General features: G+C 38.8%; 2 protein-coding genes across 2 annotated transcripts; both read right to left on the bottom strand.

Moving 5' to 3' along the window:
* Nucleotides 1-30,847: 30,847 nt before the first annotated feature.
* LOC118485823 (probable mediator of RNA polymerase II transcription subunit 26c) lies at nucleotides 30,848-31,621 on the bottom strand. The gene has a single exon (XM_035982299.1). It carries the CDS (start codon nucleotides 31,619-31,621, stop codon nucleotides 30,848-30,850), a length of 774 nt encoding a protein of 257 aa, XP_035838192.1.
* Nucleotides 31,622-50,941: 19,320 nt separating this feature from the next.
* Nucleotides 50,942-51,715, bottom strand: LOC110898619 (probable mediator of RNA polymerase II transcription subunit 26c). Its single transcript, XM_022145429.1, has one exon. The coding sequence runs from the start codon at nucleotides 51,713-51,715 to the stop codon at nucleotides 50,942-50,944; it is 774 nt and encodes a 257-aa protein (XP_022001121.1).
* Nucleotides 51,716-72,089: the final 20,374 nt, after the last annotated feature.

The following is a 72,089-nucleotide window of genomic DNA, read 5'->3' on the forward strand; positions in this document are numbered from 1 at the left end:
TTTACAATCCTATTTGTCATGATTTATTTAGAACAACTTGTTAAGAAAAATTATTTATTTGGGCATAACGTGCCTCTTTAAAATTATATTTATATATAAGTTCGCGTACCTCACGGGAGATTACTCAACTCGGCCGAAGATGTATTTTTGTGAAACACTCGATTCCGGCATGGGACTTACTTCTACCATATGCTTGCCAAGCGATCAAACCTCCTCCTTTTTAACTATAAACCTTTGTAAATATCAAGAGGACTTTGGAAAGGGTTGGGCTTGGGTAAGGGTAGGTGGTTTTTGGGTTAGTAGTTAGCAAAATGGCGAAAAGCGCAAAAAGCGTCGGTTGTCGTAAAACTTTTTTTGTTTTTGTGACATTTATTCAAACTAAGCATATTCAAACAAGATTTTTTAGGAACTTGTTTGGTTATTGCAAAATTCTCTACCCTTTTTTTCATGTTACAAGATAACCGAGCTTTTTACTAAAACAAATGGGTTTGAAAGGAAAAAAGTTTTGGTGGGTAATGGGTGTTTGTTTTATGGGATTTTGAAACGAAAAGATTTAGGCTCAATGAGGTTAACTAGGGGGATTTTAGGTGGTGAAATAAAAAGAAGAAAAACAACGGTTTTGAAAGAAAAGTTAGTCCTAATGCCTCTATCATTTACTTACTTGAGTTCAAGTTGGTAAGGATCGGGAATGTATCGTCTTGGCAAGTTCTAGAGTCGTAAGAAACAAGCGGCTATTCACACAAGAAACGAAAATGAGCATTTAGTTTAAAGATGTATGCATGTATGCTCAATAAAGGCTCAAAACTCACTTATTGTGGGAATGGGTTTATAATGTGAACAAGTATATATAATCAAATTTTAAAAAGATTGTCATGCCTTTTTATAATTTTCTTATTTGGTTCTTTTTATCACGACGCTATCGGTTGTAAATTTGTAAAAAACATAACTTTTTTAGAACTTGTTATTCCCAAATTAAACTTAGACAAGTAAAAAAATGAATTTTTTTAAAAGATTTGGGGTGATTAGCGGTTCCAATACGAGTTTTGTGTAAGGCTTGTTATTAGGACTTGCAAGATTCAAGGTTTTAGCTTCCCCCACACTTAAAACACATTGTCCTCAATGTGTCCAAAAATAAGTTTTTAGGTTGATTCGAATGTGTAAGAGCGTGTTTAAAAACAAGTTTTTGGGTTACTAGGCACCTGGCCATGGGCCTGTGTGGTCCAGGCGTGACCCGATGGTCAGAGTGCCAGTAACAAAAATGAACAGAAGGTTGACCACGGGGCGTGTCCACTGGGCACGGCCCGTGGTCAATTACCTGACCAGAAGTTTTTCTGCAGAGCTCCAGGCATGGGGCGTGATGGGTTGGGCACGGCCCCGTGCTGCATATGCCGGGAAGCTGAAAAAGTTGTCGGGAGGCACTGTTTACATGCATGAGGTGCATTTTAACGCCCCTTTGGCAGTTTTCATCTTTTCTCGTTTGTTAAGCCATTATATAAGATCCAAACACCACACAATAACTTAAACCATCATATATTAGAGTGCGAGGTACAAACGGTCCTAAAAATTAAAAATTACAAAAGTCCTAGAATTAGATAGATAGGTCCTAATATGCAGGAAATTTTAAACCATAATGAAGTTCTACCCTAAATGTTTACATGTTAAAAACAGCTAAAATACACGAAAATGATTTTTCAGTGACTAAGGGCTCTAGAACTTCAACCCGGAGGGTGTACCCCTTAAAAGTCATTGAGCATTTCCTTGATCTCCCTAGGGAGGAAGAGGAAGGGCTCATCTTCCGTATTTTCATACGGGGGAGGTGTGACGACCATTGGAACCTCGAGTAATGTGTTTAGAGGAGGTTCCGGAGAAAGGTCATCCCATCCGGTTGGGATAATGATTTCTTGCGTGAGGTTCCAATCTTCTTGAGGGAAGATCGGTTCCATGGGAGGCATCACAAGAATGTTCAACCTTTGATACGGTCGATGCGGGCCTCCTCCACTGATGTTATTTCATCGATGGCTTCTCTTAAATCATACACATTGTGGACTAGGGTGGCTTCAATCGATGGTCTTCTTCCTCTCCGGTTGTTTCTTGAGCCTGTCGACGACGTTCCACTGTTTTGGCTCAACACACTAAGAAAATAAGAGCGAAATTTCAAGAGAAAGAAACTTAAAATTTCACCACGGCCCGTGTCCACTGAACACGGGCCGTGCCTATTCCTCTGCAACATTTTTGAACTCAAGAACTCATAGGTTTAACTTATTTTTTCTTTGGTTTTGAACATTTTTTAACAGAAATAACATAAAGCAACGTAATAGAACATTTGTTTATTGAGGGTTTTTGGTTAAAAATGTTTATTTTGCATGAATAAAGCTTGGAGTTATGGAGCTTCAAGCTTTAATGGAGGTTTTGAGTTCTTTGGATAAGAAGGGAAAGTGACAAAAGTGGAAAAGACAAGATGGTTTGAGGGAACCTTTTCAAGAACATACCTTTTTAAGGTATATGTGAAAATCCCAGGAGATCTCTATCTTTGGAATGGGCCCAAACATGCAGCACCAAGGCTGACTTTATAGAAAACGACAACACACTGTCCACGACCCCGTGCTAGTTGAGTACGGCCCTGTGGCCAGACAAGGTTCTGACACATTTGTCCGTATTAGATACACGAGGCGTGGTGGCCTGAACACGAACCCGTGGTGAGTTTTCCGGTGGGCATGGGACGTGTTGACCTGAGCACGATCCCGTGGTTGGAGTTTTTATGAAGTGTTGTCTATATTATTTTTAAGGTTTTTATTCGGATCGGGTGGTTCCTTACTAGAGGGAGCAATACCAAAGTGCCTAAGGTACCTCAATTGCTCTTGATTTATGCAAGAACGCAAGAGGTTATCGGAAAGGGTAAAACCTAAGCTACTTACAGGTGGACGGAACCAACCTTTATTCCCCTTATCCGGGCTCTTGTTAAAGAAGGTATATATCGAATCGCTCAGGTCTATGAGTGCATCGGTGGGGGCCGATGAAGAGTTCTTCGCGGCACAATCAACACAGGGACGACTATCGCTAATGCTTTCACAAGAGGTTGAGGTACTTTTGGTGTCGTCGATGTTGATAGATTCCGAATGTGGCCCCAACATTTCTCCTTGATTTTTGTCTTGTGATGAATCCTTTCTTCCATTTGACATAATTCAGTGGAGGTTATGTCGGTTGGAAGAGATGGTTGAGGGTATTCGGGCGGGTAATAGTGATCGTTTTTACTTTCACCCATATTAAGGTGATTACAGGAAAACGATGGGTCTACTAGGTAATGGAGATCAAATTTTAGAATGTAACATTCTAAATCTTGATGAAATCCACCACATAATTGACACCACTCATCGTAAGACTGGCGAAAGTAAAAATAATCAATATAATCCATGCTTTTGGCAGATTTTACCAACCGTCAGGATCTGACGGTTCTGTTTTCAGTAACTGAATAATGGGTATGACCCCGTGTTCAAGAGACACAGCCCCGTGGTCAGCTATTGTAACTCGGAAAACAAAAACTACCAGTAAGGATGATGGGCATGGCCCCATGTCTGACCTGGCACGACCCATGCTGACTTCTGCAGATTTTGATAAAATGAAAAAAAAATCCTAAAAAGAAGAAAAAAAATGCTAAAAATAATTAGGCTGTTGATTTTAAACTTTCTTAAAATCCTTATGTCCCCGGCAACGGTGCCAAAAACTTGGTGTGCGTTAAGCGTGATATGATTTTATTAATATTTTAAGTTCGTTTTACGCATTAGTCAAGTTTTGAATTTATAAAACATGATATTGTACTAACACTAAACACACACTAGGGCAAGTGCACCCATCGCGAGCGTAGTACAGTGTTGGTCAGATACCGAGGTCTTCCAAGAAAATAACAGATAATAATACCTGCTTATCGTCAACGTCTAATCAATCTAATTTTTTTGAGAAAAGTTTTTAAGCATGAAAATTAATTTAAAAATTAAAAGATAAATAAAATGAATAACAGATAGACAAGATAGAATCACTTGGATCCGACTCATCTTTAATGTACCCTTTGACGATTTTTGCACTTTCGGACTTTTTAAGAGATTATCTTAGTTATAGTAGTAGGCCCCTCTTTTGAAGGTGACGTTACCCTCAACCCAGTGGTTTGAGTCAACAAGGATACAATCCCAAGAAGCCGGTTTAAAGTTTTAGTAGTAGTTTACATTTGAGGAGTTCAAGCTATTCACACCCCCGCCATCCAATACCTTTGGGGCATTGAAGGAGGTCCTAGTAAGCTTGAACCAAGTCCCCGCAGGATATATACACGAAACGAGACAAGAACTTTACCAAACCACCCTTCTAACCCCCTTCCAGGTAGTTAACGCGCTTTATATAGATTGTAAAGACACGAATGAGCAAATCAATGACATCATGAAGAAATGGTAAAGAAAATTCACTTTCAACCTAAGAAACTAGTTATTAAAGTCATTAATACATACACAATTAAAAAGTGCCGAAAGATTTTTATCAAAAGTAATACATTAAAGACTTGTCTTCACCAAGTGATGTAAGAGATTAGCCAAGCATGATCTTTGATTGACAAGAACTCTTACTATCAATCTTGGATCCCGAGACTACTACATACTCTAAATATGAAAGATGGATGATGGTGGTGGGTGTTGGTGTTGTAGTGGTGGTGGTGTGGTGGCAAAGTAAGAGAGAAGTGGTTTGCCAAGGGATGCCTTTGAAGTGAACCAAGCACCCCTATTTATAGTCAGAACAATACCCCGGCCACGGCCCTGTGTCCACTGAGCACGGCCCGTGGCCAGCTTCTTCTCTTCCTTCATTTATTGCAGCTATCAGCAGAGGGCCGCACACGACCATGTGGCTCCTGGACACGGCCCCGTGGTCAACTCTTTGTTGTACTATCAAGATTCTACAAATCTGAGAGTTGACCACACCCCATGGTGAGCTGGGCACGGCCCCGTGGTGGGCATCGAAGCTTCTCCAGTCTTTGTCATTTTGTATGTGGTCTGACCACGTCCCATGCTTGGCTGGGCACGTCCCTGTGGTCAGCTTCTGTTTTCTTGTTTTTGTCTTGGGAGATGCTGCTGAGAGGTCGGACATGTCATGTTATTCTTTCTTCTTGTATTTATGTTGGTTTTTGGCTGCCTATTTGTTCCTTTTGTTCTTTTATGCTCATTTGGTCCTGTAAATTCAAAAGAAAGAAAGAAACATGCTTTTTCCAACATTAGTACTAAAATAGGGTTGGTTTTATGCCTCTATTGATGTATTTTATATGTTGCATTTTGTACACATCAATGATTGTTAGGATCTGAGTTTGGATTGATTGTGCTTTTGTTAAACAAAATGAAAATGTAATGAAAGTAGATTGCAGCGGAAATAAGATAGATTAACTTTCACACACAATCAAACGAGAAAACAGTTATAAGCAAACATGGATGATCATGAATCGAATGATTAAATTTATTTCAATCAACGATTACACTTGCATGTAAGCAAAAGTCTCCCCCTCAGCTTGAGCTTAATAGATTTGCTTGTGCAGGAATAACAAGGATGGAATGAGCTGATAGAACAGTACATAGTACCATTCTATTTATAGGGCACAAGCAAACCACTGAAGCATCTTTGCTGACGTCACCATGAAAGCGACATCTAACAACTAACTAACTCTAAACACTGATCTATACATCCACTATCATCTAACAACTGACCCTATTACAATAAGACAAAGTAAACAACCGTTTCTTCATTCCACTGCTTTATTCCAAGCAGGGCTTTGGTCTCTCAGCAGTGCTTGATTGAAGGCAGTAGTTGGGAGAACAGTACTTGGTCTTTAGTATTCTTTTGGTCTTCACATCAGCTGTTGTGCTAAGCACTGGATAGAATAAATCAGGACTATAGATCAGCAGTTGTTTGAGCCACTGTCAAGGGAAAAGGCTGATGCCTAACAACTGCTTATTCTTGTTCCACTGCTCTGAACCGGTTTTGGCTTTAATCATGTTCCTCTGGTAGGGTTCAATCCCAACAATCTCCCCCTGGAACAGATGATGCCAAAACCCTCATTATTTTGGAACTTTATTATCTTATCAAAAGTTCCCTGATTTTCCCTTTGAGTTGTAACTCAAAGTTCAGGGAATCTATGTCTTCCTCATCCCTGCACAGTTGAAGATCAAGGAGATCCTGCAGATCTTCAACACTTAGGCCTAGTGCTTGTTTCCTTGATATTTTCTTCACATCACCATCAGATCTGATCAGAGTCAATACATGGGTCTTTTGATCAGACTTCCACTTTAGTATTTTTGAATTTGATGGGTTTCTTGGGAGAGTTTTTATTTCTGATGAGTTGGGAGATGGTGTCCTGGTGATAATTGGCTGAGCAGTGCCTGCAGATTGATTCAGTTCAAGAGTTTCTATCACCATTCTCTTGATACCTTCTTTTACTAGTTCATCACCAGCTATAAGTTCCTTCAAGGTTTCAGTATCCATCTGCTTTTGTCTTTTTCTTTGATAAATAGCAGCACCTGCTGGAGCAGTGGATCTCTTGATTTGTAACTTTGGTGGTCTTGTTGAACTTTCGGTTTTGGGATAGTCAGGTTTTTGTGGAACATTTGGATCTTTCTTCCTTCGTTCCTCCAACTTTTTGTAAGTGGCCCTGACCCTATCTTCTCTCCACTTTGACACTGAATTCTTTGACCCATAGTTAGCTGCTATCAGCTCCTCTTTCATTCTCTTCAACTCTAAAGCCTTGTCAGGTACATTCTTTTTGAATTTTGCCCAGTCAGGGGGAGTGTGTTTAACCTTATTTTTAAGCATCTGTTGGATCCTAGCTGCTTCACTTTCAAGCTCAGGAATGGTCCAATCTTTGTATATATGCTTCTCCCCCTTATACTTCTTGTGAGCCATGATATTCTCAACATAGTCTTTTCTCAGAGATTCATCTGCTCTTTCTGATAATTTTTGACAAACATTCTTTGCAAATTGTTCCAGGGATCTGACTTGAGTAAGCAAGAATTGGTAGTGCCTTTGATATTCTTTGTCAGTCTTCCCTACTGAATCTCTTTTAGCAATATCCTCAGCCTGTTTACTCTTTAACTTTAAATATTCATCAATATTATTAGGCCTAGGATATCCTTCAACAGATGGTAAGCTCCTTTTTGTAGGATCATCCTCATAGTAGAAGGATTTGATCTCTTCTCTGACAGCAATCAGTTCTAGAGGAAATTGTAAACCTGCAAGAGCAAGATCAGTGATTGGCTTTTGTATCTGAGCTAAAGAGAGAGGAACAGGGTTTGGTAAAGTGACAAGTGGTAGAGGTTGTGAAGATGTTGGTTGAGGTGAAGTATAATCATCTTTCAAAATTAACCTTCTCCTTTTTGGTTGAGGAGAGGCTGATGATGTTTTGGTTGGTTCAGTGGTTGTGTTTGAAGTGGGAAGTGATTGACTAACAGTTGTTGAAACAACTGGTGTTTCAACCACTGTTGTCATTACAACTACTGATGTGTCAGTAGAAGTCTTCTGCACAGTAGCAGGTGGTGATTTGATGGTTGGTGATGTGGTTGAAGTGGTGGTTGTTGATTTAGTGAGAGCAGGTGTTTGAGTGGTGTGTGTTGAAGTAGCAGTTGTTGTGATTGAGGTGGTGGTTGTTGGTTTAACAACTGCTGAAACAACTGAGATACCAACAGTTGTTGATACAACAGGAGTTACAACAGCTGTTTGGGTGGAAGATTGATGTTGGGGGCTTTTGGATGGTGATTTTGGAGTATGCTTTGTGAGTCTGGATGGTGTGGGTTGGGGTTCCCTCACTTTTCTAGTGGGATTCTTTCTGTTTGGCTCAGGATTTTTAACATCCTTTGGCTCAGAACAACCCTGTGCATTCAGCTCCATATAAGCTCTTTTCTCCTCATTCCACCTTGATTTATCCTTTGCCTCTCTATCCCTTTTTACACTTGCTTTTGCTTCAGCAAGTGCATTTGTGGTAACATCAATCTTTTTACTACCATCTGGCAAGGGAATGTCTTTAGTCATAGCATCCTTTTCTGGTTCAATGTAAATACCATCTTCAATTCCCTTTTTCTTCCACTCCTTAATCTTTTCTCCCTTTTTGGCATTATCTGGTGGGAGAGTATCAATAAAGAGAACAATGGGAGGAGCTTTGCCAGTGGTGTTCAGGAAATGGGCCTTTATAGCCTTTATGTCAGCTTGGGTGTTTTTAAACCTTGACTCCATTATGTTACTCAGCTTTTGAACATGGATTTCATGCTGCTGATCAGCCAATTGTCTTTGTTGTTGGAGTAGTAGTTGAAATAAGGTCCATAACTCATTTGCAGCAGGTGCAGGTTGTGTAGGTGCTTGAGCTGGAACAACAGTGGGTGGTACCTTTTGAACTTCCAACATCTGTTGCATCATATTTTTCAGTTCAGCAACAGATGTGTCAAGTGTGTCAATTCTGCCCGTCAATTCTTGGTATTTTAAACCATCACCCAACTTAATAGGATCATCTGATTTCCCACCATCAGTGGTTTCACAGCAGTAGACTGAGGAAATGTATCCCAAAAGTCAACTACTGATGCCCCTTTTTCTTGGTACAAGGGACTTCTTCCTTCAGCACTTGGGATAATCTTTTGATGGAGCCAGTGGTTAAAACAACCTTACTGGTTGATATCAATGGTGCTATAGAAGGAATTGCCTTCAAGGGAGTCTCATTGATAGAACAACTGACCCAGTGTAGACCAGTGGGTCCAACACTAGTAGTTGCTGCTCCACTTGAACTACCTCCAAGAGTTACTTGTAACTCATGGGGTGTAACCTCCTCAGGTGTTGCTGGGCTAGAAGAGGTATGAACATCTGACCCAGTCATTTGTGGGAGTGTACTCTCAGTGATAGGTGATTGAGAGGAACTGGTTTGTGTCTGAGCTATAGCAACTGCATGCAACAAGGGTAACATGGATTGTGGTAATGTGAGAGGTGAAGGAATGGCTGTAGAAAGAGACATGCCCTTGGGATCAGGACTGAGGAAGATAGAGCCGATTGGATCTAGAGCTTCATAATGTGGGGTCCCTGTGTTTACAACTGAATCCTTTTGTGAGGATGTCGAAGGAGTTTGAGGCAATGGTTGAGATCTTTCTTCCATCTGCTGTGAGGAAGTAGCAGCAGTGGTTATTGGTGACTTTTGTTTTGTCACTGGCAGTTGCTCTGGGATCTCATCTTCCAGAGTTGCCGTTTTACTAGGTTTGGGGGGCTTTGTGAATGATTTCTTTTTGGTCTTTTTGGTAATGACAGGTGTGGGTTTCAAAGCAGTGGTAGTGCTGCTATGATCACATGGAGCAGTGGGCTCAACAGGAGACGCCTGAGGAGCAGTGGTAGCTGCTAAATTCTGCTCAGGCACCTCTGCTTGTGTTTTGCAAGGTGTTGACATTCTTGTGAAGGTTTCAACTGTTAAGCTGTTTATTTGAAAAGATTCACCTTGTTGGTATACATGAACATCATCCTTACCAAATTTCTTTGTAAAATAATAGCTTAGAAATCTTGGAAAAAGTAAGAATGGCTTTATAGCAGCATTTTTAACTAAATCATTAAAGATTTCCTCGGAATAATTAAAATCTTCATTTTGTAAAATAGCATACCCCAGAGATTGAATCTTTAATGGTATCTCATTGAAAGCAGTTGTTTTATTTGAAACACACATTAACAGGGTATGGAATAAAAATCTTGTTGCAGGAGGGAAGTTACCTTTTTGTAAGGTATCCCTCTTTGTTTGTTCTGCATACCCCTTTCAAGGAAATAAGTTTTTAACTTGTTTTTGGGAAAAGAAGTTTTACCTTGCTGATCATTGAGTTCAAAGACTTCCGAGATGGATTGAGGGGTGATTTTGACTGGTTTACCCATGAGAGAGGAATTAATGGCTATGACATTTTCTCCTTGTTTGTCAAGGGTAACATTTTTCCAAAACTTTCTCTGAGTGTTTAAGTAAATTGGAGCATCTGCTGTTAACAAAGTTTTGTACTTTGATGCAGTCATGGTATCAATGATGGAATCAAAAACATCAGTGGTGCCTGGTTTTGTAAGAAGACCCAGATAATTGTGAGGAGATTTGTATGGGATTTTGATGGGTGTAGTAGCCTTTTGAGAGGCTTTTTGAGATGATTTTGAAGTGGATTTTGCAGATGACTTTGATTTTGTCATTTTGACGAAGAAAGTCGATGAATGAATTTTGAGAGAAGGAGATGGAAACTGCTTTGAGAAAGGAATTTTTGTGAATTCGATTCGATAGTAAAACCCTGTTCGGGGTTTTTGATCAGGGTTTTATAGAGGAAAAAGGTGAAATGCTGACGTGCCAGCGGTTACAAAGATTTGACGGACAAGTACTGACCACGTGCCAACCTCTGATGAAATGAAGGATAATGGAAGATAGTTGTTAAGGAAACCACTGATGGATGAATATCAGTGGATTACAAATGGAAATGAGGACAGTGGGTGACTTTAACTATCAATGGATAGCTGTGTCAGTGGTTTAAAGCACTGAAGTTTGGCAACAGTGGATAACAATGAAAATGATGAAGCAGAGGTTGACTTTCAATAGTGGATAGCAAATAACCAACAGATGTTTGTACCAATCAGTGGTCATGGCAGACTTTTAAGGATTAATAAAAAATTTCATTTTTAGCTATTTTTAAGGATGGATTTTTGATTTTCTGAAAACATTTTAATGCTTTTATTCATAGAAAGAGAAGATTTTGCCTGTTATTCCATGTTTAGCATGCCAATCCTAGAGATCAAGTTTTCAAAGGTAGATGTGTCTAAACCTTTGGTTAGCACATCTGCCAGGTGGTCTTTAGTGGGAACATGATGCAGAGAAATCAAACCTTTTTCATAGCAATCCCTCACAAAGTGATGTCTGATATCAATGTGCTTGGTGGTTGAATGAGAAACTGTAGTTTTGATGATATTTTCTGCTGCCTGGCTGTCCAACATGAGTGGTATTTTCAAGGCAGTGATACCAAAATCCAGCAACTGATTTTGAAGCCATTGCAGCAGCTATGTATTCTGCCTCAGCAGTGGATGTGGAAACAGCTGCTTGCTTTTTGCTTTGCCAAGACACTAAGCAATTGCCTAGGAATTGGCACCCTCCTGAAGTGGACTTCCGTGTTTTGTCACATCCAGCAAAGCCACTATCTGAGAAACCTGAAAGCTCAATTTTACCATTAGCTGGATACCAGATACCAAGCGTGGGAGCACCTTTTAGGTATCTGAATATCCTTTTTACAGCAATAAGGTTTGACTTTCTAGGGGCTGATTGGGATCTTGCACAAACACATGTTGCAAACATGATGTCTGGCCTAGATGCAGTTAGGTACAGAAAAGACCCAATCATGCTTCTATAAAGAGTTTGATCAACCAAATCATCTTTTCATCAGACATGACAACTTTATTTGTGGCAATGGGTGTACTACATGGTTTGCAATCATCCATCTCAAATTTCTTTAAAAGTTCTTTGGCATATTTTCCTTGATGGATGAATGTGCCATTTTGCAGTTGCCTTACTTAAAGACCAAGAAAGCACTGGAGTTCACCCATTGCACTCATTTCAAACTCTGCTGTCATGAGTTTTCTGAACTCTTCACACATTTTATTACATGTGCTTCCAAAAATGATTTCATCCACATAAATCTGGACAATCATCAAGTCTTTTCCTCTCCATTTTAGAAATAATGTTTCGTCAATTTTACCTCTTGTGAAACCAATGGAGAGTAAAAAGTTGGAAAAAGTTTCATACCAGACCCTTGGTGCTTGTTTCAAGCCATACAATGCTTTATTTAGCTTGTAGACATGATTTGGATTAAATGGATCCTCAAAGCCTGGATGCTGACACACATAAACCTCTTCTTGAATCTTACCATAGAGGAATGCACATTTTATATCCATTTGATACACCTTGATGTTGTGGTTGACAGCAAAGGCCAAGAATAGTTTGATTGCTTCCAATCTTGCTACAAGGGCAAATGTTTCATCATAGTCAGTGCCATCTTCCTGTCTGAACCCTTAAACCACAAGCCTGGCTTTATTCTTAACAACAATACCCCTTTCATCAGTTTTATTTTTGAAGACCCATTTTGTGCCAATTGGGCTCACACCCTTTGGCAATGGCACAAGCTCCCAAACTTGTTGTCTTCTAAACTGTTGGAGCTCCTCTTGCATGGCTTCTACCCAGCTGTTGTCTTTTAGTGCCTCTTGGTACTTGACTGGCTGATGAAGAGATAGGAAACCAGCAAAAAGACAAATGTTTTGGGATTGACTTCTTATAAGCACCCCTTCATTGATATTGCCAATAATTTGGTCAGGTGGAGGAGATTTCAAGAAGATAAGCTCTCCTTGGTATGGAACAATGGCATTGAGTGGGGAGGGCTGCAGGTGTGAATCATCTGAGCTAACCACTGCTGGTGACTTTGATGATCCAGCAGTGGCTTCAAAAGGTGGAGGAATAGAAGGTAATGGTGTGGACACATGCTGACTTTGATCCACTGTTTGAAGATTTTTGTCAATAGTGGTTGATGATGTGGAAGCAGGTGTTGATGGGCTATTTGATCAACAACTGTTGAGGTAGTAGTGGCTGAACTTTGACAACTGTTTTGAACATCTGCTGCTCTTCCACTTGATGCAGACTTTTGTTGTGGAATGATGATTTCATATCCATAGTCTGATGGTGAATTTTCTGATGAACCTGCATTGTTAGACTTGACAGCAACACTTTCAAATGTGAATTTATCAAGATCAAATAAATCTGCAAGATTTGCTGGGATTTTCATTGATGAAAGTTTATTGAACTTCACATTCAAAGTCTCTTCCACTGTCTTAGTCCTTGTGTTAAACACTTTGTAGGCCTTGGCAGTGGTTGAGTATCCCAGATGATAACCACAATCAATTTTGCCTGCAAACTTTGAGATAGAATCTTTTAAGTTTAAAATGAAGCATGGGCAGCCAAAAACTTAAAGATATGAAATCAACGGCTTTATTTTATACAGTAGTTCATAAGCAGTCTTTTGATGCCTGGGGTTTATTAAAACTCTGTTTTGGACATAGCAAGCAGTGTTTACTGCCTCTGCCCAAAAAGTTAATGGCAAACCTGAATCAGCAAGCATGGTTCTGGCAGCCTCAATCAAAGTTCTGTTCTTTCTTTCAACAACCCCATTTTGTTATGTTGTTCTTGGAATATTGTATTGCCTCACAATTCCTTTTGACACATAGAAATCATCCAACTCCTTGTTCCGGAACTCTGTGCCATTGTCACTTCTGAAGATTTTTACTGGAAGGTCAAACTGCTTTTCAACCTATTTCACAAAGTCTGTAGAATGCCTGCAGTCTCATCTTTTGAGTGTAAAAAGTAACTCCATGTAAACCTAGAAAAGTCATCAACAATAACCAAACAATATCTCTTTTTCTTAAGACTCATGACTTTAACTGGGCCAAACAAGTCCATATGAAGCATTTGCAAACATTTGGTTGTTTTGGACTCATCAATGGATTTGTAGGAGCTTTTATGTTGTTTTCCTTTTAGGCAGGAAACACAATGCTCAGGACATGTGAACAGTTTTTGAGGTAAACCACTTACTAACCCCTGTTTTGAAATAGCAGTGATTGTCTTGAGATTTTTGTGCCCCAGTCTCCTGTGCCATAATTCTGTCTCTTTGTTTGAGGCAGCTGAGAACAGACAGGAATCAGTCCTGGGGCTCTCTTTTGATAAATCTACCTCATAAACATTGCCACTTCTTTGAGCAACAAGTTGAGTTTTTCCATTTTTTATTATTGCTTCAATCTTTTCAACCATTTCTGGTCCAACAATCCTACAACAATCCTTTATGAAGAATTATCACTCATTTGAGAGACACCCAGGAGGTTGAATTTTAGATTGTGTATTAGATTGACATTTTCAAATTTTACATTACCAGACTTTACTGTCCCTGACCCCAGAACTTTTCCTTTACTATTATTACCAAAGGATATATCACCCCCTCCATGGATTTTGAAATCTTTGAGTAGGGCTTTACATCCTGTCATGTGCCTGGAGCCTCCAATATCTACATACCAAAGGCTATCTAAGCATGCAGAAGCTCCCTGCACGTGAAGTAAAAGGATTAGTTCATTAAGGTCTCCAAAGCTAATAAGGCTTTGGATGGGGTTTCAACAGTGTCTGGGATAATTTCAGATGCATTGACAGTGGTTAGATCAGGGATTTGAACATTTTTGGAAATGTTTTTCTCTAACCATTGTTGGGGTCTTGACCAATCATCTATTGATAACCAAAAGGATACCTGTTCACTCTGGGTTTAGAAGGCCTTTTGTAAGCCTCATAAACGTGTGGGATCCTTTGGTATGGTGGTTGTCCCTTACCTCTTCTGTATTGATTGGCAGGGTGTGCATCAGTTACCTGAACATCTCTTTTGACAGATGTTTGGTTCAACCGTTTTGTGACAGTTGTTTGAACTGGCACAAACAGTGGTTGATTTTTGGTGAATCTGACAGATGATACTGATGAACTTAAGAATGTTTTTACAGTGTACTCATTCCTTTTTTCATCAAAGTTTTTGAGATACACACATTCTTGAGTTTTGTGGTTTGTTTTACCACAGATGGTGCAGCTCTCAGCAGGAATAATACCACTTGTTTTGTTTAGATCATATGCTTTTAGATGAAAACAGTCTTTTGTTAGATGATTCTTCTTTTCACAGAAATCACAAAACAAGTTTTTGATCTTTTCTCTTTTCTTAGATTCCTTAGCAAAAGAGTTATGAACCACTGTTGGGATATCTTTGATAGGAATGACCATTGCTTTAGGAGCTTTTACACCATCAGTGGTTGTGAAGTCCATTGGTTTGAAGTTTTCAAGGATATCACACTCATCAGACCAAGTAGGTTTGAATTGATATTTCTTAATTTCCTCAAAAGTAGAGGATCCTACTGGTCTTTCAAGTGTGATTTTGTTGCCAAGTTTATCAGTAATTTTCACTTCTTGGCCATCCTTGTTTGTGGGAATGAACTCAGTGGTCTCATCAGTGGTTTGAACAGATTTTTCAGAAGTAATGTATTCATCATCATGTTTTCTATAACCAACACCAAATTTTACATTACTTTTAATCTGTTTTTCAAGCATGAACTCATAGCCTTTGCAGGATTCCACCCATTTTTCACATGTAATTTGGGTGGCTTCCAACTCCTTTTTACAAACTTGATATTTTTCTATCATAGTGTGAAGTTGGTCCTTGACTATGCTATGCTCTTGTTTAAGACTGCAGATTTCACCATCTTTTTCAGCCAATTTGTTTTTCAAATCTTTTAAAGTTTTATCAAACTGTACTTCAGAGGTTAATACTCTATCAACAAGGTTTTCATTCACCTCTTTGATTTTAGCAAATGCAATTATGCATTTGTCTGAACACAAGTTTTGAAGGACTTGAGGTGATACCTTGCTTGCAGCCATCATTGCACAATCACATTTAGTTTCCTTCACATCAACTATCTTCTCTTCTTCCTCACCATGCTTCTTATCTTCTCCTTCTTCAGACTAGGGACTGATCAGTGGTTCTAACAAGGATAGTGAACTCTCTCCCAACAGTATTTCCTCGGCAACTGCAGTAACCACTGCTTCAGCAACTTCATCAACTGTTTCAGCACTTGATTGTCCCTCTTCAGTACCCAGCTCTTCTGGTATTGTTTCTAATGCAACAAAACAAAATTCATCATTATTAACAAAATCTTTAGCAATTAGAGCAAAATTTTCATCTCCTAATTCATCAGGTAGGCTGCTCCAGTCAACAAAGCCTTGTGTGAAGAAGCTTTGTTGTTCTGGTTGAACCACTGTTGGTGCAGCTTGTTGAGGTGCAACTTGCTGCACCTGAACCTGAGGAGCAGGGGCTTGGACATACTGTATTTGAGGCACAGTGGTTTGAACATAATGCACAGGCACAGGGGTTGCAGGGTGTGCATAGTGAGCAGTGTTTACATAGGCAGCAGGGGCATATTGTGTATAGTGCACAGTGCTTTGATTTTGTGGTCTATGGTTTGAGCTGGGATGTGTAATAATTGGACCAGTGGTTTGACTCCTGCATTCCCTAGCAAAGTGACCTAGCCTATTGCACTTATAACACTTAATTTTTGACTTATCCAACCCCACTTTTAAATTCCCATGTAACCCTGGGAATTTTCTCCCTGTTCTTTTATAGAATTTGCTAGTTCTCACACTAAGCAAAGCCAATTGATGCAAAATGTTCATCTCTTCAAGATCAGTTGGATCAAAGTGTTGTAAATCATTGAGTTTAAAGCATAGATTGTCAGAGTTCTGGTTTTCTCCATTTGCTATGAAAGCAAAGTTGGATGAGTGAGGATCAGAGTTGAAATTACCACCAGCAGTTTTGTCAATAAAATGATCATAACTCTGATTCTCACTGCTACCAGACTCTTCTTGACCCAAAAGAGCTGTGTTGCCAAATGAGTAATCATCAGCAACCTTGCCAGACTCTTGCAACCTCTTTTTATGGTTTAACTCCCTTTCAAAGGTCAGAAGTTTACCATGAAGTTGGGTCAGGGTCAGATCTTTGAACTCAACAGAGTTTCTGGTCACAAAGGCAATTGTATCCCATTTTTCAGGTAGTGATCTAAGGAACATGCTATTTTGTGCTTATTTGGTAAATTCAACATTAACAAGTTTTAGCTCACTCATGAGACAACTAAATCGCTCAAACTGCTGAGTTAATGATTCACCCTTAATGTGACAAAAGGTTTCATACTGTTGGTTTAAAATTTCCCTGTTATTTTCAATTACTTCTTCAGTTCCCCCAAATTGTTCCTTCAATGCATCCCACAATTCTTTGGCACTGTTACAGTGTAACAGCCCAGCATAGATCTCATTAGGTAATGCAGATGCAACGATGCTAAATGCCTTGCCATCCAGTTCAATTTTCTGAAAATCCTGGTCAGTGTAGTTCTCAATTTTCTTAGGAACCAAAACCTTTAGATCCTCAGAACTCGGCACCATTGGAACATGTGGTCCAAAGATAACCGATCTCCAACATCCAGTATTCTGTCGAGCAAGGATGTGTCCCTTCCTTCTCTGCAAGATGTTGTACTCATTACGTTTCAGCATGGGTGGTTTAAAGAGTGAACCGATGCTACTATTAACATCTTGTGATTGTGACATCATCCTGGTTGTTTTACAGGTACTGATTAATCAACTTTGAATGTGATTAAGCCTTACTCTGTTTTTCAACTAAACAAGCAAACAATTCAAAGTATCAACGATTTCGAGCTGAACTTTTTATGTCAAATTGATTGTTAAATTGAATTTGACTGTCCTAAGCTCTGATACCAATTGTTAGGATCTGATTTTGGATTGATTGTGCTTTTGTTAAATAAAATGAAAATGAAATGAAAGTAGATTGCAGCGGAAATAAGATAGATTAACTTTCACACACAATCAAACGAGAGAATAGTTATAAGTAAACATGGATGATCATGAATCGAATGATTAAATTTATTTCAATCAACAATTACACTTGCATGTAAGCAAAAGTCTCCCCCTCAGCTCGAGCTCAATAGATTTGCTTGTGCAGGAATAACAAGGATGGAATGAGCTGATAGAACACTACATAGTACCATTCTATTTATAGGGCACAAGCAAACCACTGAAGCATCTTTGCTGACGTCACCATGAAAGCGACATCTAACAACTAACTAACTCTAAACACTGATCTATACATCCACTGTCATCTAACAACTGATCCTATTACAATAAGACAAAGTAAACAACCATTTCTTCATTCCACTGCTTTATTCCAAGCAGGGCTTTGGTCTCTCAGCAGTGCTTGACTGAAGGCAGTAGTTGGAAGAGCAGTACTTGGTCTTTAGTATTCTTTTGGTCTTCACATCAGCTGTTGTGCTAAGCAGTGGATAGAACAAATCAGGACTATAGATCAGCAGTTGTTTGAGCCACTGTCAAGGGGAAAGGCTGATGCCTAACAACTGCTTATTTTGGTTCCACTGCTCTGAACCGGTTTTGGCTTTAATCAACTGTTCCTCTGGTAGGGTTCAATCCCAACAATGATCTTTCCTAATCTCCCAAAATTCAACCCAAAAGGCAAGGAATTTGAAGTGAAAAGGTTATTCTCAAAATTCAAGTCTGACCATTAGAATTACATGAGAAGGATATAAATAAAGACATAAATTCAAAATGGGCCACAAAAAGGCCATGGGCCAAACACAAGCCCAAAAACAAAATACATAAAACACGGAAAAAAACATAAAAGTGTCCATAACTCCCACAAGAATGCGTTTTTTTGGGCCGAAACTTTGACAAGCTCCCTTTCGGTTCCTTGCCACGACGTGCTCCTTATTTTAAGCTTTGATTTTACTGGTCGAGCGCTCAAAAGGAGACCCGTAGCCAAAGTTATGCTCGTTTTCGTAAATCACCCTTAGAAACTCGATCATGGGTCTCTAGAAATGTCATGGCTTGATCTTCTACACTTGGGCCTGCATCATTCCCTCTTGGGTAGACAAAATTCGACCTCGAATCCATAGTGAACTCATCATCAGAAAAATCCCCATGAAAAGGCAGCAAATGTTTGACATTGAAAACATCAGAACAACGAATGTGGCTTGGTAACTTCTGACGATAAGCATTAGAATTTATCTTCTGCACAATCTCCACTGGCTCAATCTTCTTGGCTGACAACTTATTATACTCTCCAACTGAAAAATGATCCTTAGTCAAAATGGCCCAAACAAAGTCACCCTCTTCAAAATCAACTTGCCTACACTTTTGATCTGCAGCTTGCTTGTACTTTGAATTAGCATGGGCCAACTTGTCCTGCACAACTTTATGAACTTCATGTAACCCCACCACAAAATTTGCACCTTTTTGGGGACTGAACCTGGGACAGGAAGTGACATCAAATCAAGAGGCCCCCGGAGCTTAGCAGAATAGACCACCTCAAACGGGCTAAACCCAGTACTCCGATTGACAGCATGATTATGAGCAAACTAAGCCTGACATAGCTTTTGATCCCCAGACTTCACATAATCACCCACAAGACACCGCAAAAGATTACCAAGTAACCGCTTAACAACCTCCGTCTGCCCATCAGTTTGAGGGTGGTAGGCACTACTGAAAATAAGCTGAGTGTTCACCATTTTCCGTAGGCTGCGACAAAAATGACTCAAGAAACAACTGTCCCGATCAGAAACAATAGAGGATGGCAAACCATGAAAATGATATATATCTCGAAAGAACAACTAAGATATTTTAACTGCATCTGTTGTCTTCTTGCAAGGGATAAAGCGCACCATTTTAGAAAACTGGTCCACTACTGCAAATATCGAATCATTACCACGCTGTGTACGTGGTAATCCCAACACAAAATCCATGCTAATATCTACCCAAGGCTGCAGAGGAATGGGAAGAAGCATATAAAGCCCCACATTGGTAGCTGTGCCTTTTGAAACTTGACAGATCCTGCAATGTCTAACAAACCGATCAACATCCCTGCGCATAGTAGGCCAAAAATAAGAAGACTGCACCATCGTAGAGTACGGTCTCTTCCAACATGCCCTTAGCCATGCAGTCCCTTAATGATTTGAAGGCGAAGGCTGCATTTAGGGATGCATAATTGAGTTTCCATAAAAAGGAAATCGTCATGCACAAGAAAACCTGACCTCTTCCCAAATTGCATGTATTGTAAAATAACAGAAAAATATGGATCTGTTGTGAGTTGTTCCATGAGACTGTCTAGCCCGGTTACAACAACTCTCATAGAAACAAGCAGGTTACTCCTTTTGCTCAAGGCATCCGCCACCAGATTCGAAATTTCATACTTATGCTTCACAATAAAAGTAAACTTTTCCAAGAAAGCCATACACCGAGCATGCTTATCTGAAACTTTATCTTGACTGCGGATATGCCCCAACAAATCATGGTCTGTAAATAAAACAAACTCCTTGTGAAACAAATAATGACGCCAATGTTTCATAGCCTGGACCACTGCATAAAATTCAACATCATAAGTGCTATAACTCAACTTTGGCCTAGTCAACTTCTCACTGAAATAGGAAACTGGACGCCCCCTTGACTTAGGACTGCCCCAATACCACCCTGCGAGGCATCTTTGTGGAACTCAAAAACCTAATTAAAATCTAGCAATACTATAATTAGAATTCTTGTAAGCTTTTCCTTGATTAACTGAAAAGTCGATTCTGCCTCCTCAGTCCATATAAAAGTATTCCATTTCATGTAGTCAGTCATTAGCACCATAAGGGAACTGAAATTTCGAAGGAACCGTCTATAAAATGAAGCAAGACCATGGAAACTACATATTTAAGTTATCGTAATTGGAGTTGGCCATTGCTTAAGAGCCGCTACTTTTGATTCATCCACCTGTATGTCATCACCAAAAACAACATACCCCAAAAACAGGATCCTAGGGACCATGAAGACACACTTCTTCTTGGTTGCATACAACTTATCCCTAGGGAGCAAGGTCAAAACATGTCGTACATGCCTCACATACTCATTAAAATCAGGGCTATAAATAAGGACATCATCAAAATAGACAACCAAAAATTTACCAATAAAGGGCCTAAACAATTGGTTACTGGGGGCATTGGATAAACCAAAAGGCATCACTAACCATTCATACAACCCTTCACGAGTTTTGAAGGCGGTTTTCCACTCATCACCAGGCCTGAGTTGAATTTGGTATACCCACTCTTCAAGTCTAGTTTTGTGAAAATAGTGGCACCGCTAATTTGGTCAAGTAAATCATCAAGTCGGGGAATTGGAAATCTGTACCTCAGAGTGATCTTGTTGACTGCACGGCTGTCAATACACATACGCCATGTTCCATCCTTCTTTGGAGTCAACAGAGTAGGAACATCACAAGGACTCATGCTTTCCCGAACGTACCCTTTAGAAATTAAATCTTCAACATGCCGACGCAACTCCTCATGCTCTCGGCTCATTCTGTAATGGGGCTTATTGGGTAGTTGGGCCCCTGGTTCTAAATCAATGTGGTGTTGGATGTCTCGTAAGGGTGGCAATCCGGCAGGTAAATCATCAGGGAAAACATCAACAAACTCCTCAAATAGCTGAACCATAGATTCAGGAATTTCGACTTCCTCGGGCACTGGCTCCCCAATCAAAATAAAAACGTTGTCTGCTTCCTCCAGCTCATCTTGAAACTGACTAATGGTTAACAGGGTACCCGAATGTTTTGTGGTTAACTGGTTAGGCTTGCTCGGAACAAGAGTTATCTTCACACCACCAAACAGAAAGCTATAAATATTGGACCGCCCATTATGTTCTATATTACGCTCATACTCCCAAGGTATACCCAACAATAAGTGACACGTGTCCATAGGGACCACATCACACACAACATCATCTTTATATGTGGACCCAATAGAAATAGAAACAAGGGCTTTCTTAGATACCGTTACTTCGCCTCCCTTTTTAAGCCACTGAAGCTTATAAGGGTTGGGGTGACTCTCTATCTTCAAAGCCAACTTCTGGACCGCCTCTTCAGATATCAAATTATCACAACTTCCAGAATCAACAACAAACATGCAAACCTTTCCCCAAATGTTACATGTTGAGTGGAAGATATTATGCTTAAGCCAGTCATCCTCATCTGTCTTTGGTGTATAGCAAGAGCGCCTTACTACCAGGTTCACCCCAACATCACCGGTCACAACCTCTTTCTCGTATTCAGTTTCTTCATCGTACACTAGGGTATTTTCGTACTCTTCATATTGGTCATCCACAGACTCGGCAAACCAGTGTCGTCTACCATCCTTTTTACACTCAGCTTGATGATGGCTCGTTTCACCACAATTGAAACATTTTGAGCCACTACTACTAGCCCCCTTAAAAGTTGGCCCGGTATTGTTAAACCTTGGCCTTTACTGACTAGGCCTGCCATAAGGTGCCCCACTACCCGACCCAACATTTCCTCCAGTAGGGGCATGAGAAAATGAACTGCTCACCCGATGATTTTGTTTCTCAAAGGCCAATGCCCGTTGGTGCGCCTCTGGAATGGTTAACGGGTCAACAAGATTCACAGAAACCGTGATTTGAACCCTCAGACCCCGAATATATCAAGAAACAAGTTGTTCTTCCGATTCTTGAATATCGTTCTTAGCAATGAGTTGATAAAACTCAGTTGTATAATCATTAACCGATTTAGCCTCCTGTTTTAAATTCTGCAGACGTTGGTACATTAACCTTTGAAAGTTATGAGGCAAAAAGTTGGACCACAAACAATTTCTCATCTTGGTCATATGACGATTCTTGACTTCCAGAGCCTATTTTGTGTTAGCTTCAATTGTTGCCACCTTACAGAAGCCCTACCACGCAACCTGGTAGCGATCAAAGCCTCCCGCTTATTTTCATGGACTCTTTGTACTCAAATACCTCCTCCACGGTAGTCAACCAATCAATGAACCCCTCCAGATTCAATCTAGTCCCATCAAATTCTGGAATATCAACTCTTATCCTAGAATCACAACGCGCATTTCCCTCTCCACGTTCTCTCCTTGGTCGCCCTTCTTGATCGTCCTTGGAATTCGAACCATCACCAAATGCATTACTAAAATCAGAACTATACCCATCATTGGGTCCCTACCTCCTACGATTGATCAAGCCGACCATCCGGTCAGTCAACTGATAGACCACTTGATCTAAATGTTGATCCATTCATGCCATAAGTCACTGCTCCAACTCCCGTTCATAGACTTCATCGAGTCCCTTGTTTCTCCTCGGAGGCATTTTGAGCCCGGAATTCGGCTCTGACACCAACTTATGTAGAACAAATCACGTTGATTCTACGAATACCCATGACGATCTTCCCCAAACCCCCAAAATTCAACCCAATGGGAAAAGAATTTGAAGTGAAAAGGTTATTCTCAAAATTCAAGTCTGACCAATAGAATTACATGAGTAGGATATAAATAAAGACAGAAATTTGAAATGGTCCATAAAAGGCCATGGGCCAAACACAAGCCCAAAAACAAAATACATAAAACACGGAAAAAACATAAAATTGTCCATAACTCCACTAGAATGCATTTATTGGGCCAAAACTTGGACAAGGCCCCTTCTAGGTCCTTTCCACGACGTGCTCCTCATTTCAAGCTTTGATTTGACTGGTCGAACGCCTAAAACGGAAACCCGTAGCCAAAGTTAGGATCGTTTTCATAAATCACCCTTGGAAGCTTGATCATGGGCCTCTTGAAATGTCATGGCTCGATCTTCTACACTAGGGCCTGCATCATAATCTTTTTTCCAGCAATTTATCTAATTGTTACTTTAGCTTGAGTATATCTATTTGTGCTAAAAGATAGGGTACTTTAACAATCAATATTTTTCTTGATATGATATAAATTTTGAGTATTTTCTGGGAAAAAGTTAGGATCTCCCGATATTACTGGAATTTCTTGCAGAGATGAACTTTGTCGGCTTGAGTATTTTCTGGAATTTCTTGTAGTTCCTTTCGTTCGTGTAAATGATCATGGAGATCATATACACTATACCATGCTTTCGTACATAACTTACAATAAATTTTGAGTATTTTCTGGGAAAAAGTTAGGATCTCCCGATATGATATTACTGGAATTTCTTGCAGAGATGAACTTTGTCGGCTTGAGTATTTTCTGGAATTTCTTGCAGTTCCTTTCGTTCGTGTAAATGATCATGGAGGTCATATACACCATACCATGCTTTCGTACATAACTTACAACTTTCCTTGCAGAGATGAACTTTGTCGGCTTGGTTGTCTTGTCTTTTTAAATTGTGGTCACTTCTCTTGTTGGCTTACGAATCTTAACAGAATTCTGATCACTTAAGATCTGTGCATGATTGGATGCTAATCATTCCATTTCTAACACTACATTGAATCCAACAAGTTTCATATGAAGTAAAGTAGCACTAAGTTTGTATCTTAGCAATTTTAACTTTTCTTCCCAAAGTACTCCATGAATATTGGTGGGGTTTCAGAGTTATCTAAATTTGGTTAGAGATTGATTGATCGCTTAACCGAGCTTAATATTTATACAACTTTAGTTCGCACCAGTGTTAAATAATACTTTAGTGTCAACATCATTTACAAGAAATGTACCAACAATTAACTCAAGAATCATTGTTGCCTCTTATGTTGTTAGAACAATGCCTTTGCGTTCCTCTTGGGATCTTTAGTTGTTCTTGTCTTGTTTTCAGGTGTTTGTGTCAATTTCGGACAATCTTGATGTATATGACTTGCTTCTGTAATGGAAACATATACGACTCCCTTTTTTCCACGTTCTTCTTCCTTATGTCCAGGTATCAACTCATTGTTCAAAGTATTTGCTAACTAGTCCATATTGCTAATGGTTTGTGGTCCGAATGTCGTAATAAGATCACGAATCTTCACTGACTAGTCCCAAATAAAATGAGAAATTAGTACAGATTCTGGTGAACTCAGATCTAGTACCATTCTTACATATCCGAAGAATTTTGTCGTATACTTATGACAATTTATATTAATCATTTGGTGATTCAGGAATTTCTTGCCATTTTTTCCTTTTTATGAAGCAGACAAAATTTCCTATCTATCAATTCTTTTCGTTATTTCCATTCCATGGCTTATGTCATGATCTTGTGCTTGGAAGATCAGAACTCACCATCTTAGTGCCTTATTTTTGAAGCATACATTACTTCATTCTTCTCAGTGTATATACTAATGGTTAGGACAACTTTAGTTCTACGCAGCCCATGTATTGCCTTAACAACTTCTTTATTACAGGTAAGTGCATCTAGTCATAGTCATAGGTTACTCTCATCTTCTCAAAAGTTTTTTAATGAAAATAGAATTACTCTCATTAGCGTTAGTTTTAGACATTTTGTGCCTAGCACAACTTTTAGTATCATGTTTCCTGCTAGTGTTGAAAATCTAAGGTAACGCATTGGAAATTCTTATACTTTCGATGGTGTCCCGACTTAAAGGATTCATATCGTTCATCTTGTCGCATGAATTACGAGATGTATGATCAAAGGAGATAGTGTTCTATAGATGTACACGAGAAATCTAAAATTATTATTGACGCACATGCTCGTGATTATAAGAACCGCTAGAATATATATATATATAGGTGGTTTTCATTCTAGCAGCCCCCTATATATATATATATATATATATATATATATATATATATATATATATATATATATATATATATATAGGGGGCTGCTAGAATGAAAACCACCCCGAGTTGTAAGAACCGCGAGAACTACACCCCACGGAGCGCCGTTCGCCATGATTTTTACAAGTAGATGTGTGTATTATAAACACAGCCGTAAAAAATCATGGCGAACAGCGCTCCGTGGGGTGTAGTTTTTTACACCACAAGTTTGGTGTTTTTAATTTTTTTTCTTTTTTCTTTTTTTTTCACCAAACTTGTGGTGTAAAAAACTACACCCCACGGAGCGCCGTTCGCCATGATTTTTTACGGCTGTGTTTATAATATACACATCTACTTGTAAAAAAAATCATGGCGAATGGCGCTCCGTGGGGTGTAGTTCTCACGGTTCTTACAACTCGAGGTGGTTTTCATTCTAGCGGCTCCCTATATATATATATATATATATATATATATATATATATATATATATATATATATATATATACACAATCATATATTTTATATACCGTAATCTACATACCATACATAAAGTTAATGTATTTAACAAGTTCATTATTCCAAAAATAGGTCAGACATCAGATCATGATACTGTTTCGGGAATTTTGTAACATAACACATATCCTATCTTACCCGGTCTCGCCGGAGAAGCTACCCCATCTTACCCGGACAAGCTGGAGAGTATACCACACCATACCCAGTCTTCCCGGAGAGGTAATTATTATTGCATTTCCCATAAATGTAATTTTTCTCAAATCATGATTTTAAAGGTGCATCTTTTATTAAGGCTTTCATCAAGAAACAAGGAAATTAGTATTCATATGATAGATCATATTCCAGAACCAAGTAGTACCAATAAACAAGAAATAACAATGGCCAAGTGTTATCGCTTATTTATCATACTTGCAATGTTCTAGTCATCATCCTCACGACATGCCAATATTCATAATACTATATTTATGCAAGTAATTAGCTTATTTCCAAGTTTATATTAGGGCATCCTTCTTAAGTTCAAGTCTACATACTATCTTGGGTGTTACCAGTTAATATCAATATCCTAACTCTTTTTTAAGCTTAGGTATCATCACAACACCTAATTGCTTAAACCAGTTGCTCTGATACCACTTGTGTCACAACCCCCGACCACACCCTAGACGAGAGCCGTGAACAGTCAAGTGGTACCGGTGGTTATTTTGAAAATATTGCAGTGAAAATTTCATCAGGACCGTGAGTTAGTAAAAAAATATTAGAGTTTGGAAACTCCGGATTTTTATATATTACACAGATGGGTAAAAACCCATGTTTTACAAAGGTAGCTTTTAATAAGGGATAAACCCAAATACATAAAACTATGTTTCTTAATTTAATTGATAAAATAAGCCACTTCTTTAAGCCTTTTGGTGCCGTATCAGAACTCTTATTCTGACTTATTGTAATCACCTGAAATGCGTTTAAAAACATTTTGTCAGCAGGAAATACTGGTGAGTTCATTCATTTGTATAAAAAGACACATTGTTATAATTTAGAGCATTAAGAGTTTTTACATTTGTTTATATCCATTAATTACTCAGTATTTATCACTTGGTGGCAGTTCCTGTGACTGTGGTTATATCACTCATTGGCTAACTGTTTGTCCAATAGTGACGATTATCAAGTAGTGTATACAAAACCCCACATACCGGCAGTAATTTCAGAATACAAAGACTTAATCACTATAAGAATAACTGTAAAAAATTTAGGGTTTTGCGAAGCATTTGATAAAAAGAGAATGACTCACTTTGGAGAATTAGGATTTTGATTTAACAGGCCTCCTGATTCTAAGCCTCTTGATTAACAGTAAGTTTATAGCTTCAAGTCTTCTGATAATTAAGCATCTGCTGTACTAGTGAATTTAAGCCTTCTGATTCTAACCCCTAATTTCACAGAATGTGATCCGTATTAGTGTATTAACCCACTCAAACTTAAACGATAATCATGAGATCAAAACCCCAACGTAGTTAACAAAGTATAGCCTTATTAAGGCATCACTTTGGCATCAGTTGATTGGGATTTAGATCAATCGGACAGGGTATCGTTTCGGTGATTAGGGTTTAGTACACTTTCTACAGAACAAAGTTTCGAGGTTTAGGGGTTCAAGAATTTGAAATAACAAAATGAGGGAGTGTTTGTTCAGGGAAATCGATCGAACAGGTGTGAATAATCAAGTGCCAGACTGGCCTTTATATAGCCCAGGTTGACCCCTCCCGCGCGTCACGGGAGGAGACATGGTATCTTCCGCGTGTTGCCTGGGTGGTCTGCCTGGCATAGGTGTGCCACGTGTCCTAGGTAGGTTGGACACGTGTCGGGCCGTGGTGACACTGGCCTCGGCTGCCTTTTTCACCCAATCGTGCGTTTTTCTAGATTTCTGTGCCGTTTCTTATCACGTATGCTCGGGTCTCGATCCTAAATAGTTCGGTTTTTAATTGTGAGTCTAATAAGGGTACTTGAGTCTAATAAGGGTACTTTTGTGTAGGTTGGTTTATTAACCGTCAAGTTTTCTTAGCCACTTGCTAAGTTTTCTGATTGAATATACCAGTTTTGTCGCACTCACTTTTGGTTTTCATTGCAGGTTGTCATCGGAAATATATTTGAGGGTTGTTACATATGTAGATAACATATGGTAATCATCAAGTTTAGCTTTGACTTTTTTAGTAGACCTCTAAGTATGACCTTTTAGCTTCCAACTTTGATGTATTTTTTTTCACAAATCAGGTGACATCTCGTTATAGAGTTAAGCATCTCCAAGTTTAGTTATTTGACTTGCAAGTTCATATGCCACCTAATTCCAACGCATGCAATCAAGGCTACCCAAATATCCTAGGAAAATCATGAATTTTTTATGGGTCGCGTATAAAAGCAGGATGTCACTCAAGGTTAGACTCCTTAGATATATTCGTCCATATAGATAAAAAATCCCTAAAAATATAATAATAACCAGTTTTATAGAGATCGCTAGGCACTACTCGGGCGGTGAGGTACCGCCTAGGGATTAATAGGGATTCATCATATTGGACTTTTATATGTAATTTTACATTTTTTTTTATAAATATGTAGTTAATTTTATACTTTTTATATATAATTTTACAAGTTTAGGAAGCATATGTAAATTAGTGAAAGATAGAGGGGGCTAAATATCAAAATACCCAAACTTAGTATAACCTAATACCCACCCACATTCATCATAAGCCGCCTCTTCCTCATCTCCATCGTTTTCATCAGACACAACAAGGAAACACATACTCTATAACTAATCTCGCTTCTTCTCGTTGATTAATTCTTCAATGTTATTCGATTTTGCACATTGGAGACAAGAGCAGATCTGATTTAGGTTCTAGTCAAGGTAATAACTCATTCTAATTTGACCGTACTATTCCAGTTTCAACTTATTTTGATCCGGTTTTGACCTCATACTTAACCGACTAGGCCCGATTTAAAGTGATTTTGACCAATTTTTACGAGTTTGACCATTACCGCCTAATTTTGGCCTATTTAGCTTTTTCTGGGCGATGGACCTCCAATTACCGCCTAGGCGCTGATTAATCGACCGCCTAGGCCGATTTCTACCGCCTAGGCCGATTTCTACAACAATGATAATGACAATTTAGCATTAATAAAATAATAATATTAATATTAATAAAGATAAATTAAATATACCGATTATACCTTCACAAAAATAGTCAAGACTATCCCTACACGTGCGTACGAACAATCTTAAATACCCTTCCCATGCTTCGCTCCTCATCATGCCAAATGCTAGTTGTCGAATGGAGGTTGTACAGTTTTGCGTGCAACGGAGAGAATTCGACTACACCCCGTGAATCCGCTCTTTTCTCAAAAAAAAAAAATATGTTCATGCTCTAAATCACCACTAATTCGCAAAAAAAAAAAAAAAAAAAAAAAAAAAATAGACGACGGCTCATACGACTATAAGCAAGTCATCAAGCATACCTGAGTTGATTGGAGAGTCGGATGAGGTATCGGAACTCGAAGACATTAAATAACCCACAAAAGTCGTCCGTTATCCACTCGCGAGTGTGTGTATTTATATGTTTTTTTAAATGAGTTTTTAAAAATGTAGTCGCTGGTCAACGACTATATAGCAAATAACCCACAAAAGTCGTCCGTTATCCACTCACGAGCCATCAATAGCGCCCCCTCAATAGCGCTTGTGGTATGGTATAGGGAGCGCTATTGACGAAAAAATTGCTAAGATGGAGGGCAATGGCATACCGTGCAACCTAGGGGTAGGTTTAAATTACCCTTAATGCCACATCAATTGTTTCTATTCCACGCATGAACACATGCAATGAACTCATAATACGTTTACTTTTATATTCAAATGGGAAAACTATGTATAATGTAAAATATGAAAAGCATCCCTTGCAAAGCGTAGATGGTATTTCGGTTCTTATTTCTTATTTATGTGCATTGACTAGAAATACTAAATTTATTATAAAAAATTATTTTGATGTTTCAGTTTCATTTATACTTTTAGATAATATTGGTCATTAATTCATTTAACTTGCGTTTGATGATTTTAAAAGCGGTGATACCATATTGAAGCAAACATACACCAATCAACTTCTCCCCGAAGGTAAGTGTGAATGGTGGTTTAAATTTCACCCCATATGCTATAAATAGTGTAGGCTTATGGAGTTGTTTTTAAATTTGATATCATAAACCAGTATCGTCACGAACAAAACAAACTGATACCGATAGAAATTGAATTTCCATCGCATAGCTTGAAGAATCTCAATAGTAAACTAATAAAGCCATACATATTTTATTTAATGGAAACTCATAGGCCATCTATAATTTTTTTTTTTTGGAAATATATACTTCATTTAAACCATAGGAATCCCACTAATTTAACTATCAATAATCTATTCATACTTTGCTCTTTTATCGGAAAAAATGCTTACAAAGCCTAACAACCAATACCAATGATCCTGTGCACCAGTTCCTTTTTATAACCCCCGATACTAGCCACCTTACGAACCTCTTAAATGACTAAACAAGAACGCAAAAAATTGAGGAATCCAACACCAAGAACATATGTTTTGCCATATAACCGAAGCCGCTGGACATGTAAATAAATGAGCAACGGTTTCCACCTCCGAGTCACACAACACACAACTATTTGAACTAAAGAGACGCAAACGTCAAGTAACACAAACTTTGGAATCCGGTTTATCTCCATTCTCCACACAAATATGTTGCACTTGGATGTATACCAATCCACAACTTAAACATGGAGACTTAAACCCTCACCTCTTGGGGAGTGGAGCATCATACAAACAAATTCTCAAACACAAAACATAGAAACATTAAATAACACAACATAAGACATAATATACTGCTATGTTTAGAAATATGAACATAAACACTATAAACATGTATCAAACGAGCTTTGCATCATATCATAGATACAAATATGTGTAAAATCATTTAACACCATTCATAAAGACTTGTCACCTTCAAGAACCCCATAGCATGTTGTATGGCAAAAACAGCACATGAACAACTATCTCGTTTCGTGTAACCTAAAGTAGCACTTGTCACAGGATGTTTACAACGATCATCATGCCGAGCTAATACGATGGCTGATGTGCTTGCCAAACCTGTTGTCTTGGCGTTTAGGAGCCAAACCTAGCCTCAACACGTCATGCACCTCAATCACTTGTATTCTTCTCAGTCTCTTGGTCTTTTCTGCTTCCTTATAACTTTCTTGTATCTTTCTTTTAGTGGCTTCAAGTTTCTCTTCAACACTTTTCTTGTCCAAACTCGTTAACGAAACAACGGATTTTGTCGGCTTTTGCAACTTCATTGTTTCAACAGCAGCAGAAAGCTTCCGATGATCCATTGCGGTTGATTGTTTCTCCAAGACAACCATAGTTAATGGTTTCTTGTGCTGTAACTCTAGTTCTTTATGTTTTTTGTTTGTAACGTTAAACCGTGTCGGTCCCACTGGTTTCTCTATGGGTGGATATTTCTTGTTTGATTCACCACATTCTTCATCTTGAACAGTAGGCATATTATCATTACCATCCACCCATTCACCCACCATGCGTCTCCATGATCGGACAAGCATCCTTGCAGTCCGTCTAACATCTTTTGATGCGTGATTCATAAGGCTGGTAACACTCACTCCGATCATGGATACCTCGAGAACCTTCATAGACACCACCATATGTTTAAGCTTGAATAACAAGTCACACAAGACCCGTTCAGATTTATATCCACTGCCATTAAGAATGGCTTTGATCCTTGAAACCTCACCAATCATTCTTGTTTCTTTTTCTGTTTCACGAATACGATCAAGAAGACCTTTAACTCTTAAAAACTCAGAGCCCATTTTTTGAATAGTTTCACGAATTTAAAATCACAAACTAATCAAATTTAGGAAGACTGCTATGAGTGGTGTGTGCAGATAGATATATATAAATGATACAGAATGATTGCTTACCAAGTTACCACAATTTCGGAGTGTAGATATAGATATGCGTATGAAACTGTTCAGATTCAAAAATTAACTTATTTAAAATAGATCTCATTAAAGTTAAAGATATGAAGTATAATTAATATATTCTATAGTCATTTTTTTCGCTAATTATATGAATTGAAAAGTTCACCAACTTTTTTTCTTTCTGACCGGACAATAATATTTTTTTATTATTTTTACAACAAAATTCAATCTTTAAAAGTAAATATAAAAAAAAATCGTTGACAAATAAACTCTACAGGTTGACGGGTCAGGAAAAAACATACCCGAAATATTAATATGAACTCAAATAGAACATAAATTTTATTGATGCCTGAAATTTATAAACGTTCGCAAATGAGTTGATATGGTTTTGGAACATTAAAAGGTACGAACTCTGAAACAACCTTATGTGTACGGATGTAGATTTACACTACCTCGTTGTTGGAAATTTAGATTTATCATTGTATGCTTTTGTGATATACAAGATTATGTGTTTTATATTTAAATATAAAGTTATATTGTTTTAGCAAATACTGATTATGACGCACGGAACTACTGATTGTGTCGCACCGAAAGGTGACACACTGAAAAACTGAATGTGAACTACTGAATGTGATTATGTGACGCACTGAATGTGAATTGACTACGCACTGAAATACTGAATGTGACGCACTGAAAGCGACTAACTGAATGTGTTATATATATATATATATATATATATATATATATTGTTTAATAGATATTATTAAGAAAATGTATATTGCGTAGTTGTTGTCCCACTGAGTAACCTCGTTTACTCAGGTGTACATTTTCCTTCTTATGTACGTTAGGTTGCAAGGATATTTGGAAAGCTTGGATGAATGGTTAGAGAGAATAAAGAGGCACATGGATTTTCATAAAAGTCTAAAATGTTTTGTACAATAATTTCGACTTTTTGAAAAAATGTAAAGTTTCACAATTTATGGAATGAAGTTTTGACCTCTGATGTACTGTATAAGTAACACGTCAGCCCGTTCAGGGTTGGGGTGTTACAGTTATGGTATCAGAGCTTAGACTCTTTCCTGTTGAAAAAAATAATGATAATAAAACTTATGCGGTAATGCGTAGACGTCAAACTAGAATTTTATCCCCTTGGAAATCTATTATCATCCCTCTCTTTTTCTATGTTCTCATAGATGTGTCCGGTCAAAAGAAATAACCGACGCAGTTCACCTAGCTCTGGCACGACTTCTAGGCGTTGTAAGATTAATGACAGAGTTCAATGTGCTGCCGAGGGGCTACTCCCAAACATAATACAAACTGTCACCCAACAAATGTACACTGAAGTACTCCCTGAGTTCATGCAAACGATTATGCACCAAATGAGTGACGCAAGGAGCACCCAACCACCTCCCTCTCCTCCACTACCTCCCACTCCTCCTCGTTTCCCAACTCCTCCTCGTTTTCCAACTCCCCCACCTTCGCCGCCAAAAGGCAAGAATGTGAAGGATCCAATTACACCACGTACTGTTGACATTCACAAATGATTGTTTAGATTTCAAAAACAACAACCAAGATCCTTCAGTGTTGCATCTACACCAATAGAAGCACAAAATTGGATTTCTCACATTGAGAAGATCTTCGAAGTTCTAGGAGTGGCGATGAACTTAAAACAAGGTTGGTTGCTTACAAACCGGAAGATAACGCCCAAACCTAGTGGTGTACCATGAAACACGCCAGAGGCGGTGATATGTTTGCTTCTACACTTCCATGGGATGGTTTCAAAAACTGTTCTTCCAACAATATTTTCCGGTTGCCTTCGGTGATATATACATCCGAGAATTTGCATCCATCAAACAAAGGGAGGATGATCCTATGACTGAGTTCGTAGAGCGTTTCATGAGGCTTGCTAGCTTTGTCGGACCCAATGCTGGATCCCCAGCTGCGCAAGCCGGGAAATTTAAATGGGCATTGTGTGAATGGACTAAGTGGTTGGTTGTTGACCAAGACTTTAAAGACAAATCTGAAGTAGCTAATGCAGTCCAAATCTGGAAATAGCAAACAGAACTATGAAGCTTCAGTATGGTGGAGACCTCTTTAAAAATCGGGCCTTAACCAATAGACAAACTTCCACCCGTCAAATTCTAATTGAAACTCCCCACATGCACCCGCAGAATAGCCAAGCGATCGTTGCACAAACCCAAAATCAATCCCGAAAACCATGTTCCACATGCGGAAAGACCCATGGTGGAGTATGCCTTAAACTCACAGGGGGTTGTTTCAGGTGTGAACAAACTGGACATGCAATCCAGAATTGTCCCTTTCCCCCGAAGGATACTGAAAAGAAGATTACCACCGGAGCAAACCTATACTAGCTAATAGAGGTGGAAGGGTTTTCGCTTTTACCATAGACAATAAACCAGCTAATAGAGGTGGAAGGGTTTTCGCTTTAACCATTGACAATAAACCAACTGAACACCATGGTATGATGTAATTGGTGGTGAACCTTAACAAGATGATGGATTTCCCCTTGTTTAAATTATAGTCTTGTGTTTTCGAACCTTGTCTTTTCAGTGTATGAACTTTTCTAAGTATCGAATAAACATGCTGTCTTTTCTTATACAATTTTCTACTTCTACTATTAATGACTAACGTGTTACTGTGCAGACGAAATTTATATTAAGGGGGTGGGTAATTGAAACACCCGACAAAATTTATAAATTATAAAATCATAGTGATTGTAAATAAAACATTAAGCTGAAATTTTATGTTATAGTAAACATAATAAAATATTAAATTACAAGCTTAAGTTATATAGTAATATGAACTAGCATTAAGATCCGCGCGCGTTGCGGCGCGGATTCTTCGCAAACATCGAATGGATTAGTCCAAACATTATGTGATGCGTTAACCATATGAAAACACACATTTTGACGTATTGATTAAACCCAATGTAACCTATAAGCAATACGATTGGATCAAAACATAAACTAGATCAAATTATAGAGTAAAATCATAACGTATTATATATCACCCGAGTCTTACATAGAAAACGTAACGGGTATTACGCAAAAGTTTACAGGTATAATGAAAAGAAATTAATTAGAGCTTTTAAAAAAAAGGAAAAAAGAAACCACAATTTGACTCCACTTGGATCCAAAGAAAATTTATAAAACATTCATAAAATAATCACGAAAACATATTATATTTGATCTGAGTCGTTTTGCTAGATTTTCATGAGGTTTTTTAAGATATAAAATTACTTGGATCCAAACAAAATTTACAAAACATTCATAAAATAATCACAAAAACATTCTAAAAGCCTTTACATTTTAGGACACGCGCGTTGCGACGAACTTGTCAGATGGAGAAAAATAGACGCAATGCGACTGGCATGTCAAACAGGAAAAAAACGTTGAACCTCACACGCACGTTACGGCGTGTTAACTCGCAAAATATAAAAAGAAATGTAAAACGAAAAACTTGCGAACGATGAAGAATATGGGGGATTAAAGTTGAAAGTATAAAAGTGTTGGGGTTAAATTGTAAAAGATGAAAAACTTTTGGTTAAAAGTAAAAATGTAAAAGGGGTTAAAATGTAAAAGATAAAACATTTTGGGTTAAAAGTGGAAAATACAACTTTTTTTTTGAAAAACCCCAATGCATATATTACAACAACTAGGTTATAACCTTGTGTGTTACACGGGTTGAATAAATAAATTTTATATACTAAATAATAAAACAATATATATTTAAAAACCTCCTTTATTGCATGGGTTGAATAAATATAATTTTATATATTAAATAATAAAAAGTTATATCTATAAGAACGATATTGTATGGGTTGAATAAATGTAACTTTATATACCAAATAAAAAGGTTATATCTTTAAAACCACGGGTATTACATGGGTTGAATAAATATAATATTTTTACTAAATAATAAAATAATACATCTTAAAAAAAAACCCCATTTATTACACGGGTTGAATAAATGCGATTTTATATACCAAATAATAAAAAAATTGCATCTTTAAAAATATGCGTATTACACGGTTTGAATAAATGTAATTTTCTGTACTAAATGTTATGGGTCATTTTCTAAGCATACATATCCTGACCAATATCCTGCCTTTGTTTGTTCGTTTGTGACCAGGATGCTGGAAGAGGATATTACTGGCATCTTGGGTAATATCCTGAGATTTGTTAATTAACCACGTGCAGGTTGAAGACTAAGACTTACCAACGGTCGAAAGGACTTCTTCTCCTCAAGACTCGGACGAATTTGTTGAAGAAGAGACGTTGAACCCGAAAGACCAGGTCTACAACGTTCAATGAGGGAATATCCGGCGGATCCCGCAAGTTTAGGATAGTTTGTTGGTTTATCTTTACTATAAATAGATGTGGCGGATCAGTTTAAGGCACACACTTTTTCACCAACACTTCCGTACACTTTTGCTCTCTAGCTGCTAGCAACCACTACACACAAACACTTGTATTCAAATCTCATTGTAACACTTAGTTGATCCGCACCACATCCTGCACTGTATCCTGATATTTGAAGCAATAGAAGAACAAGGCAGCTGCGATTGTCAGCTCCCGAGGTTTTATGCCGGCGATCTAGATTGATCAAGGGCTTTCCTCGTACATCTCGTGTCATTTACTTTACTTTCTGCTCATTGTTTGATCAATAATACAGCTCGATATCCTGAGCCGTATCCCGAATACTGTTTTCATAAACAACTTAGCAAGCACATTTTCAACAACACTTTCTAGCACACTACCTCACTTAACTAATTTGATCATTAAATTGCTTAGGTAATTTTTGACCAAAACAATTTGGCGCCCACCGTGGGGCGAGTGGTGCTCTCTTTACTAAAAATCTTTATCAAATCGCTAATCAGTTTTCTGTTTTCAAAACTTTTTGCCACATTGTCCATAATGGCCTCAAGATCAAACATGAGTTCCTCTACTGTGTCTGCTATGACTTCTGCTACTACTGGTCCAGTGCTTCCACCACCTCCTCCAAGGATGCAATCTTCTTCGCAACCTCAGGACGTTATCCCTACCCGGACTGTTCAGGGATCTGCTCCGATTTTGGCTTCTAATGATGAAATCCTAACCTTATTTGGGAGTGTGCAGGAACAAATGAGGCAGCAACAAGAAACAAACCAGATGCTGTTGAGGGAGATACAACTCCTGAAGTCCGGCTCGAGCAGACCTGCTGAGGATATCGTCACTCCATTACAGCCCAGAGCTTTGAACTTTAGTTCAGCCGTGTATACTGAGGATAATAGGGGGAATATTATGCCCAGCCTCCCTCAGAATCCTACTCCTGAGATACCCTCCTCGGTTAGGATGTCTACCGTGAGGAGCTCAGGATATGTTTCGGGATATGGGCAGAATCCTCCGACCGGTAACGTATCTAATAATAATAATGCTATTACCACTAACAGTGTTGGATCTTTGCAGGATACAACTGTAACGTCAGAATTATCCAGGGAGCTTCAGAAATTAAAGGATATGATATCCAGTGTACCTGGGGTGGTGCAGCCAATTCCTGAAGTATCCCAGGATAGCCATAGGATATCTCGGTTCGTGCATCCTATATGTGATGCTGAAATCCCAAAAAGATTTCAGACTCCGAACATGAAGCTTTACGACGGAACCACGGATCCTGAAGAGCATATTGCCCAGTATAGGGAAAGGATGGAGATCAACCATATCCCCCAGATCTCAAGGAAGCTTGCCTGTGCAAGGGTTTCGGTTCTACTCTAACAGGATCAGCCTTAAAATGGCTGTTAAATGTTCCTCCGCATTCGATTACATCATTTGCCCACTTAGTCAATTTATTTAACAGTCAATTTTCTTGCAGTCGGAGTTTTGAAAAACTAACCAGTGATCTTTACAGGATAACTGAAGGACCTCAGGAATCCTTGAGGGATTATGTGAACAAATTCAGTCGAGAATCCTTGGATATCCCACATCTTGATGTTGCAACAGCTGTGCAAGCCTTTAAGATGGGGTTGCAAAAGGACTCTCAGTTTTATCAGGATCTTGTAATGAATCCCTGCAGGAATCTTGACGAAGCTCGTAACAGGGCTCTGAGATATATTCGATTGGAGGATGACAAGAAAATGCAAGAAAAGATGAATGCATCCTCAACATATGAATCGACTAACAGGAAATCAGAATCCTCATATAAGCCATATCGCTCCAAGCCATATGGCGGAAATGATAACAAGAGAGTGAATGCTGTTGAAGACGAGGATCCTGAAGAATATCCTGAGTTATCTGAATATTGTTTTTCTGTTAATATACCTGAACTAATGTATGCTATGCAGGGTCTGGGAGATAAAGCCAGGTGGCCTCGGAAGAATCAAGAAAAAGCTGATTGGAAGGATAAATCCAAATGGTGTGCCTTCCATGAGGATTTCGGACATATTACGGAGGATTGCATTACTTTGAGGAAGGAAATAAGTTATCTTCTGAGCAAAGGATATCTAAAAGATCTCTTGGGAAGAAAAAAGAATAAAGGACAGGATACTGAAAAGGATCCTGAACGAGCAGCCTCACCTCCCCCGGATGCCAAGATAATCAACTTTATTTCGGGAGGATCAGATATTTGTGGGACTTCGTATTCGGCGGCGAAGAGACATGCAAAAGAAGCTAGGGCTGAGAGGGGAGACAAACCTGTCAAGATGACTACCCTCACAACCGACAAAATGATCACGTTTGACGCTGATGACAGGGATACTGTGCAGGATCCTCACCATGATGCTCTGGTAATAACGCTATATGTGGCTAACCATTTTGTACGCATGATATTGGTTGACAATGGCAGTTCCGTCAACATAATCCAACTGGAGACTCTGAAGAGAATGAATGTGTCTCCGATGGATATCACTTCGAAGTCTACTGTGCTCGTTGGTTTCAGTGGAGAAGCTAGGAACACAGTGGGAGAGATAAAGCTGCCCGTATATGTCGAAGGAGTCAACAAGATGCAACGTTTCTGTGTGATGGATTCTCTATCCTGCTATAACATCATCCTCGGAAGACCGTGGATTCATGATATGAAGGCCGTTCCATCAACATACCACCAATGCATTAAGATTCCTACCCCTTGGGATAGTGATCAGCAAGAAGCGAAAGAATGTTACTCATCCTCAATGAAATCCTCGGCCAAACCAAGTCCAGCATAGCAATTAAAGATGCGGGCCCAGGATATCGTGGAGACTTCGGAGCAGGATGTGAAAAAAGTTATCCTGGACCAGGATAATCCTGATATCTCGGTGCTCGTAGGAACCAATATCCCTCAGGATATTGAAGAACAATTAACTAACTTTCTGAAATGCAGGATGTCTACATTCGCATGGAAGCATGAGGATATGACAGGTATATCAAAAGACATTATTACTCACAAGCTTGGAATTGACAGGTCATACAAGCCTATACAACAAAAGAGAAGGAAATTCGCCCCTGAACGGAATGCAATTATCCAAGAGGAAATTGAAAGATTATTGAAGTCTAGAATGATTAGAGAAGTCAAATTCCCTAGATGGCTAGCAAATGTGGTAGTGGTTCAAAAGAAGAATGGGAAGTGGAGAGTTTGTGTAGACTACACAGACCTGAACAAAGCTTGTCCAAAAGACCCATTCCCTTTGCCTCGTATAGACTCGATGGTGGATGCTACTGCCGGCCATGAAATGTTAACCTTCATGGATGCATCCTCAGGATTCCAGCAGATTCAAATGGAACCTTCAGACCAGGAGGATACTGCTTTCATGACACCAACAGGTATTTACTGTTATACTGCTATGCCCTTTGGTTTAAAAAATGCAGGTGCCACGTACCAGAGATTGGTGAACATGATGTTCAAAGATAAACTGGGGGACACCATGGAAGTGTATATCGATGATATGGTGGTGAAATCTAAAAAGGCCGAGGATCACCTCTAGGATATCAAGGGAGCGTTTGATATCCTAGATCAATACAACATGAAGTTGAATCCTGCTAAATGCCATTTCGGAGTGGGGGCAGGAAAGTTTCTTGGATACATGGTGACAAAAAGAGGGATAGAGGCGAGCCCGGAGCAGATTAAAGCTATCTTGAATATAAAGTCACCCTCGAATATGAAGGATGTTCAGCGGCTAACGGGACGAGTGGCAGCCTTGAATAGGTTTATTTCAAGATCCTCGGAAAAGTGTAAAGAATTCTATGATATCCTAAAAAAGAATAAGAAATTTGAATGGGGCGAGAAGCATGAAGCAGCCCTACAGGATTTGAAGCAGTATCTCTCAACCGCGCCTCTATTGATGAAGCCTGAAGATGGCGAACCATTATCCCTGTATCTTGCAGTATCAGGGAATGCAGTAAGTGCAGTACTCGTAAAGGATCATGAAGGTCAGCAGTATCCTGTTTATTATGTTAGCAAAAGTTTGTTAAATGCTGAAACTAGATATTCTCACCTAGAAAAACTAATATTGGCTCTAGTAATGGCATCAACAAAGCTTAGACATTATTTTGAAACACATAGGATTCATGTTAAAACTAATTATCCTGTTAAGAATGTGCTTAGGAAACCGGAGATGTCGGGTAGAATGGCTAAGTGGTCGGTAAAATTAAGTGCCTATGATTTAATATATGAACCTAGAAATGCAATAAAGTCTCAGGCTCTAGCAGACTTTGTGGCTGATTTCAGTAGTGATATTCAAAATGAAGTAGACCTAGAAGTGCAACAACTAGGAGAGAACTTAGAATCCCGGACATTATATACTGATGGTGCATCTAATGTAAGGGGTGTAGGTTTAGGTATACTACTAAAATCGCCACAGGGGGACATAATACCCCAGGCTGTTAGATGTGAATTCCCTGCTACTAACAATGAGGCAGAATATGAAGCTTTAATTGCAGGATTAGAATTGGCTAAGAATATGAATATCAAGAATTTGCAAGTATATGTTGATTCCTTGTTAATTACTAATCATTTTAATGGATCCTATGCAGTCAAGGGTGAGAAACTAATTGAATACCTCGGTATTCTTAAAAAATTAGCAGGATATTTCGATATTTTTACACTTGAACAGGTACCAAGAGAGGATAACGCCGAAGCAGACGCATTGGCAAACTTGGGATCATCAATCAGGATACCAGAAGGGACCCCGATACCGATATTACATATCCTGTATCCTGCAACGGATCCTCAGCATAAGGAAGTAGCAAGTATTCAAAATCCTGGAGTGGTGTATCCTGAAGATGAGCCTAAATCCTGGACAACTCCAATTATGAGATATCTCAAGGAAGGACATATCCCTGAAGATGAAAATCCTAAGGCATTTAGGATGAAGGTATCACGATTCACTATTATAAATAATATTTTATATAAGAAATCTCTTGCAGGACCATACTTGAGATGCTTGGAGGATACTGAAGCCAAAGAAGTACTTCGGGATATACATGAAGGGGATTGTGGTAACCATACTGGGGGCAGGTCATTATTTTCGAAAGTATTAAGGACAGGATATTATTGGCCAACAATGAGAAAAGACGCCGCAGAGTATGCTCGAAGATGTGATGCGTGCCAAAGACATAGTAACATATGGCATCAGCCCGCTGAACCGTTATATCCTATTGTTTCCCCTTGGCCATTTATGAAGTGGGGGATGGATATAGTAGGAAAATTACCAAAGGCCCCGGGAGGAAAAGTCTTTATGCTAGCAATGACGGATTATTTCTCTAAATGGGTTGAAGCTGAAGCCTTTGTCCAAGTTAGAGACCAAGAAGTAGTATCCTTCATAAAAAGGAATATCCTGACCAGGTTTGGGGTACCAGCTGAAATCATCTGTGATAATGGGTCCCGGTTTATAAGCAGGAGGACCACTGATTTCAGCAAGAGTTGGGGGATCAAAATGATAACGTCCACTCCAGTACACCCTCAAGCGAATGGACAGGCAGAATCCTCAAACAAGATAATTGTCAACAATTTGAAAAAGAGACTTGGGGCTAAGAAGGGAAGATGGGCAGAAGAATTACCATTTGTCCTATGGGCCGACAGGACAACTGTGAAGAATGCTACTGGGCAAACTCCATTTTCCTTAGTATTTGGAGCAGAGGCAGTAATCCCGACAGAAATGACAATGCCCACTGTAAGATCTACCCTCAGTGATCCTGAGCAGAATCCTGAAGCCTTGTGTCAAGATTTAGACATAATAGATGAGAAAAGAGATGCGGCAAGGCTAAGGATGGCAGCATATCAACAGAGAATATCCAGGGCATATAACAAGAACATTAGGACCAGAAGGTTTAAGGTTGGAGATTGGGTGCTAAGAAAGGCTTTTCAGAATACTATTAATCCTGCCGATGGCAAGCTAGCCCCAAAATGGGAAGGACCATACGAGGTTGAATCAGAAGCAGGAAAAGGAGCATACAGACTCAAGAATATGGAAGGGGATATGCTACCAAGGTCCTCGAATGCTATACACCTCAAGCTCTATTTCAAGTGAGTTTAGAATTTAATTTCTAACTCAGGATGGTATGAATTCTACCTTTTTTAAATATGTTTGGTTTAATTTATTCTTTGTAACCCAATACTGACTTAAGCATCAGAGGGGTGTTAGCCAAGCTAACACCCACCTTAGTTTACAATTGTTTTGCAAGATATGTTTCAGGATGTAGCTCCAGGATATGTGCTCAGGATAACTCGAAAGATTAGAGGATTGGCCCCCTCTCTCACGTTTAAGGGATACTGATCCCTTCACAGGTTTAAAGGTATTCACCTTTCTTCCGAATTGGGTTTAAACACCCCGCCTGGAGCGCAAGTTATTCAGGGATAGTTCAAGGTGGCGGGACCAGTCCATGTAAAAGTGGCTGACAATTTCGTCACTGTTGGCTATATCCTGAATCCTAAAGGTATATGAGGATTGATCACCCTCTCTCACGAAAGGGTATTTTCATACTCTCTAAGGTTTAAAGGTTTTCACCTTTCTAAGTCTTGGAGTTTATACACTCCCGCCTGTAGCGCATGAAAATTTGGGATTTTCCCCAGGATATAAGGGATTTATCTCCAGTACACCTTTGGGTTTTGCCCTTGGACATAAAAAATTGCCTAAACAATGGAAACTGACATTCAGAAGATTTCTAAAGTATTTGAAGGCATTGTACACAGGGGGCATTTCCATTAAGGTGGTGGTGCAAAAGCTAAAAAGATAGGATTTGGAACTAATGCACTAAGTACCTTGCACAGGGGACATCTTTATGGGAAGAATGGCAAAGGGATTGAAGTTTGGTAATAGGTTTGTATCCTATTTCTGGTATGATCTTTCCTTTGTAAACACCGTTTAAGTTTTTAGTGACATTATGTTTTATAAAAAGGACAAGTATCCTGATATATTCTCAAAGTCTTTTTCAGAATATTTGATTAGGGTGTTTGAAACTAATGATGGTTTGGAACTGTGATCATTTAAAAATTGGTTGTTTATCGAAAACCTTCTACAAAGTGAAGCGATGTTTGTAAATTCTATCCAATAAAGAGTTTTACGATATATTACTGAGCATACTGATCAGGATATTTTATAAGATAACAGTATGAAGTTTTTTGCAAAGCTAAGGGTTACACTAAGTAATGCAAAGTAGCAGAAAATAAGTCAAAAGATAGTTATATTATTAACAGATCAAAAGTTGTGCTTTTGGTTTCGCCTCAAACCGAGGCCCATCCACCAAAAGCACAATAAGTTCTTAACTAGATTTATTTAACAGATTGAAGGTTTCGTCTCAAACCGAGACCCATCCGCCTTCAATTGTTATATTGTTCAAAATAAACGATGCTAAATGATGACCAAGGGTTTCATCCTGAAACCCAGGACCCATCCACCTTTGGTCATCATATTGTTAAAAGTGCAGGAAATGTAAATTGTTCAAAAGCAGGAAAAGTAAATTGTTCAGACAATCACAACCATCAAATTTAAAAAGTGGGCTCCGGCCAAGGCATAAATATCCATCATCGCCCACTTCGCTGCTTTCAAGGGGTAGCTCCCTCTTCCATCATGTCCTCTCCGGCAGCATCCTCTCCAGCATTCATCCCAGCCTTATCAGCAGCATCTCCACTAGCATCCTTTGTAGCACCAGCATCACCTACCTTCTCGGTCACCTTAGTGGGTTCCTCTGCAGCAGGTTTTGAGGGGGGCTCCACGGGGTTGCCACCAAGATCCTTCAGTTTCATCTCCCAGACCTTGATGTTCCAGGAAGGGCATTCAAAGCCCAAAGCCTTGGCCTCATATGCCATTTTTAGCCTGGCCTGGAGGAGGGAGATGACAACTGAATTCTTAAGGCTCTCCCGGTATGAGGCCATATCCTGCTCATGTTGAACCTAGGCTGCGTCGTACTTGGCTTGAGCTTCTTGGGTGATCTTCTGGACGGTGGATTGATGGTCTTGAGTCATGGCCTTGTACTTGGCTTCATAATGTTCCGATTTGGCGGTGGCGATTGCTGCTTGGTCAGCGATGGTAGCCTCAGCCTTCTTCAGTTGGCTCTCTAACATGACGTTCGAGCCACATGCGTCCGCGTAAAGGAATACCAGGCGTTCAAGGCCCTGTAAGGTAGGTAAACAGGTATCAGCCTAAACTAACATTTATAATTAGCATATGATGCAGGATATAAGCCGGAATACTAACCTGATTGAGGTAACCTGTCATGAATTTGCTGGAATCCCCGAACCCGTGATCCTCATATGGGAATACGTGGGGAGTAGGAGGATGATCTGCTTCCTTCCTCTTCCGGGAGCTGGAGGCCCGGGTCCTAGACGCTGGAGGAGCCTTGGGAGCGGTGGTAGTCTTTGAACTGCTGGGCTTTGGAGTGTTGGTTGGCTTTGGGTTAATTTCTTGTTTGACGGGTGCAAGGCTGGAATAATTGTCCAACTCATCGAGTTGGAAGCCTTCAAGGTTGATGACCGGCACTGTGTCAAGGGAGAAATGTTTAATTTAAGTCATTTATATCTTACAGTCAATTTGCTCACTTATACTTACCGGACATTTCTGAACTGGATTTCTGACTTGAGCTTGTGAGAAACAGGGAGAAGGTTCATTCGGCGGCAGGAAGACGGTAAATCTCTTTGATCCTGGATTGTGATTCTGCACTTGGGGGTGCTAGGTCTCTGAAATTCGCTGCATGAAAATTAGGATATCAGTCAGAATACAGTTAAGAATATATTTGGGGGTGCTCCTAAAACCCTAGATCCTACCCTTGGTTAGCCAACTAACTGGCAGATCAAGACCCCCGTCAATGGAGTCCCTCTTTACGAAAAAGAACTTTCGTTGCCACTGATCTTCGTTCTTGGTGGCTTTAAGTATTAGGGGATTTTTGGAAGTGGAAAACAAGAGAAAACGGCTATTTCCATGAGATCTCAATCGATATGCTATGGGAAGGTCTTCAATGCACAGGTTAGGGCAATGGCGAGATTTGATTTGGTCAAGCACCATTAAAACCCGCCAGACCATTGGCATGGTTTGGGCATAACTGAGACCGGTGAGCTCGAAGAAACGAGAAATAAAGGGTGGAAATGGATACCGGAGCCCTAAAGAAAAGGGGTAGGCAAAGAAGCAAACCCACTCATTTGATGACGCGTCTGAGCGGACTTCCCGATCGAAAGGGCGAATGACAGTTCCGGTGGGAAAAGCGTCGGAGTCCTTCAAAGCGGCGATATCGGCATTGTTAAAAGAACATATCTCTTTTTCTGGTTCTCGGATGAGATTTTGGCTCATGAGGGATGGGATCGGATCGTTCGGGCGAGATCTTGTTCGCGATGCCATGAGGAATATCAAGCAAATAATAAGGAATTCAAAGAAAGTAGAAGATGAGAGAGAGGACGGATACCTGAGAATTGCTTGGAGAAGAATGATAATAATGAGAGATATCTCAGCTAATTATAGGCTGGATATAGGGGGTGAAGTGTAAAAGAAGTGTGGGAAGTTGCACAAGGTCACCTCAAACGTCATTTCATCATAAGTGCCTCGGTTTGCGAGATAAGATTTTCGAAATATATCCGTTGGATTGGTACACCAACAGATATATTTGGGGACAATTGTTATGGGTCATTTTCTAAGCATACATATCCTGACCAATATCCTTCCTTTGTTTGTTCGTTTGTGACCAGGATGCTGGAAGAGGATATTACTGGCATCTTGGGTAATATCCTGAGATTTGTTAATTAACCACGTGCAGGTTGAAGACTAAGACTTACCAACGGTCGAAAGGACTTCTTCTCCTCAAGACTCGGACGAATTTGTTGAAGAAGAGACGTTGAGCCCGAAAGAACAGGTCTACAACGTTCAATGAGGGAATATCCGGTGGATCCCGCAAGTTTAGGATAGTTTGTTGGTTTATCTTTACTATAAATAGATGTGGCGGATCAGTTTAAAGCACACACTTTTTCACCAACACTTCCGTACACTTTTGCTCTCTAGCTGCTAGCAACCACTACACACAAACACTTGTATTCAAATCTCATTGTAACACTTAGTTGATCCGCACCACATCCTGCACTGTATCCTGATATTTGAAGCAATAGAAGAATAAGGCAGCTGCGATTATCAGCTCCTGAGGTTTTATGCCGGCGATCTAGATTGATCAAGGGCTTTCCTCGTACATCTCGTGTCATTTACTTTACTTTCTGCTCATTGTTTGATCAATAATACAGCTCGATATCCTGAGCCGTATCCCGAATACTGTTTTCATAAACAACTTAGCAAGCACATTTTCAACAACACTTTCTAGCACACTACCTCACTTAACTAATTTGATCATTAAATTGCTTAGGTAATTTTTTACCAAAACACTAAATAATAAAAAATTATATATATAGATATATATCCTTAAAAAATCCCGTGTATTGTACGAATTGAATAAATCTAACTTTATATATCAAATAATAAAAAGTTATATCTTAAAACACCTCATGTGTTACATGGGTCGAGTAAATGTAATTTTGTATAGTGAAAATAAAAATATTTAATATATTAATACAAATTTTGGTTTTCGTGATAAATATAGATTACTCTGTTGTTGCAAAATTTGTTAACGAAGTCTCAATAAATGTAACCCTTTATTTAAAACTCCGTAAATATATAAATGATAAATAATATTAGTAAACTTTATTTCAAGTTTCGTAAAATCTATTTGATACCAAACTAAACAAAACGTTCAAATATATAGTTAAGATCAAATTAGATAACTAAGTTTGAATTTGAAGTAAATAGATAAATGAGTAAACTTCCGTTTTGCTCCCTATGGTTTGGTGGTTTTAATGCTTTTGCCCCAAACCTTAAAAAATAGACATTTTACTCCCTGATCTATGTAACTTATCTTTATAAATATAAAAGTAATAATTAATTGAATTAATTACAGTTTTCGTCTGTGATTTGTCAAAAATCACTATTTCAGTCTATTAGTTTAAAAATTGCGATTTCAGTCCCTGTGGTTTCACTTTCGATAATCATGAGATCAAAACCCCAACATAGTTAACAAAGTATAGCCTTATTAAGGCATCACTTTGGCATTAGTTGATTGGGATTTAGATCAATCGGACAGGGTATCGTTTCGGTGATTAGGGTTTAGTACACTTTCTACAGAACAAAGTTTCGAGGTTTAGGGGTTCAAGAATTGAAATAACAAAATGAGGGAGTGTTTGTTCAGGGAAATCGATCGAACAGGTGCGAATGATCAAGTGCCATACTGGCCTTTATATAGCCCAGGTTGACCCCTCCCGCGCGTCGCGGGAGGAGATATGGTATCTTCCGCGTGTTGCCTGGGTGGTCTGCCTGGCATAGGTGTGCCACGTGTCCTAGCTAGGTTGGACACGTGTCGGGCCGTGGTGACACTGGCCTCAGCTGCCTTTTTCGCACAATCGTGCGTTTTTCTAGATTTCTGTGCCGTTTCTTATCACGTATGCTCGGGTCTCGATCCTAAATTGTTCGGTTTTTAATTGTCAGTCTAATCAGGGTACTTTTGTGCGTGTTGGTTTATTAACCGTCAAGTTTTCTTAGCCACTTGCTAAGTTTTCTGATTGAATATACCAGTTTCGTCACACTCACTTTTGGTTTTCATTGCGGGTTGTCATCGGAAATATATTTGAGGGTTGTTACATATGTAGATAACATATGGTAATCATCAAGTTTAGCTTTGACTTTTTTAGTAGACCTCTAAGTATGACCTTTTAGCTTCCAACTTTGATGTATTTTTTTTTCACAAATCAGGTGACATCTCGTTATAGAGTTAAGCATCTCCAAGTTTAGTTATTTGACTTGCAAGTTCATATGCCACCCAATTCCAACGCATGCAATCAAGGCTACCCAATATCCTAGAAAAATCATGTATTTTTTATGGGTCGCGTACAAAAGCAGGATGTCACTCAAGGTTAGACTCCTTAGATATATCGGTCCATATAGATCAAAAATCCCTAAAAATATAATAATAACCAGTTTTATAGAGATCGCTAGGCACTGGTCGGGCGGTGAATTACCGCCGAGGGATTAATAGGGATTAATCAGATTGGACTTTTATATGTAATTTTACATTTTTTTTTATAAATATGTGGTTAATTTTATACTTTTTATATATAATTTTACAAGTTTAGGAAGCATATGTAAATTAGTGAAAGATAGAGGGGGCTAAATATCAAAATACCCAAACTTAGTATAACCTAATACCCACCCACGTTCATCATAAGCCGCCTCTTCCTCATCTCCATCGTTTTCATCAGACACAACAAGGAAACACATACTCTATAACTAATCTGGGTTCTTCTCGTTGATTAATGCTTCAATGTTATTCGATTTTGCACATTGGAGACAAGAGCAGATCTGATTTAGGTTCTAGTCAAGGTAATAACTCGTTCTAATTTGACCGTACTATTCCAGTTTCAACTTATTTTGATCCGGTTTTGACCTCATACTTAACCGACTAGGCCCGATTTAAAGTGATTTTGACCAAATTTTACGAGTTTGACCATTACCGCCTAATTTGGCCGATTAAGCTTTTTCTGGGCGATGGACCTCCAATTACCGCCTAGGCGCCCATTAATCGACCGCCTAGGCCGATTTCTACAACAATGATAATGACAATTTAGCATTAATAAAATAATAATAATAATATTAATAAAGATAAAATAAATATACCGATTATACCTTCACAAAAATAGTCAAGACTATCCCTACACGTGCGTACGAACAATCTTAAATACCCTTCCCATGCTTCGTTCCTCATCATGCCAAATGCTAGTTGTTGAAGGGAGGCTGTACAATTTTGCGTGCAACGGAGAGAATTCGACTACACCCCGTGAATCCGCTCTTTTCTCAAAAAAATATGTTCATGCTCTAAATCACCACTAATTCGCAAAAAAAAAAAAAAAAAAAAAAAAAAGACGACGGCTCATACGAAAACGGCGTCAAAATTGCTTATCATTTTACAACAGATTGTCAGCAAATAATCACTCACTGAACAGTAGTGAGAACCAATCCGGTCTCGTTCAAGAGTCTAGTCCTGGGCCAAGGGCCACGACTATAAGCAAGTCATCAAGCATACCTGAGTTGATTGGAGAGTCGGATGAGGTATCGGAACTCGAAGACATTAAATAACCCACAAAAGTCGTCTGTTATCCACTCGCGAGTGTGTGTATTTATATGTTTTTTTAAATGAGTTTTTAAAAATGTCGTCGTTGGTCAACGACTATATAGCAAATAACCCACAAAAGTCGTCCGTTATCCACTCACGAGCCATCAATAGTGCCCCCTCAATAGCGCTTGTGGTATGGTATAGGGAGCGCTATTGACGAAAAATTTGCTAAGATGGAGGGCAATGGCATACCGTGCAACCTAGGGGTAGGTTTAAATTACCCTTAATGCCACATCAATTGTTTCTATTCCACGCATCAACACATGCAATGAACTCATAATACGTTTACTTTTATATTCAAATGGGAAAACTATGTATAATGCAAAATATGAAAAGCATCCCTTGCAAAGCGTAGATGGTATTTCGGTTCTTATTTCTTATTTATGTGCATTGACTAGAAATACTAAATTTATTATAAAAAATTATTTTGATGTTTCAGTTTCATTTATACTTTTAGATAATATTGGTCTTTAATTCATTTAACTTGCGTTTGATAATTTTAAAAGCGGCGATACCACAATGAAGCAAACATACACCAATCAACTTCTCCCCCAAGGTAGGTGTGAATGGTGGTTTAAATTTCACCCCATATGCTATAAATAGTGTAGGCTTATGGAGTTATTTTTAAATTTGATATCATAAACCATTATCGTCACGAACAAACTGATACCGATAGAAATTGAATTTCCATCGCATAGCTTGAAGAATCTCAATAGTTCTATTTAATGGAAACTAATAAAACCATACATATTTTATTTAATGGAAACTCATAGCCATCTATAATTTTTTTTTTTTTTTGGAAATATGTACTTCATTTAAACCATAGGAATCCCACTAATTTAACTATCAATAATCTATTCATACTTTGCTCTTTTATCGGAAAAAATGCTTAAAAAGCCTAACAACCAATACCAATGATCCTGTGCACCAGTTCCTTTTTATAACCCCCGATACTAGCCACCTTACGAACCTCTTAAATGTCTAAACAAGAACGCAAAAAATTGAGGAATCCAACACCAAGAACATATGTTTTGCCATATAACCGAAGCCGCTGGACATGTAAATAAACGAGCAACGGTTTCCACCTCCGAGTCACACAACACACAACTATTTGAACTAAAGAGACGCAAACGTCCAGAGACGCAAACTTTGGAATCCGGTTTATCTCCATTCTCCACACAAATATGTTGCACTTGGATGTATACCAATCCACAACTTAAACATGGAGACTTAAACCCTCACCTCTTGGGGAGTGGAGCATCATACAAACAAATTCTCAAACACAAAACATAGAAACATTAAATAACACAACATAAGACATAATATACTGCTATGTTTAGAAATATGAACATAAACACTATAAACATGTATCAAACGAGCTTTGCATCATATCATAGATACAAATATGTGTAAAATCATTTAACACCATTCATAAAGACTTGTCACCTTCAAGAACCCCATAGCATGTTGTATGGCAAAAACAGCACATGAACAACTATCTCGTTTCGTGTAACCTAAAGTAGCACTTGTCACAGGATGTTTACAACGATCATCATGCCGAGCTAATACGATGGCTGATGTGCTTGCCAAACCTGTTGTCTTGGCGTTTAGGAGCCAAACCTAGCCTCAACACGTCATGCACCTCAATCACTTGTATTCTTCTCTGTCTCTTGGTCTTTTCTGCTTCCTTATAACTTTCTTGTATCTTTCTTTTAGTGGCTTCAAGTTTCTCTTCAACACTTTTCTTGTCCAAACTCGTTAACGAAACAACGGATTTTGTCGGCTTTTGCAACTTCATTGTTTCAACAGCAGCAGAAAGCTTCCGATGATCCATTGCGGTTGATTGTTTCTCCAAGACAACCATAGTTAATGGTTTCTTATGCTGTAGCTTGGGTTCTTTAGGTATTTTGTTTGTAACGTTAAACCCTGTCGGTCCCAATGGTTTCTCTATGGGTGGATATTTCTTGTTTGATTCACCACATTCTTCATCTAGAACAGCAGGCATATTATCATTACCAACCACCCATTCACCCACCATGCGTCTCCATGATCGGACAAGCATCCTTGCAGTCCGCCTAACATCTTTTGATGCGTGATTCATAAGGCTGGTAACACTCACTCCGATCATGGATACCTCAAGAACCTTCATAGACACCACCATATGTTTAAGCTTGAATAACAAGTCACACAAGACCCGTTCAGATTTATATCCACTGCCATTAAGAATGGCTTTGATCCTTGAAACCTCACCAATCATTCTTGTTTCTTTTTCTGTTTCACGAATACGATCAAGAAGACCTTTAACTCTTAAAAACTCAGAGCCCATTTTTTGAATAGTTTCACGAATTTAAAATCACAAACTAATCAAATTTAGGAAGACTGCTATGAGTGGTGTGTGCAGATAGATATATATAAATGATACAGAATGATTGCTTACCAAGTTACCACAATTTCGGAGTGTAGATATAGATATGCGTATGAAACTGTTCAGATTCAAAAATTAACTTATTTAAAATAGATCTCATTAAAGTTAAAGATATGAAGTATAATTAATATATTCTATAGTCATTTTTTTCGCTAATTATATGAATTGAAAAGTTCACCAACTTTTTTTCTTTCTGACCGGACAATAATATTTTTTTATTATTTTTACAACAAAATTCAATCTTTAAAAGTAAATATAAAAAAAATCGTTACAAATAAACTCTACAGGTTGACGGGTCAGGACAAAACATACCCGAAATATTAATATGAACTCAAACAGAACATAAATGTTATTAATGCCCGAAATTTGTAAACGTTCGCAAATGAGTTGATATGGTTTTGGAACATTAAAAGGTACGAACTCTGAAACAACCTTATGTATACGGATATAGATTTACAATACCTCGTTGTTGGAAATTTAGATTTATCATTGTATGCTTTTGTGATATACAAGATTATGTGTTTTATATTTAAATATAAAGTTATATTGTTTTAGCAAATATTGATTATGACGCACGGAACTATTGATTGTGTCGCACCGAAAGGTGACACACTGAAAAACTGAATGTGAACTACTGAATTTGATTATGTGACGCACTGAATGTGAACTGACTACGCACTCAAATGCTGAATGTGACGCACTGAAAGAGACTAACTGAATGTGTTATATATATATATAGGATTAGGTTCAAACGTGAACAAAATTCCAAGAGTGAACTGCGTGAACTGATCTGGGCCCTTGATTTTTATGATCTTGAGATTAAAGTGAGTGGCATGATGGTAATTATTTGGTTAATTTTTCCATTTAATTAAATACAAAAAGGGTATATGTATAATTTCAATCTTAAATTGATTGCATAAATCTCTCACAAATCAAGTAATCAATTATCCTCTTAAACTGATTGCATAAATCTCTCACAAATCAAATCAAGGATTAGGAAAGATGTAACTTAATTCAATTATTAAAATAATTATTTGTTTAAATGCGATGTACACATGTGTATATCATCTGTTTTTGTGATATCTCAAAAATTTTTTTGTATTGAATGTTGATGTACACCTGTGAATTACTGTACACATATGTACGATGCTGAGTACACATGTGTACTGTTCTATTTATATCCAAGTACACATGTGTATACCGTTGAAATATGAATGTTACGTGGATCTTAAAAATCAAAATTTGAATTCTGGTGATGAAATCTGAAATAAAAATTAAAATTGAAATCTGGTGATTTGTTGTTTGTTTTGATAATTATCTTATTAATAAATAAACATAATGTGGATAATGAATTTAAATTAGGAAAGTTGTAACTTAATTCAATTATTAAAATAATGATTTAAATCTAATTTTTTATATAATTACAATCCTACCCTTAACAACTAAAAAGGAAATCAAAGGTCCATATCTGTTCACGCAGTTCACTCTTGGGAGGTTGTTCACGCTGGAACCCTACCATATATATATATATATATATATATATATATATATATATTGGTTAATAGATATTGTTAAGAAAATGTATATTGCGTAGTTGTTGTCCCACTCTCGTTTACTCAGGTGTACATTTTCCTTTTTATGTACGTTAGGTTGCAAGGATATTTGGAAAGCTTGGATGAATGGTTCGAGAGAATAAAGAGGCAAATGGATTTTCATAAAAGTCTAAAATGTTTTGTACAATAATTTCGACTTTTTGAAAAAAATGTAAAGTTTTACAATTTATGGAATGAAGTTTTGACCTCTGATGTACTGTATAAGTAACACGTCAGCCCGTTCAGGGTTGGGGTGTTACAGTTATGGTATCAGAGCTTAGACTCGCTTAGACTCTTTCCTGTTGAGAAAAATAATGATAATTAAACCTATGCGGTAATGCGTAGACGTCAAACTAGAATTTTATCCGCTTGGAAATCTATTATCATCCCTCTCTTTTTCTATGTTCTCATAGATGTGTCCGGTCAAAAGAAATAACCAACTCAGTTCACCTAGCTCTGGCACGACTTTTAGGCGTTGTAAGATTAATGACAGAGTTCAATGTGCTGCCGAGGGGCTACTCCCAAACATAATACAAACTGTCACCCAACAAATGCACACTGAAGTACTCCCTGAGTTCATGCAAACGATTATGCACCAAATGAGTGACGCAAGGAGCACCCAACCACCTCCCTCTCCTCCACTACCTCCCACTCCTCCTCGTTCCCCAACTCCTCCTCGTTTTCCAGCTCCCCCACCTTCGCCGCCAAAAGGCAAGAATGTGAAGGATCAAATTACACCACATACTGTTGACATTCACAAATGATTGTTTAGATTTCAAAAACAACAACCAAGATCCTTCAGTGTTGCAGCTACACCAATAGAAGCACAAAATTGGATTTCTCACATTGAGAAGATCTTCGAAGTTCTAGGAGTGGGCGATGAATTTAAAACAAGGTTGGTTGCTTACAAACCGGAAGATAACGCCCAAACCTAGTGGTGTACCATGAAACATGCCAGAGGCAGTGATACGTTTGCTGCTACACTTCCATGGGATGGTTTTAAAAACTGTTCTTCCAACAATATTTTCCGGTTGCCTTCCATGATATATACATCCGAGAATTTGCATCCATCAAACAAAGGGAGGATGATCCTATGACTGAGTTCATAGAGCGTTTCATGAGGCTTGCTAGCTTTGTCGGACCCAATGCTGGATCCCAGCTGCGCAAGCCGGGAAATTTAAATGGGCATTGTGTGAATGGACTAAGTGGTTGGTTGTTGACCAAGACTTTAAAGACAAAACTGAAGTAGCTAATGCAGCCCAAATCTGGAAATAGAAAACAGAACTATGAAGCTTCAGTATGGTGGAGACCTCTTTAAAAATCTGGCCTTAATCAATAGACAAACTTCCACCCGTCAAATTCTAATTGGAACTCCCCACATGCACCCCAGAATAGCCAAGCGATCGTTGCACAAACTGTTGATGCAGATTTTGTGTCCGATGCTTGTCGAATAGATTAGTTATTATTTTACGCTGAATTTGTAATAGTTAGTGAAACGGTCTATCGAACATGTATAGACCCGCTCGTTTGAAGTGGTCAAACGAGAGGGTTATTCGGTTGACCGTGTGTGTTTGCTAGACAAATTATGGTTGTATATGTTGGTGTCGAAGGATAAGGCATCGAAGGATTGTGTATCCTTCGATGAGCTCGAAAGATATCCATCGAAGGTTGAAGATGGACCTCGAAGGATATGGCATCCTTCGAGGTATGTGTGTATCTTTCGAAAGCTGGATGGTCGACAGATGATCTATCGACCAGTCAGTTTAATCCTTCGACCGTGCAACCTGTGTTTGGTATAAATACCAACACCTTGTCATTTGCAACACAAGAGTGAGAGCACAAGTGTGTGCAAGAGAGTGATAGGAGGTTTGAGACCTCACCGGGAGAAATCACCACTTGATTTCTCCCTGGATGTATACTTCTTTGGTATTAGTTCGGTTATCATGTAATCGGGCCGACTTGTAATGTTTTACTACCGGATTAATACAAAGAAGTGTTTGTTTATCTCTCTAATCTCTCCCGTCTTGAACTAATCTCACACTAATCACGGTTTCGGTCACGAAACACGGTCCTACAATTGGTATCAGAGCCATGGTGCCCGATTTAGTAAAACTAACCGTTTACTAAGTCACATGTGCTCTAGATCTGTGATTTTTGTGGGTTTTTGTTCAAGATGTAAAAATGGTGAAAATGAGAAAAACTCAGATCTGGACCCGAATATTCAGATCTGTGATAAAACGAGTGTTGGGTTTTATGTTTTTCTCCTAAATCTTCAAGTTTTCTTCATCAAAAATCGTGTACGAGCGTTTTCATCGAATCTGCAGATTACCCAGGTTGCTGTGTTCTTGATGTTCTTCACATCTTCATAATTTGAAAGATGTAAAGAACTTCGAAGGATCAGTTAACTGCTCGAAGGGTGATCTCACTGAATTCGAAGGGTCACATCTGCATATTTCGTAAGATGATAAGGCTGCTCGAAAGATCAATCATTTCCCAACTGTGTTCGAAGGGTCAGATCCAAAACTTTGAAAGATCATTTAAATTTTCGATAGATCAACTCCAATCCTTGAAAGATTAGATTACTGTTTCGAAAGGCTATCTTAAATTTCGAAAGGTCATCTTGTGTTTCGAAGGGTCAGATCAACAATTCATAGGTCACCTTTATCATCTAACTGACTTCGAAAGATCAAGCAAAATCTCGAAGGGTCATTTCACTTTCTTCGAAACATCAACTGTTTTCGAAGGATCATTGTCGAAAGATCCGATTGATGTTTTTGTTTCGAAAGATCTTAGTCTTCAACAACCAACAACTTCGAAAGTTATACTGATATGTTCGAAAGATCTTTGTTTGTCTTTCTTTTGATTCAGTTTTCGAAGGATAACCAATTGTGAATGGCGGCTGGTTGTTGTTTTTATCGAGGAAGTAAAAGAGGTCAGGAAATGATGTTGTCGGCTAAGAATAAATGGAAGGATAGGGTTGGTCGAATTTAGCGGTGGTGCTTTTATCAATTAATAAAAAAAAATATATATATCAAAGCTGTTAAAGATCAAGTGGTGACAATAAAACACTTGTCAATTTCTTGTTTTCCTTGTGTGCACCGCCAACCACACAAATGATTTGCTTACAAATATATATGAGACAATTGTGTGATTGGTTATAGGTTTCGGTCCACTAAAACAACAGCCCATACAAAGAGGTCCAATAAAAGTGTTTCTGCCCACATGCATTCTACACGTACATGAAACCAATTTCTTTCAAGCATGTGAATTTTAGTCAATGGTATGACGTCATCATGACATCATCATGATGATGTCATGATGACTGTCAAGCGGGAAACGTTCTCAGCTCTCCGTGCTTCGCGTGTCAAACTCTGGGGCGCACGACGGAGGAATGTCGTGACGTCGGGCTTGAGCCGGACCTAACCGAGTCGAACCGAGCCGAGTCGCGTCCACACAAGGTGTATCAAAGTGAAAATCTAGCGCCTAAAGTTATATTTTGCTAGGTTTTTCTATTGGGCCCGTTTGATGTGAAATTTTGGGCAAATGTTAAAAAAAAAAAAAAAAAAATTGGAACAAAGGTTTTTGATGCAGATAGGGGTCGGGTGTTCGCGAAAGTTATTTGAGTTGATTTTTAACATCAAATTCGTATGGGTTTTGGGAGCACGCGGGATGATGCGGCATGATGAAAACAAGAGATGATGAAAACTTGATGTTTGAAAATTGTGGGGTAGTCACGGTTACCGATGCAAATGGCAAAAATGGTGACGCGACTATTATGGGCCAAAAACAACACGATATGTTCGCTTCCGCGCATCAGTATTTATGATTGTTACCGGTTATTCGGAAATGTTCGAAAGGATTTTGTTTATTGTCATATTCTCGCATTTGAAGACGAACGTATGAACCTGGAACGTCTATACCGGTCCTAACGAGTTCACAAAGTCTTTGGTCTTTGGGGGGATACAAGTCAGATCCTACGGGGTACCAGGGGACGTTCTTATTCAACTAGATTATGCAAAGAAGAAAGTCATGTTCGTGAATTTTCGGAACCGAGAACATTCAATGAAGATTGATGACAGTTCCGCTCAGTGGAGGGAATTGGTGAACATTTGACGACAGTTTCTTTGAAGTGGAAAGAATCTGTTAAGGTTTAGAGATCTTACCAAAGAAATGGGGGGATAAAAATTTTCATTTGTTGAATTTCTTCGGTAAAATTCTAAACGCAATCACAGGTGGTAGAGTTTGTGATTTTCTGGTGAGACAAGGGGGTTCTGCGTGGAATGTTTTGCACAGAAAAGTGCATTACTTGGTCGATTCCACAAAGACGGTTTACAGAAGATAGTTTACCAGAAATCTCTATCAATGTAGTATGCTTGAAGATCAAGACTTGATGCAGTTGTTATAGAATGGAACCCTTATCAAATGCCGGTTGGAGTATTGGAAGATCAGCGGAAGATCGGTCAATTGAGCCTTTTGAGGAAATTGCACAACACTCAACTCGGATACACGTACTTTGAGGGGGAAATATTATACAATGAGCATCAAGATACTACTTACCTGGATAATCGGTCAAGGGGGAATTTGTTTACACAGAGAAGATGATTACTTGACTGAAGATCGATGATTGCAGTTGCATTTTCAGCATTCGACAGCAACGGACAAGGGGGAATTTGTTGATGCAGATTTTGTGTCCGATGCTTGTCGAATAGATTAGTTATTATTTTACGCTGAATTTGTAATAGTTAGTGAAACGGTCTATCGAACGTGTATAGACCCGCTCGTTTGAAGTGGTCAAACGAGAGGGTTATTCGGTTGACCGTGTGTGTTTGCTAGACAAATTATGGTTGTATATGTTGGTGTCGAAGGATAAGGCATCGAAGGATTGTGTATCCTTCGATGAGCTCGAAAGATATCCATCGAAGGTTGAAGATGGACCTCGAAGGATATGGCATCCTTCGAGGTATGTGTGTATCTTTCGAAAGCTGGATGGTCGACAGATGATCTATCGACCAGTCAGTTTAATCCTTCGACCGTGCAACCTGTGTTTGGTATAAATACCAACACCTTGTCATTTGCAACACAAGAGTGAGAGCACAAGTGTGTGCAAGAGAGTGATAGGAGGTTTGAGACCTCACCGGGAGAAATCACCACTTGATTTCTCCCTGGATGTATACTTCTTTGGTATTAGTTCGGTTATCATGTAATCGGGCCGACTTGTAATGTTTTACTACCGGATTTGAAAGACAGTGCCTGGGTTGAAGCCATGCAGGAAGAATTACAGCAATTTCACAAGCTTGGTGTTTGGAAGCTTGTTGAAAAACCCGAGAACTACAAGAAGATTGGCACTCGATGGGTCTTCAAATGCAAGAAAGACGACCGTGGAGTGGTTATTCGGAACAAAGCTCGTTTAGTCGTTCAAGGTTTTCGTCAGATAGAGGGGATCGACTACAACGAAGTCTATTCACCAGTTGCACGTCTGGAAGCTATTCGGATCTTTCTGGCTTATGCCTCATTCAAAGGATTCAAAGTTTACCAGATGGACGTCAAAAGTGCATTTCTACATGGTGTGGTTGAAGAAGAGGTATATGTCGAACAGCCTCCAGGTTTTGAAGATCCTGTTCATCCCGATCGGGTTTGGTTGCTAAACAAAGCTCTATATGGTCTTCATCAAGCGCCACGAGCTTGGTATGCAACCTTATCTACATATCTGCTGGAGCACGGTTTTCGAAGAGGTCTTATCGATTGTACTCTCTTCATCAAAGAACAAGATGGAGATCTTCTTCTGGTTCAGGTATATGTTGATGATATTATTTTTGGTTCTACTAATGATGTTTTGTGTAGGAATTTCGAGCGCATCATGCAGGATAAGTTCGAGATGAGTGCTATGGGGGAAATGAATTTCTTTTTGGGCCTACAAGTGCAACAAACGGAGTCTGGGATATTCATCCATCAGACTAAATATGTTGGAGACATCTTGAGCCGGTTCCAGATGTCCGATGCAACGCCCATTGGTACCCCATTGCCAACTAATCACGGAATAACTCCTGACTTGAAGGGTGAACCTGTTAGCCCTTCATACTATCGCGCGATGATCGGATCCCTTATGTACCTCACAGCATCAAGGCCAGATATAATGTACCCAACGTGCCTGCTGGCCAGATATCAAGTTAATCCGAAGGCCTCACATCTTGCAGCTGTCAAAAGGATTTTTCGTTATTTGAAGGCTTACCCCGACACCGGTCTGTGGTATCCTAGGGATAATAACTTTGACTTGGTCGCATTCAGTGATTCTGATTTTGGCGGATGTAAAATCGACGACAAATCTACAACGGCTGGATGTCAGTTTTTAGGAAATCGCCTAGTCACATGGCAGTGCAAGAAGCAGACGTGTGTCGCTACATCAACATGCGAAGCTGAATACATTGCTGCCTCAAGTTGTTGTTCACAAGTTCTTTGGATCCAACAACAATTGCGGGACTACGGTTTTGAATTCCTAACTACTCCTATTTACGTTGATAATTCTGCTGCTTTAGATATCACTAGAAATCCTGTGCAGCATTCAAAGACCAAACACATCGAAATCAAATATCACTTCATACGTGATTGCTTTGAGAAAAGGCTAATCGATGTTGTTAAGGTCCACACCGATGACCAACGTGCCGACTTATTTACCAAAGCTTTTGACAAATCTAGATTTGACTTCTTATTATTGGTAAATGGAATTAAGGTCAAGCAAGAGTAAAACCAACATCGGAAAATCATTTTTTTAAATATCTTTGTGTGTTTTTAAATTTATCTTAGTTTGTTGATTTTAGGGGGAGTAAATCCAAAAATCGGAAAATACAAAAACATCGAAAAATTTCAAAAACACAAAAACAATAGAAAAACAAAAATGAGTTTCCTGGCGAGCAAAAGAGAAAATGATAGTACATCAGTGGTCTATCCAAACCTCTTTAAACCTTAAATGCAAAACGATAAGCAGCTCTATATAAGATGTATCGGTAGGCTCACAATCATTTTAAAGTGTGCAGGGTGATATAAATCTTAATCGACTGAAGACCAGGTGGGAACCATTCATTGGCATATGGTCTTAGTACCGAAATTTCGTTTGATAGATTGCCGAGGTTCTGAGATATTCGGTCTTTATGCTGCTTATCATCTGGGTATCATGGTTGTATCCTTTACCGAAAAATAACGGGGACGCAAGTCTAGATCTTCCATGATACTATACATACGTGTACATATTGCATACTGCATTCGACCTCAATAAGTGATAAACAATCACATGTCCAAATCAAATAAGTGATAATATATCACATTTATCCGGGTGTCAAGTTCGTCTCTCTGCTGTACGAAAGTACTGACCTGTTCACGGACTTGCACCTGTGCCCTCATGCATACGAAAATCAAGTTCCTCATCAATAAGTGATTATATCACAAAGGACTTGTTTTCAAATCAAAATAAGTGAGTATCTCACAATTTATACGGTCAAACAGATGATAATCAGTATACTCACCGGTAAGATGAACCCTCGTGCATACCTTGATACGGGAATGTGTCGTGATGTGGATGAACACCGGTCGGTAAGTATAAATCATACCTTAACGTATCCTCTAAACATGATTACATCTGATAAGTTGAGCTTAAGTGGACAACAATACCGATAATTGTTATAGGATGCTTATCTTAATGTTAACTAACTGAACAACAAGAGTGTTTTGGCATGACCGTACACTGATATGATTCTCTTACCCTCGAAACTCGCAAAAAGAATGTCTGTATATATATTTATTTACTGCTTAACTTTTATTGTTTTCTTTTAAAACAGTTTCGTCGTTTGGTGCATATCAGCACGACATTAGCGGTGATGTCGTTTGATAACACTCAAAGGATTTTAAATTGTGTCTTTTAATTTCAAAAACACGCCTAAAATCCGTGTTTTAATATAAACTTTATAAAAGCCAAAAAGATTTTATTTCTGCTTTATTTTCGATCGTACGATGTTGGAGCTCGAATCTTCGTTACCTGAAACCTGACTGAAAACCGAACTGACTAAATCTTCATAAACGGTCGAAATTTGCATGTTTTGAAAGTTAAAGACTAAAATTGAAAAATTTATTAAACTTTCAAACTGTCGGACGGTGTTTGATTGTGACATGGTCATTCGTGTGTCATTTGCTTATACTATGTTCCAAGCAGTTGTTCTCATTACGCGTTTAGATTTCTTGCATGTGCAGATTCTAAAGGCTAGGAGAACATGGTCGATGACAAGCTTTGGAATGAAGACACGACGAGAAGGCACTCAAGATGAAGATGATCGAGTAGCCGCTGTCCATCATCAACACCACAAGGATCTCACTTCATAAAGATCAAGTCATTCACGAGCATAACTCAAAGGGGAGCTTATGTTAAGGGGGAGTTTGTCAACACACTTCCTACATGATACGGGTAGTTTGTTGATACACTCTCTGCTTTCAAGACGTGAAGACTTTGAAGATCCTCCGACATTGAAGACTTGAAAGGACATCAGAGTTTTGGTAACTCGAAGACCAAAGACCGTCGAAGTTCAAGACGAGTCTGCAACTATAGAAGATAAAGACAAAGCTACAGCCAAGGGGGAGTTTGTTGGTGCACTTGTGTCTGTACTTTGTCTGTATTCGGTCTGTATATAAACGATGTCCTAAGTTAGTCTGTAAGTTGACTAAGTCAACTATCCTCCTAGTTTGACTTGGCCAATAAGCTGTAATATGTTAGTCTGTCTCGAAGGATAGGCTCGAAGGATAGACTCGAAGGATACTGTTGATCCTTCGAGATGGTCGATAGATATGGTTCGACTGTTAGACCTCGAAGGATCATCCTTCGAGGTCCCTGCTCATCCTTCGAATGTCTTGTCCTCGATAGATGATCCTTCGGACCATCTATCGGATCCTTCGGGATAGACAACCTGTGCTGGGTATATATATACCCATGCAGTGTAGTGTGAAAGACAGAGGCACACAGACAGAAACTTTGAGAGTTGAGAGCATTCTGTCCGAAACTCACACACACACACTTTGAGAGTTTGCAAACTGATTGTAAACATTGTGCTTGTAACCGGAACCTTCATACGTATTAATACAGTGGTGTTAATCGGTGAAATCTTGTGTGTTTGTGTTTCTCTACTTGCTTCATCTCGGTTTGCCTACTAGCTTTGATTCCGCACTTGCTAGTGGGTTAGTATAACAAGGTTTAGGTTCGTAATCCTCCGTGAAAAGGGACCTACACAAACCCAAAATCAATCCCGAAAACCATGTTCCACATGCGGAAAGACCCATGGGTGGAGTATGCCTTAAACTCACAGGGGGTTGTTTCAGGTGTGAACAATCTAGACATGCAATCCAGAATTGTCCCTTTCCCCCGAAGGATACTGAAAAGAAGATTACCACCGGAGCAAACCTATACCAGCTAATAGAGGTGGAAGGGTTTTCGCTTTAACCATTGACAATAAACCAGCTGAACACCATGGTATGATGTAATTGGTCGTGAACCTTAACAAGATGATGGATTTCCCCTTGTTTAAATTATAGTCTTGTGCTTTCGAACCTTGTCTTTTCAGTGTATGAACTTTTCTAAGTATCGAATAAACATGCTGTCTTTTCTTATACAATTTTCTGCTTCTACTATCAATGACTAACGTGTTACTGTGCAAATTTCAAAGACGAAATTTATTTTAGGGGGGTGGGTAATTGAAACACCCGACAAAATTTATAAATTATAAAATCATAGTGATTGTAAATAAAACATTAAGTTGAAATTTTATGTTATAGTAAACATAATAAAATAATAAATTACAAGCTTAAGTTATATAGTAATATGAACTAGCATTAAGATCCGCGCGCGTTGCGGCGCGGATTCTTCGCAAACATCGAATGGATTAGTCCAAACGTTATGTGATGCGTTAACCATATGAAAACACACATAAGCATTGCGATTGGATCAAAACATAAAGTAGATCTAATTATAGAGTAAAATCATAACGTATTATATATCACCCGAGTCTTACATAGAAAACGTAATGGGTATTACGCAAAAGTTGACAGGTATAATGAAAAGAAATTAATTAGAGCTTTTAAAAAAAGGAAAAGAAACCACAATTTGACTCCACTTGGATCCAAAGAAAATTTAAAAAACATTCATAAAATAATCACGAAAACATATTATATTTGATCTGACTCATTTTGCCGCGCTCGTTGTAGATTTTCATGAGGTTTTTTAAGATATAAAATTACTTGGATCCAAACAAAATTTACAAAACATTCATAAAATAATCACGAAAACATTCTAAAGCCTTTACATTTTAGGACACGCGCGTTGCGACGAACTTGTCAGATGGAGAAAAATAGACGCAATGCGATTGGCATGTCAAACGGGAAAAAAACGTTGAACCCCACACGCACGTTACGGCGTGTTAACTCGCAAAATATAAAAAGAAACGTAAAACGAAAAACTTGCGAAAGATGAAGAATATGGGGGATTATAGTTGTAAAACATGAAAAACTTTTGGTTAAAAGTAAAAATGTAAAAGGGGTTAAAATGTAAAAGATAAAACATTTTGGGTTAAAAGTGGAAAATGCAACTTTGTTTTTGAAAAACCCCAATACATATATTACAACAACTAGGTTATAACCTGGTGTGTTACACGGGTTGAGTAAATAAATTTTATATACGAATCAATAAAACAATATATATTTAAAAACCTCCTTTATTGCATGGGTTGAATAAATATAATTTTATATATTAAATAATAAAAAGTTATATTTATAAGAACCATATTGTCCGGTTGAATAAATATAATTTTATATACCAAATAAAAAGGCTATATCTTTAAAACCACGTGTATTACATGGGTTGAATAAATGTAATATTTTTACTTAATAATAAAATAATACATCTTAAAAAAACCCCATTTATTACACGGGTTGAATAAATGTGATTTTATATACCAAATAATAAAAAAAATTACATCTTTAAAAATATGCGTATTACACGGTTTGAATAAATGTAATTTTCTGTACTAAATAATAAAAAAATTATATATATATCCTTAAAAAACCCCGTGTATTGTACGAATTGAATAAATCTAACTTTATATATCAAATAATAAAAAGTTATATCTTAAAACACCTCATGTGTTACATGGGTCGAGTAAATGTAATTTTGTATAGTGAAAATAAAAATATTTAATATATTAATACAAAGTTTGGTTTTTGTGATAAATATAGATTACTCTGTTGTTGCAAAATTTATTAACGAAGTCTCAATAAATGTAATCCTTTATTTAAAACTCCGTAAATATATAAATGATAAATAATATTAGTAAATTTTATTTCAAGTTTCGTAAAATCTATTTGATACCAAAATAAACAAAACGTTCAAATATATAGTTAAGATCAAATTAGATAACTAAGCTTGAATTTGAAGTAAATAGATAAATGAGTAAACTTCCGTTTTGCTCCCTATGGTTTGGTGGTTTTAATGTTTTTGCCCCAAACCTTTAAAAATGGACATTTTACTCCCTGATCTATGTAACTTATCTTTATTTCACTCCCCGCCCCTAACGACATCCATTTCCAACGTTAAAACATTGTCACGTGCCCCTCACATGAGGGGCAATTCTGTCTTTTCCCATCCAACCTAAAGAGTTATTTTATTATAATATATAATAATACTTGTATAACACAAACAATCAAACACACACTCTTTCCTCTCTCTACATGCTCCATAACCAGACATTCACCACCACCAGCCTTACCATCAACAACCTCACCACCAACAACCACCATCCGCTACCATCACCTACTGAGCATCCGCCACCATCACCTACGGACCACCAGGCACCACCATAATCAACTGACATCAGCAACCACCAACCGAAATCAACAACCACCACCATATAAACTATATAAACCCACCGAAATCAGCAATCAGCCAACCACCACAAAAAAAAAAAGAGGCAAAATCAGCCTACCACCACTGTCACCGCCCCATATTAGAAATCCTTTAAGTAGATCTAATTCGTCTTGCCACCACCTCTCATCCTTAAACCCTAGTCATTCTCGTCAGACCATTTAGATCTGAGCTCAAAACATAAACCCTAGTCGCCGCCCTTTTTTCTTCAAATACTAAACCCCCATCATCACCACGCAATTTGCAGGTGGTGGTTTGATTGCAGGCGGTTCGATTTTCAGGTGGATTTTCATTTGCAGATGTCGTGGGGATAGTTGTGGTGGTATCCCTTTGCTTCGCTAAGTTTTGGGGCGGCGGTGCAAGATACCAGACCCGGATCCAAACCCATCTCGAATAAACCCAATCAAAGGTAGGTGATCACATTTTTTCAATGTCGGTGCGGCTGGCGGAGGTAGAGTCTTGAACCGGTTTTGCAGGTTTTTTCAGTATTGGTGCGGCCGATGGAGGAGGTAGGTGATGATGGTTGGATTGGAGTTGTGGTGGTGACGGTTGGATTTGGGGTTGTGGTTGCAGTCGGACTTGGGGTTTGGGGATTTTGGGATTTGGGGTTGCGCAAGGGTTCGTTTTTCAGGTGAGGTGATGGTGTTTGATAGTGGTGGTGAGGTGGTGGTAGTGGTGTTTGATGGTGCTGGTGATGACAGGTGGTCGTTACAAAAAGGGAGAAGGAGAGAGATACAAAGTGAGAGTGAGAGTGAGAGTGGGAGTGGGAGTGGGAGTGGGAGTGATGAAGTTAAAGAATGTTTTTAATGATTATAATTATAAACAATTGAATTATTTTTGTAAAGTTACTAAAACACCCTTCTCATTATATGTAAAATTACCAAATTGCCCTTATTTTTAACAAACATTTTGGATGGCGTTAGGGGCGGAGAGCGAAATAGAGATAGGTTACATAGATCAGGGAGTAAAATGTCCATTTTTAAAGGTTTGGGGCAAAAGCGTTAAAACTACCAAACCACAGGGAGCAAAAACAGAAGTTTACTCTAGATAAATACAAAGGTAGTAATTAATTGAGTTAATTACTGTTTTCGTCCCTGTGATTTGTCAAAAATCACTATTTCAGTCTATTAGTTTAAAAATTGCTATTTCAGGTTTCACTTTCGATAATCATGAGATCAAAACCCCAATGTAGTTAACAAAGTATAGCCTTATTAAGGCATCACTTTGGCATCAGTTGATTTGATTGGGATTTAGATCAATCGGACAGGGTATCGTTTCGGTGATTAGGGTTTAGTACACTTTCTACAGAACAAAAGTTTCGAGGTTTAGGGGTTCAAGAATTGAAATAACAAAATGAGGGTGTGTTTGTTCAGGGAAATCGATGGAACATGTGCGAATGATCAAGTGCCAGACTGGCCTTTATATAGCCCAGGTTGACCCCTCCCGCGCGTCGCGGGAGGAGACATGGTGTTGGGATTGAACCCTATCAGAGGAACAGATAATTAAAGCCAAAACTGGATCAGAGGAGTGGATCCTGAATAAGCAGATGTTGATATACAAATCTCTCCCCTTGAAAGTGATTACAACTACTGATGACCTCCTATCTGCTGATCTTGCTAAACTGCTGACCCATAACTGCTGCTCAACTAAAGATCTGATGGAAGACTAAAGTCCTGCTGATTCAATCTACTGCCTTGAGTCAAGCACTGCTGATCCGGACAAGTGCTGCTGGGTTCACAGCAGTAGAAGGTTGCAGCAGCTGTTCTAAAGTCTGTTTTGTAATAGAATGTATTAGCAATAGTTAACACAAGCAGTGTCTGTATAGATCAGAGGTTAGAGTTTGTTAGGAGGTTAGATTTCACTTTCATGGTGACGTCAGCAAAGATGCTCAGTAGTTTGCAAGTGCCTATAAATAGTTCAGTACTTTGTACTGTTCTATCAGCTCTTTGCATCATTCGTCTTCTTTGCACGAACAAACTACTGAGCTCTGGCTGAGGGGGAGTTTGCAATCACTCATCAATTATTGTAATCGTGTTTGAAATAAATTCAATCTTTCGGTTCATTGTGTAAAGATGTTTGATAAAAGTATTACTCTCGTTTGATTGTATGCAAAGTTTGTTTTCATCTTAATTTCCGCCGCACACTCATCCATCTTCATCTTATTTACAAACATAAAATAAAATAAAAAACAAACTCAGATCCAACAATTGGTATCAGAGCTTGGACAGTCAAATTTGATTTAACAATCATTTTGACGTAAATAGTTCAGCTCAAAACAGTTGATACTGATCGTTTGTTCGTCGTTGAAAAACAGAGTAAGGATTAATCACCATTAAAGTTGATTTCTCAGTACCTGTAAAACAACAAGAATGACGTCACAATCTCAGGACGATAAAAACAACATTGGTTCTCTTTTTAAACCACCTATGCTAAAAAGAAATGAGTACAACATCTGGCAGAGGAGGATGGGTCACATCCTCGCTCAACAAAGCACAGGTTGTTGGAAGTCTGTCATCTTTGGTCCTCATGTTCCTACAGTGCCAAGCGCTGAAGATGCTAAAAAACAAGTTCCAAAACCTGTTGAAAATTATACTGAAACGGATTATCAAAAATTTGAATTAGATGCTAAAGCGTTTAGTATCATAGCATCAGCGCTGCCCAACGAAATATATGCTGGATTGTTACATTGTGACAATGCCAAAGAGTTGTGGGATGCGCTTAAGGAACAGTTTGGAGGTACCGAAGAAGTCATAGAAAACAATAGGGAAATCCTGAACCAACAGTATGAAACATTTTGTCATGTTAAAGGTGAATCACTGACGCAACAATTTGAGCGTTTCAGTTGTCTCATCAGTGAACTGAGGCTTGTTAAAACTACTTTTACAAACTCAACTCAAAACAGCAGGTTGCTCAGGTCATTGCCAGAAAAATGGGACACAATAGCTTTTGTCACCCGAAATTCACCTGAGTTCAAGGATCTGACCTTGACCCAACTCCATGGTCGACTCCTGACCTACGAAAGGGAGTTGAACCAGAAAAGGAAGCTACAAGAGTCAGGGAAAACCGTTGATGATTATTCATTCGGTAACACCGCTCTTCTGGGTCAAGAAGAATCTGGTGGTAGTGGTAAGGATCAGGGTTATGATCACTTCATTGACATAACTGCTGGTGCAAATTTTAACAACCCTGATCCTCACTCTACAGGTTATGCATTCACTGCAAATGAAAACCAGATGTCAAACAATTTAAGCTTTGAACTCAATGATCTACAGCATTTCGACCCCACTGATCTAGAGGAAATGGACATCCTGCACCAACTGGCATTGCTAAGTGTTAGAACTAGCAAGTTTTATAAAAGAACAGGGCGAAAATTCCCAGGGTTGCATGGGAATCTAAGGGTTGGGTTGGATAAATCGAAAATCAAGTGTTATAAGTGTAACAGGTTAGGACATTTTGCTAGAGAGTGTAGAAGTCAAACAACTGGTCCCATAATCACTCACCCTAGTTCAAATCCTAGACCTCAAAATCAAAACACTGTGCACTATGCCCAATATGCCCCAGCAGCACATGTGAACACTGATCACTATGTTGTTGCTCCTGTGCCAGTGCATTATGTCCAAACAGCTGCTCCACAGATCCAATATGTTCAAACCCCTGCTCTCCAGGCACAAGTGCAACCTGCACCACAAACCACTGCTCCAGTAGCAACACAACCAGATCAACAAAGTTTCTTTACTCAAGAATTTGTTGACTGGAGCAGTATGCCTGAAGACCTCAGTGATGAAAATTTTGCACTCTATGCATCTAATATTTCTTCTCATGATGATATTTGTTTGATGGCATTAGAGTCAATACAGGAGGGTGTTGAATCTGAAGAGGAACAGCTGGTCTCTGAAACAGTGGATGAGGTGATTGAAGAAGTGGTTACTGCTGTGGCTAATGAAGTACTGTTGGAAGAAAGTTCAGGCACCCTGATTGAACCACTGACAGATCCATGGTCCGAAGAAGAAAAAACAGGTGAGATAGAAGAGAGAGCTGAAGATGAGGAAAATCCTAAATGTGATTGTGCAATGATGGCTGCTGCAAAGGGAGCTTCTGCATGCTTTGATAGCCTTTGGTATGTAGATAGTGGAGGCTCCAGGCACATGACAGGATGTAAAGCCCTCCTCAAAGACTTTAAAATCCATGGAGGGGTGATATATCCTTTGGAAATAATAGTAAAGGGAAAGTTCTGGGGTCTGGAACAGTGCAATCTGGTAATGTAAAATTTGAAAATGTCAATCTAATAGACAATCTGAAATTCAACCTTCTGAGTGTATCTCAAATGAGTGACAACGGGTTTGGGTCATTCTTCACAAAAGACTGTTGTAGGATTGTTGGACCAGAAATGGTCAAAAAGATTGAAGCAATAATCAAAAATGGTCAAACTAAACTTGTTGCTCAAAGAAGTGGCAATGTTTATGTTGTTGACATGTCAAAAGAGTGTCCCAGAGCTGATGCCTGTCTGTTCTCAGCTGCCTCTAACAAAGAGACAGAGCTTTGGCACAGAAGGCTGGGGCACACAAATCTTAAGACAATCATGAAATTTCAAAAAAATGGTTTGGTGAGAGGCCTACCACAAAAATTGTTTTCATGTTCTGAACATTGCATTTCCTATTTAAAAGGAAAACAGCATAAAAGTTCTTACAAGTCCATTGAAGAGTCCAAAACAACCCAGTGTTTGCAAATGCTACACATGGATTTGTTTGGCCTAGTTCAAGTCATGAGTCTCAAAAAGAAAAGATATTGTTTGGTTATAGTTGATGACTTTTCTAGGTTTACATGGATTTTCTTTTTGCACTCTAAAGATGAAACTGCAGGCATTTTGCAAGACTTTGTGACACAGGTTGAAAAGCAATTTGATCTTCCAGTAAAAAGCTTTAGGAGTGACAATGGCACAGAATTTAAAAATAAGGAGTTGGATGCCTTCTGTGTGAAGAAAGGGATTGTAAGGCAGTACAGCATCCCTAGAACACCAGAGCAAAATGGGGTTGTTGAAAGAAAGAACAGAACTTTGATTGAGGCTGCCAGAACTATGCTTGCAGATTCAGGTTTGCCATTAACTTTCTGGGCAGAGGCAGTAAACACTGCTTGCTATGTCCAGAACAGAGTTTTAATAAACCCCAGGCACAAAAAGACTGCCTATGAAATTCTGTATAAAATCAAACCACTGATCTCATACTTCAAGGTGTTTGGCTGCCCATGTTTTATTTTGAACTTAAAAGATTCCATTTCAAAATTTGCAGCCAAAATTGATTGTGGTTATTTTCTGGGATACTCAACCACTGCCAAGGCCTACAAAGTGTTCAATGCACGGACCAAGGTAGTGGAGGAGACTTTGGATGTAAAGTTCAATGAACTTTCATCAATGAAAATCCCAGCAAAACCTGCTGATCTGTTTGATCTTGAAAAATTCACCTTTGAAAATACTGCTATCAAGACTAACAGTGCAGGTCCATCAGAGGATACATCACCAGACTATGGGTATGAAATCATCATCCCTCAAAGGTCTGCCACAAAGGGAAAAGCACCAGTTGTTCAAAACAGCTGCCAAAGCTCAACCACTGCTACCTCAACAGTTGTTGACCAAATTAGCCCATCTACCACTGCTTCCACATCCTCAAACACTGCTGACAAAAGTCCTCAAACAGTGGATAAAAGTCAGCAGTGGTCCATTTCATTGCCACCCATTCCACCACCTTTTGAAGCCACTGCTGGGTCATCAAAGTCTCCAGCAGTGGTTAGCTCAGATGATACACATTTGCAGCCTTCACCAACAAATGCCATCATACCATACCAAGGAGACTTAATCTTCTTGAGATCTCATCCACCTGATCAAATCATTGGCAACATAAATGAAGGGGTGCTCACAAGAAGCCAAACCCAAAACATTTGTCTTTTTGCTGGTTTTCTATCACTCCATCAGCCAGTCAAGTACCAAGAGGCACTAAAAGAAAACAGCTGGGTAGAAGCCATGCAAGAGGAGCTCCAACAGTTTAAAAGACAACAAGTATGGGAGCTTGTACCACTGCCAAAAGAGGTTAGTCCCATTGGCACAAAGTGGGTCTTCAAGAACAAAACAGATGAAAGGGGCATTGTTGTCAAGAACAAAGCCAGGCTTGTGGTTCAAGGTTACAGACAGGAAGAGGGGATTGATTATGATGAAACATTCGCCCCTGTTGCAAGATTGGAAGCTATCAGACTGTTCCTGGCCTTTGCTGTCAACCACAACATGAAGGTGTTTCAGATGGATATCAAAAGTGCTTTCCTCTATGGTACATTGCAAGAAGAGGTGTATGTATGTCAACCTCCAGGCTTTGAGGATCCATTTTTTCCTGATCATGTCTACAGGCTAAACAAAGCCTTGTATGGCCTGAAACAAGCACCAAGAGCCTGGTTTTTCAGACAGTGACTTTGCTGGATGTCACACCACAAGGAAGTCCACTTCAGGAGGGTGCCAGTTTCTAGGTGATTGCTTAGTCTCTTGGCAAAGCAAAAAGCAAGCAGCAGTTTCAACATCTACTGCTGAGACTGAATACATTGCTGCTGCAAGCTGTACAGCCCAACTCCTGTGGCTTCAAAATCAGTTGCTGGATTTTGGTATCACTGCCTTAAAGACACCACTGATGTTGGATAGCCAGGCAGCAGAAAATATCATAAAAAATCCAGTTTCTCACTCTACCACAAAGCACATCGA

Source organism: Helianthus annuus, chromosome 13 (genome assembly GCF_002127325.2).
Source record: "Helianthus annuus cultivar XRQ/B chromosome 13, HanXRQr2.0-SUNRISE, whole genome shotgun sequence".
NCBI classification, from domain to species: domain Eukaryota; kingdom Viridiplantae; phylum Streptophyta; class Magnoliopsida; order Asterales; family Asteraceae; genus Helianthus; species Helianthus annuus.

Excerpts from the sequence above, each read along its gene's own strand:
- LOC110898619 (XM_022145429.1), bottom strand. The coding sequence starts at position 51,715 with ATGGGCTCTGAGTTTTTAAGAGTTAAAGGTCTTCTTGATCGTATTCGT.
- LOC118485823 (XM_035982299.1), bottom strand. The coding sequence starts at position 31,621 with ATGGGCTCTGAGTTTTTAAGAGTTAAAGGTCTTCTTGATCGTATTCGT.